Source organism: Lactuca saligna, chromosome 3 (genome assembly GCF_052625555.1).
Source record: "Lactuca saligna cultivar CGN05327 chromosome 3, ASM5262555v1, whole genome shotgun sequence".
Classification (NCBI taxonomy): Eukaryota; Viridiplantae; Streptophyta; class Magnoliopsida; order Asterales; family Asteraceae; genus Lactuca; species Lactuca saligna.
The window spans coordinates 176,484,361-176,556,449 of record NC_136419.1 but is presented as its reverse complement, the minus strand read 5'-3'; the positions used below and the strand labels follow the sequence as shown (position 1 = coordinate 176,556,449).

Here is a 72,089-nt window from a genome sequence, read left to right as displayed (position 1 = left end):
CATGTGATTGATTATATAACAAAAGATTTATGTTTTTCACACGATGATAATCGTGTGTTTACTTGTATTCCCCCCCCCCCCCACCCTAAAGTGTATAAAATGCATTTATAAAACATTTGAAAGTAAAGTTATAGGGGTATGAACTCACATGATTGATGAGAATTGAGCAGAACTTCGACTTGGAAGAGTTGATTTTCTCGGGAATCTCGGGAGTGTAGAACCTTCCTTCGGAACTTGAGTGTGAAAACCGAGGCTTCGGGATGGCTTTTCGGGGTAATTACGCAGAGTAACAACACTTAGATGGAAAGAGATGAGCCCCAAACCCGACACCCTTAAGCTTCTATTTATAGGGGTATTTCTGGTGTGTCACGTCGTGGTGAGCAAAATTTTATCCTCTTCCATTGATGGGACGCCCTCAGTCACTTGTCGGGTCGCGGCCAACTGTGCCACGTCGTGGCAGACCTGACAGCCTCGGATTTTGAGCCTTAAACTTGTAAAATCCGTAACTTTCGCTTACGAGCTCCGTTTTCGACGTTCTTTATATGCATGCGTAGGTGAGAATATACTCTACACCTATCGTTTAGACTTCGTCGACTAACTTTGAATTTATTTTTAATTAATTGTTTTTAACATGCCAGTACTGGAAAAACCCGTTAAAAATCCATAACTTCTTCATCTGATGTCCGTTTTTGTCAGACTTTTCACCGTTGCACTACTATTTTTGATGTCTTTGATTCTTATTTAGGTTGTATCGGCCAAAAATCTCTCGATCTCTATTTCGATTTTTTAGCTATCTACTGCTATATCCAGATCTTGGAAAAATCATAACTTCCTAATATGAAGTCAGATTTGGACGTTCTTTTTACGTACATTTACGGATTAATGATATCTACAACTTTCATTTAGATACTTAAAGCTAAAAACGATTACATCGAAACTTCGCGTTTTTACGTCTATCCGTATTGCTGGTTTTGTTGGGAATCTTAAAATGGTTATAACTTCTTCGTTATAACTCGGATTTTAGTGTTCTTTATATGTATGAAAACCTTGATACGATTCCTACCACTTTATTTAACCCAAATAAGATTTTAGGAATGTTAAATTTTGACCTAAATTTGACTGGTGTTATATTATATTGTCTCGAAATATCTGGTTGTCACATCATCCCCCCGTTAGAGAGAATTTCGTCCCGAACTTAGAGTTTAAGCATAATTGATAATCATGCTATAGATAGAAGTTTCATTTGCTCCTCATGTTCTTAAGTGAACTCAGGTCCTCGCTTGGAATTCCAGCGAATCTTTCACTATCGGGATACGGCTTTGCTTCTTTCGTTTGACTTTACTGGTATGATAACTCTTCTTGGCTGAATGTATGTTGAATGTTTTTTTTGTAGTCTATGAAAATAGTACACCTTGTACCCTAGAAGTAGTGTCTCCAGATCTTCAGAGCAATTACTGTTGCTCCTGACTTAAGATCATGTGTTGTATAGTTAACTTCCTGTGTCTTAAGATGTCTTGAGGTATAGGCAATCACCTTTCCTCTTGCATAAGAACACAACCAAGCCCTTGGTTGGATGCATCGCATTTCACCACGAAATCTTCTATCCCTTTTGGGAGGGATAATATCGGTGCGGTGCACCAGGCTTACTTTAGCGTTTGGAACACTCTTTCTTGTTTACATACAAGTCCGATGCTCCCCAAGGTGAGAAACTTGGCCTAAAGAATCCTCTTCTGAAGAGTTCGTTAAGCTATCTGGGAAGTTCCATTATCTTAGTTGGAGCTAGACGAGAAGGTGAATTAGCTATTGGGGTAGCCCCTGGACCTAAGTCGATTTTGAACTTGACTTGATGTTGTGGTGGTAATCCTGGTAGTCCTTCTGGAAAGGTGTCGGGAAAGTCGCATACTTCTAGGATGTTCTGAATTTCCTTCACTTCTCGGCTCGTCTCGACGATATGTGCAAGGAGTGCAATGATATTCCTTTCGTAATCACTTATGAGTTTGAATACACGAACTAGTGTGAAGGTTCGTACTTGATTTTTCGTTGTAAATAACTAGAGATTCTTTGATAGGGAGGTTAAGACGAACTGCTTTCTCAAAGCGCTTGACGTCGGCTTGATGTAGACTTAACCGATTCATACTGATTATGACGTCAAAACCTTGTGGTTGATTAGATGTCGTGAAGATCTAAAAGAAAGTATGATTACTCATGAATTAAGGAAAAAGGATAGGTACTTTTGTTCCATCTATCTCTCTTGTCCCGCTCGGCGGGAAGGGCATGTATTTGGCTTCTAAGTTTATTCGCATGGCAGCACAATCACTCGTAGTCTTAAGCAGTCTCCGTCATGAAGTTCATATTAGAACTCATACTTAGTTCATCAATCATAGTTTCGCGTATACGAGTCGTATATAATTTAAGATTGAAAAAGGCAGTCAAATAAATGATTCTTCTTTAAGCTCACATCCAAAAAAGGAAAAGAAGTTAAAGTGGAATCATCAATCCTAAGTCTGTAGAACCTTGATTACGTACCACCCTTGCATATACATTCCTCAATGATCAATTAACCGTATGGGTCTTTGGATTGCACTTGACGTATTGTACGAGTAGTATTCCAGGGAGGTTTGCTGAGGTTATTTTGGGAAGGATACGAAACATATGGCACTCTACGCGTGAGTACTTCGGCGCTCTAGAATGACGGATCGGCTCGAAAGTTGATTATAGGAAAAAGAATTTTCGCACGAAATGGGCACTGTGAGGTTCGGATCAACTCAAGTCACACGACAATGTCGGGCTTAGTCAGAACGACTAGCGTTAGACTATTTCAGAAAGGTATTACAAAACACAATGGTGCAACTTACTAAAGAGTTTTGGTACATTATTTCATCTATGATACTACAGCTGCGAACAAAGTATACTGCCAACAAGCAGGTACAAGCAGCACAAGCATACCTAATACTGATGGGATCTCGCAAAACATATGACTCTAGTTGCACTAGTATTTTAAAAATTTATAAGTATAATTAATGTGGTTCGGAAGTGTACCCCTATTATAGCAGGATCCTTTGAAGCCTTTTGTTATTTTGGGATCAAACTCCTCCTGTTCCCCCAATATTCTTCTCTGTTGGGCAGTCCCTCTTGAAATGTCCCATTACACCGCATAAATGGAATATCCGAGAAATTTCAACATTGGTGGTTGAAGTAATGTGTTGGGTCCGAGTCCTGCAGCAATTGGCAGTATGTCCGTTAACGGACGACAACTACCCAGAAGATGGAAGCTGCACTTATTGCATTTCGGTAGGTTTCCGACATACTGCCTAGCTGGCGTGGGGACAATTGGGATACCAGAAGGGATGGTAGTAGGAGGTACATATGTCGTGGCTGCGAAGGTTACCGCAGGTTGTTGTCTTTTGCTCGCCCCTTGGGGTGATTTGCCTTTAGCCTTAGCACATAACTTTTTTTTGTTATTCTTGGGCTTGAGATTCGGGGTATTATGGTAGTTTGTTGCTCGTTGAGGTACTTGATTGTTACTTGGATTGGAATTATTGTTAACAATCCCGCTAACATTCACGTTGTTAGCGTTAAGGTGAGTCAGAACAACTGTCACGGTAACCGAGACTGCAGCTTGAATTAAAGGTATCTGCATCAATCTGAAGAGTTGGTGTTTGGTTGATGGGTTGATCGTTATTCTTCGGCGACATGATTCTGTTACACGGAAAGAGAATGAATTCGTGAGCGAGTACGGTTGAACCTAGATGTAGTTCGATTGTTCATGTAAAGAATAGAAGTATGTCATCGAAGGTGTGACTTACATCCCTATGATGCAGTCCTAGTACGGAGTAGAAGTATGTTCATAGAATGGTCTCAAGACATTTGTCGTTCAAGCCGGGGTATTATAGGTTGGTGGATAATATGATCCAACCTTTGAAAGAGGCTTAAAAATGATTCTGGAGTTAAATTACTATAGTTCAATAGATTGACTAGGGTAAGATTTAGATAAAGTTCTAGCGATAGTAGAATGAAAGTATTTGAACAAGGATTGACACAGAAATTGGCTGACTCTCAATATTATCGATTTTTAAGATGTAATAAGTTTGGGGAAAGCTGACTTGGTAGTGGGTCTAACTAAAAGTACCTACAGTACTGGAATAGTTACATTGAAAAAGTGTTACTTAGAGCGTAGATAGGAAGACTATTCCTTAATCTGAAGGGAAGGAAGGTAAAGTATCTCCTACCGGTGACGGGTATCCCTCGGATGAACCCTTAGTTCAGCCCACTGATGCTCCATATCTAGTAGGTATCTTTCGTACACCCTATGGCGTACTCGGAGTTCTATGAATTTGGCTCGAGTTTCAGCTAATCCTTGTAGTAAAGTTTCGTTGTCCCGCAATGCTTGGTCACGAGCATCTTCCAGACGATGGACGTGAAGTGTATTCATCCTAGTATTGGCAAAAAATCCACGATTCGGTTGATGGTTGTCTTGCCCTGTATTTCATTGCGAGCAATCATGCGGACCATGATTGGCAGAACTCTGTCTACTGAGCCCCCTTCGCTCACGTTGTAGAAGCTTCTGTCTCTGTTGTATGGTATAGGTTGATTTTGTTCTTGATCCCATGTCTCTAAGCCTTCCACCCATAAGGGCGTCGGACCATGAAAGTCTTGACGAGGGTTCTAAATTGGGATTGGGGCTTCTAGAGGTAAGTTCTCGACTTCACGATCCTCCGGGAAATCTTCAGCAAGTTCAGCATTAAGGGGAATTGCAGGTTCTGCTTCTTGTTCTGCATTTATTCCTCCTTCATTATCTTGGCCTGGAAAGTAAGGGTTGTCGGGGAGGTGAAAACCAACCATTGCTATCTAAGCGAGAAATAAGGGTAAGGAGAAATTAGTAATTCTAATATAAGCGATAAGCAATTACAAGTTTCTATAAGAGAAACTTACAACTAATCCTAAGTAATATGGCTTTTACTGTGTCCTTCTACGAAAACATAGGCCTGTCAATTCGGACAGTCGTTTCGTGTATTTGTGTAACACGACACGACACAAATTTTTTTTGCACAACCCGAAAACAACCCGACACGACGTCGTGTTTTTTTTACTAACACGAACACGAATTAATTAAAAAACCGACAAACACGATTTACACGACAACACGATAAAAGTAGCATAAAAGTTTCTTTTGTTTAATTAATTCATGTTTAAAAAACGACAAACACGACAACACGATAAAATAATAAAAAAAAATACCAATATCTTCAAATTAATACATGCTTAAAATGAGAAACACGACAAAAAAACATAAAATGGTACTAAACGTCCTCAACTTGTGTATCCTTGTTATCCATTTGCATGACATCATCAGTAAGTTCTTCTAAAGATAACTCTTCATCACCTACAAAATAAAAAACATAAAATAAAATTAATAAAAAAAGTTAATTAATACACGAAATTCAAATTCTTAGAAAGTAACAAAAACAAATACCTTTAGCTGCCAACAAACAATCTTTGGTACAAATTATAGCCTCAACAATGTCATGCTTCAAAGAACTTCGATATTGATTAAGAACACGACCACCGTTACTAAAGGAAGATTCGGAGGCTACAGTGGAGACCGGGATGCTTAAAATATCCCGAGCCATAGAAGCAAGCTTCGGATAACGATATTGATGTGCTTTCCAAAAAGATAGAACATCTAAATCCTCATCTATGTCACTTCTTGGCTCATCTAAGTACATCCCCAACTGTGACTTTTGAGACAAAACAAATTCTATACTATCATAAGTTGTGAACTCCTGTGAAAAAACAATTATTAAGAGGAAAAAAATTATACATTAAGTTAAGATCACAATATATGTAATAAGTAGTTTTTTACCTTTAACATATCTCTTGTGCTTTTACTAAACACCGTGTCACTTTTCTTCTCATGCACAACCTTTCTTGAATCACCCCTTGATATTGTTGAACTTTTACAAGACACGTGTGAATCAAGAACATACTCTTTAAAGAGATCAAATAATCTCTCCCTTACACGATCAATGTGTTCAAAAGATTTACTTATGTACAGTTTTTTATAAATAAACTCAACGTACTGTATTTTATAACGCGGATCCAAAACTGCAGCCATTGCCAAAATCACACTATACTCGGACCAATACTTTGAAAACCTCTCATACATTTTGGAAGCCATTTCCTTCATAAACTTATCTGAACTTACCATTTCTTCTTTTAAAGTTTTTCAACCATAGAAACAGAAGGAAAATATAAGTTTGCTGTGGAGTATTTGTTTCTAGAAAAGATGCACGTAACTTCATAAAAAACCTCCAAGAATCTAAAAATGTTTTCTAATTTATCCCATTCATCATGAGTTGGGCAATCCAAATAATTAGAATCCCCAAGTGCTAAATGAAAGAAAGCATGTCGATAAAATAAAGCACTTTCAATCATAAGATAATATAAGTTTGCTGTGGAGTATTTGTTTCTAGAAAAGATGCACGTAACTTCATAAAAAACCTCCAGGAATCTAAAAATGTTTTCTAATTTACCCCATTCATCATGAGTTGGGCAATCCAAATAATTAGAATCGTCAAGTGCTAAATGAAAGAAAGCACGTCGATAAAATAAAGCACTTTCAATCATAAGATAAGTGGCATTCCATCGGGTAGGAACATCTTGACGCAAACTTGTTTTTGGATTCAAATTGACATATTTCACACAATCAATAAATTTCTTTCTCCTTGCTTGATAACCCTTCACATACTTATAGAATCTCATATTTTAACGATCCCTTCATCAATAGCTTTCAAACCATCTTGCACAACCAAATTTAGCACATGAGCACAACACCGAATATGAAAATAATCTCCATTACTACGAAGAGCACCTTCATTGCACAATTGACCTTTTAGTAGATTGACAAATGTATCATTACTTGATGCATTGTCTAATGTGATAGTAAACAACTTTTTATCAACCCCCCAATCGGTCAATAAAGTGGAAATCGTTTCTGTTAAGCATACGCCGCTATGTGGGGGTGGCATATATTGAAAGCTTAAAATTCTTTTTTGCAATTTCCACTCCTCATCAATGAAATGACAAGTCACACACAAAAAACCATCCGTATTAATGAAAGACCACAAATCAAAAGTTAAAAGAAATTCTACCTAGGTTTAACTCCAGTAATTTCTTAAGTCTGATTTTTTCCCTGTTAAACAGGCTCAAAACATCTGAATTAGCTGTGTTTCTAGTATAAGTTACAACATTTTCATTTAAGTACCGAAATACTTCTCTAATCCCCTCATACTCCACAAATTTAAAAGGTAAATCATGCTTGACAATAGCTTCACTCACAAGCTCATGGAATTTTTCGGGTTTAAAAACTGTGGAATTCATAGACATTGAACCACCAGATTTTGAAATAAGTAGTTGTGCTATGTCACTTGTATCTCTCCTAAGACACTTTCTCAAGCTTCCTGTTCCATTTTTCATTTCACAGATGTATCTTTTTGAGCATCTCTTACATTTTGCCCTTTCCCTCCCATCATTACCAATAGGAAGTCTTTCAAAAAACCTCCATACCTTCGACCATCGTTCTCTTTCTGATTTGATATGAACTTCTTCACCTTCTATTTTAACATCTACATCAACCACAACAATGTCATCTTCTTCAAGGTCAACATCCTACAAAAAAAAAGTATAATATTTAGGCATGTAGTGAATTGAAAGAGTAGTAAACTTGATGAAATTCAATAAGTTGAAATGTTAGTAAAAATACATGTGGAGCCACAACTACAACAGGTTCTATTGTTGAATCAAGCTTTGCCTTCTTCATAACTACAATAGATTCTGCTGATAAAATATGGTTCTATATTATCTAGACAGAAAGAAATAACAGGTTCTATATTATCTGGACAAAAAGAAATAACAGAAAGAAATATGAACAGAAAGACATAGCAGATTCAAAGCTTAGATAACATATTCAAAGCTTAAATAACAGTTAATAAAATAACAGGCTCTATATTATCTGGACAAAAAGAAATAACAGAAAGAAATCTGAACAGAAAGACATAGCATATTCAAAGCTTAAATAACATATTCAAAGCTTAAATAACAGTTAATGAAATAACATGTTCTGCTGCACAATGCACATATACATATAATTTATATACGAAAAACATAAGCATTACTGAAATAACAGAAATAAATAACAGATTCAATGCTTAAATAACAGTTCATGAAATAACAGGTTCAGCTGCACAATGCACATATACATATAATTTCTATACAAAAAGCATAAGCATTACTTCCAGCACATATACATATAATTTCATAACAGGTTCTGTTGCATCAATGTTCTTGAGAAAAAAACACAACCACATAATTTGTAGATACAAGGTAATATGTTAAGCACATCGATTTATTGCAAATCACACAACAAGAATTTTTGACCGATAATTAGTGTTTGATTGATAACAAAGAATCACAGAAGGGTTTGATCAATAATAATGGCAGTAAAAATCAAGCAGATGGATACCTAGGCCTGTGATACCGTGAACTAAAAAATAACACAAAGTAAGGAATTTTGATTGATGAAAAACATTACCGTGATGATTGATGAAGAACAAAAGATGACTTCTGATTTCTGTGATAAAGGAATCGATGTGCTCTACGCCTCTACAGATGACTCGATGAAGAACAAGCAGATGACTCGAAGACTTCTGATTTCTGAAGAGCTAAGTTGGTCGATGACTCGATGTTCTCTACGCCTCTACAGTGTTCGTGCTCGAATCATGGCTTGATCGATAACAAGGAACAACAATATGCGCTCCAATTACTCAAATTTAGAAGCGTGATTCGTAGATGGAGATTGAAGAGCCGATGAAATATGAATCGGAACTCGGAAGAGTGAAGATTGAAGAACCGAGGGAACTTTTCTTGGAATTTTATAATGTTATTAAACCAAAAGACGCTTCGATTCACTTAAACGAATATATATATATATATATATATATATATATATATATATATATATATATATATATATATATATATATATATATATATATATATATATATATATATATATATATATATATATATATATATATATATATATATATATATATATATACTACTTATAAAAGAAATCTAACTATTTCTATAATAGATTGAATATAATAATATTATTTTTTTAAGACGTTCAAACTATTAAGTTTGAAGTACAACCCATTTATAATATAATAATATTAAAACTTTAACCCTATCCTTTATCCCCTAAAAATCTCGTATCAAATTAATAGAAGAATTCATTTGCAAATTGAACCCGTCAATCTCAACACTTCAGCCATTTGAAGCGGTCAATGTCAACAATTTATAGATGATCTCTTCTCTCACATTGGTAACAAGTCATCTCATAATATCTATCTTCGTAATCCTTCAAAGTAAGAAATATACGCACACTCTCTCGAAGAACCCTAACCAGTAACCAAGACAATATAACCACCACAACCGCTCTGCCTCCTTCCGCCTTCAACCAACCACTATCACAACTACCGCCCTTCCTCTCACCCACGACATGAACTTTCTTTTGGAACATAACATTTTTCTTTAAAAAAATATCGTTGAAAGAAGCTATTTGTCCCCGCCGCTGTGCGCGGGTAACGGCTAGTATATATATATATATATATATATATATATATATATATATATATATATATATATATATATATATATATATATATATATATATATATATATATATTAGTTTATGATCCGTGGGAACTACGGTGACAAATTTAATTAAACTTTAATAGTAAAAATATTCAAAATTATTAATGACTTATTTTAAATAAATTATTAATTAAGAGATTTTTTTAGTTATATAAAATTATAATCATTGATTTAAATAAATATGTAAAATTATATCACTTTATAATTTGTATTAATTTTATTTTAATTTTTATCTAATGTTATTAATTTAATGTAATTAAAGTGAAATTTGAAATTTGAAATTTGAAATGGATAATCAATAGGTTGATAAGTGGTATCCATTAATTAAGAGACATAATATGGTGACACATGGCAAAAGAAAAATAAAATATGTATTAATTATGAAGCCTAATATGGTGACACATGTCAAATGGAGAATAAAACTATTGTTTTATTAGAATATATATATATATATATATATATATATATATATATATATATATATATATATATATATATATATATATATATATATATACACACTTTAAAATAATTATAAATGCATTTTCAAACATATTATTTAATAAAAGCGTAAGTCGGTTATATCTCGTGTCAAACTCGTTTTATTGTCGTGTTATATGTGGGCTTTTAATCGTGTTTGAGTCGTGTTACTTTCATGCCAAATTCGTGCTAATTTCGTGCCGCTTTTTTTAACCCGAACACGACACAACATGACATCGTGATTTTTTTTCTAACACGAACACGAATTCGAATTTCGATTTCATCCTAATTTCATTTTGTGTCGTTTTTTCTTGTCGTGTCGTGGCAAGTTTTGACAGGCCTACGAAAACATAGTGCATACCAATTACATACCACATGGGTCGAATAGACCTTCGAATACATAACCCTACTCTATGTCCACATCCAAACAAGGAAAAGGAAATAAAGCATAGGTCATGCATTCTCAGTCTATGAAACATAATTATATATATAACCATGTTGCATGCACTTAGTACTCGTAGAACTATAAGCAAAAGTCTTTTGCTCTTATGAAGTTTGATTCTTAAATGAATAGTGCCTAGAACACTCCTATAGTATTTTCCTTTATGTTTGGTTCTAAAGGATTCCTTGGACCTAGAATTTGGTAAGTTTTAGGTTTGTTGCAACACCACAATCACTCCCAAGCACATGTGTATCATATCACAAATGAATACAATTGATCATAGTATATTAATTCCTCATATGAGTACATAACTGTCCAGGTTTGACTATTGTGTCCAACAATTTAAATACTTTTGTTCTGTTCTAGTATGACATTATTTTGTAGTATGTATGCAGGTAATGTATACTTTTAATTAAGTATTTTAGTACTTAAAGTATAAACTCTTGGTTAGAGTATTTTAATCCCAATGTGTTTATAGTTTGTATATCTTTTATGGGTTGATACACTCAATTCACTATAAACAATGTTCTGATACCAATCTGTCACACCCCCAAACCAGAACGACGGAATCGTTCGAGGGTGGATGACTTCATATACAGTATCATAACAATGCAAAGTAGTAAACAAGCAACAACATCGTCCATTGCATTAATAGTAATAGTTTAATACATGTGTGTTCTTTCATAGTAATAAGACATTACAACAAGTAATCAAAATAAAAGACGAGTCTTGACTGCTCTGTCTTCGCAAAACCTGGTCATCGTACCTGTCTACTGGTGACCTGAGAATACAAGTTACTTTGAAAGTGTAGGTCAGCATTTATGCTGGTGAGTTCATAAGTATTTAATGTCATTGTTTGTATAAGTATGATGAAAACATTTGAAATTGTTCAATGTAATTGTTTGTATATGTTTTGAAAACTTCTAGAAAATCCCATATTTTCTACTTGTATAAAAGTAGCCTTTTATCGAGGCCTGGCTGTTTTTGAATATTTGTTTCTAAAAGACCAACTTTTATCCATAAGTGTGTGGTAGTTTAAAAGTTCGAAAACTATAACACAATGATGTTTTTCATGCCTAAATAATATATTTATGTATGTATAAAATCGCCAAGGCACTTGATGACTCTGTAAACCAATATATTTTTAATACTCCCTGTGAGTCTTTTGTTTAAGTAAAACTGGTTAAAAGGGTGTTTATCCCGAATTGTGAACATGCTAACAATATCCCATGGTATAGTTATTACCCCCTGAGCATGATTGAGTTAAATGTATATTACTATGTACAAGAGTTGTTGTTTCCGCGGTTTGTAAGTTTCTCATAACCATACTAGACGTGGTACTAATGTCGACATTTGTCACCCCAGACCTACCGGTCTAACTGGAGCTTACATTTTAGGTGCGGGTTCGTCAAACCCATATAGATCTATACACAAATTTGCGCTCTCCCTCCAAGAGACTTTGGTTAAAGATGGGGACTTTCGTTTTGGTACTAACAAATCCATATGTCTCACATGATTGCTAACAACAAGTTCACAAGTAATATAATGAAATACCTTTTGTATGAAAAGATTATCCTTGTTATGAAGAATGCATACTTGTAAATAAAACGTTGGTATAGTTAGATCCGTAAGTGTTCTTATACTATAGTATTTTAGTATGTTTTCTTTGTCATAGTATATTAGTATGTTCTCTTTGTCATAGTATATTAGTATGTTCCTTTGGTTATAGTATTCTATGTTATAATATTTGTATACGATAGTATTCTCCTAAACTATACCTATTATAGTTTACTAGTAAGTTCCGTTATAGTAATTGAAGAAATGAATGTACACCTTTGCTACTCCAAGGTATTGAACTGATTGAATGGTACTTTTATATCAACATATGGATACATAATATATAAGTTTAAAAGGAAATTTCGTAACACAATTGAATGAGTTTAATAATAAATATTGATGACTTGATGTCAGTGTATACAACGATTTAAAAAGTAGTTTGTTTGATAAGACAGTGTAAAGTAAAGAAACCCCTTGTTCGAAAACATAGTTTTAAATCACATGTGATTGATTATATAACAAAGTGTATAACAAAAGATTTATGTTTTTCACACGATGATAATCATGTGTTCACTTCTATTTGTCACACCCCCAAACCAAGGATGGCGGAAACGTCTGGGGGTGGAGAACTTCATGTACAGTATCACAACAACGTGTATAATAGTGCTCAAAGTAAAAACAACCACCATAAATATAATTGCAAAAGTTACACCAAAGTATATGTTTACATGTTTCAAAAGCAATTACATTATGATGACAAAATAAATTGTTGACGGTTTAGCGTCCCATCCTCAAAGCGATGAAGTTTTCCTGTTTCACTGATTTCCTGAGAATACAAGTAGTTTTAAAGAGTGTCAACACAAAGGTTGGTGAGTTCATAAGAGTTTTGTTTGAAGTAGAAACCGTTTTTCCTTGTAAAATCGATTTAGTTTGATTTCCAGAAAATCCAATATTTTCTTAGTTAAGTATGAATAGAAATAATCCTACATGATGCTGTAATGAACCCTAGAGTAATCCGTAGAGTTCCTCTATAATCGTCCAACATATAAAGTTATATAAGGCTTAACTTAGATAAAACGTTGAATATAGTGGGTCTGCCCTAGGTCCACAACCCAACGAGGAACAGGAGATGAGGCGGGCACCACCAATTCTAGGCCAATCAAGACTAAATTCTTATATGACTCAACATATACGCTCAGCGACTATAGTTGAAGTCTAACAATTTTAGAGGATGTGTAGTTTTAATATAATAATAGCTTTGTATAGAGACCCGGCACTTTGTATTTGTACCCCTTTTTGTATAGAGACCTGGTACTTTGTATTTGTACCCCTTTTTGTATAGAGACCCGGTACTTTGTATTTGTACCCCTTTTGTATAGAGACCCGGTACTTTGTATTTGTACCCCTTTTTGTATAGAGACCCGGTACTTTGTATTTGTACCCCTTTTTGTATAGAGACCCGGTACTTTGTATTTGTACCCCTTTTTGTATAGAGACCCGGTACTTTGTATTTGTACCCCTTTTGTACGAGTGCGTTGAGTGATGTATCATAAACTATACCTATTATAGTTTATCTAAAATGTATGTAATATGTATGAATTCTTTTATGGAAATGTATTAGTATTGTGAATTTATCAAACTATACATTTTATAGTCTAATAACACGTGTTCCAAAATGAATGAATAATATTTAATATTTAATATGAATGTCTTAATTCCAGTTCATAATGATAAACTAACACGGAAACACATTCAAATATTAGAACTTATGATTATACACTTTGCTCAACATAATACAAAGTGTTACGATATTTACATGCTGTTGGCTAACTTTAGCCATTCTGCCCTGTATTTGGAAAAAATCATAGAAAAATCATACGAAGTCGAAAACTAGATCCGTAAATTCTGAGAGTTCACAAAATGTGTCTAGTTTGCTCATAAATTTTATCTCAATTTATAATGACCTCTAACTTGGCTGAAAAAGTCCAAAATCACAGACTGGCCCGGATTGTTGTTTGAAATGATAGGCAGTTTTGTAAAAATCGCCATAAATTGTAGAAAAATCGTATGGAGATGTGCAAGTAGCCATTTTAAAGCTAAAAACTTGAACTATTTGCACCTTGTACAGTTTTGAAAACAAAAATGTGTAAGATGCCCAAAACAGTCCGTGAATGGAGTTGAACTTTTCTGATGAAGGCTGTTAGAAAACTTTTGATAGGTTCTTAGTGTTTTAACTTGTATTCACCCCCTGAAAACTTGAGAAATCATGAAAATGTAGGGGTATGAACTCACCTTGAGTGATTTCAGTAGATGATTGTTGAAGAATGGAAGTGTTTAATTCAAGAACACTTGGAGATGCCTTGAAGGTTTTCGAGAATCTAACATCATAGTTAGGGAGTTTGTGTAAGCAACCAAAGATTTGAGTAGAATGAAGTGAAATAATAATAGGGAGGATGAATTTTTACTTACTAAGTGTGGAAGAACACTTGAATCCAGCCTTGGATCTCGAAAATTTGTGTAGAAGAGTTTGAGAGAAAAAGTGATGTTTGTTACTTAGTGGAATGAGAGAAATGAGAGAAAATGAGGAGTGTGGTTGATTGTTCCAGCTCAAAAACGTGGGAGTGAGTGAAATTTGAGTGTAAGGGAACATTGAAGTGACATAGGTAAGGTGGGGAGGTATGGCTGGTCATAGAGTGGGTGTGGGGTGGTTGCTTGTGATCATACGTCTTTGGACTCAAAAGTCAAGAACAATGTCTTATAATTGTCTATATCCCATTTTTAGTTTAATTTTCTAAATATATGTGTGGTTGTCTATGTGTGTGTATCTCTTTAAAATTCTGCAATTTCATCACTTTATGACCCCCATTTGCGAAGTTGAGTATTTATTTCCAAAAATGCGAAACTCCAGGGACAATATTTGAAATCTTCTGTTTTCTTCCCCAATTCGCATTCTACTGCGAAATACTTCGCATCTTCATTCTTACACCCTTCGCATCCCTTCGCATTAATCACCTTCGCATTTTCATTCTTACACCCTTCGCATCCCTTCGCATTAATCACCTTCGCATTTTCATTCTTACACCCTTCGCATCCCTTTGCATTAATCACCTTCGCATTTTCATTCTTACACCCTTCGCATCCCTTCGCATTAATCACCTTCGCATTTTCATTCTTACACCCTTCGCATCCCTTCGCATTAATCACCTTCGCATTTTCATTCTTACACCCTTCGCATCCCTTCGCATTAATCACCTTCGCATTTTCATTCTTACACCCTTCGCATCCCTTCGCATTTATCACCTTCGCATTTTAACCTAATTAATCAAATGCGATTCACAAAATTTTTCATTCCAGATGCGAACACAGTTTTAGTTCTTGAACTCTAAACTTGCGAAATCAAAATTTTCATATGTTGAACCCATATGCGAATATTAACCCAATTGACTTCAAATTGATTCATAGATGCGAACACTCGATTGTTTTACTTTCGCAAAATGAGCATCAACAACTCCACAATCGAGTTTTTAAATTCTTGCAACCAACAATTTCATAGTCCTTGACTTCGCGTTTTTCTTCACGAATCATCCCTCAATCATCAATCCAAATGCGAATCAAAAACTCATATGTTCTTGCTTTATCGATTCATCGACTACACTCATACAAATGCGAACATAACACTAACCCTAATACACAAGGTTTAATAGAGTTGACCGGCTTGACTTGATGACTTGACTTGACTCAAGATTGACGATTGTCACAAATTGACCCGAATATGACGGTTGTCACACTATTCCCCCATTAAAGTGTATAAAATGCATTTATAAAACATTTAAAAGTATAGTTATAGGGGTATGAACTCACATGATTGATGGGAGAAAGCGAGATGATAATTGAGCAAAACTTCGACTTGGAAGAGTTGATTTTCTTGGGAATCTCGGTAGTGTAGAACCTTCCTTCGGAACTTGAGTGTGACAACCAGGGCTTCGGGATGGCTTTTCAGGGTAATTACGCAGAGTAAGAACACTTAGATGGAAAGAGATGAGCCCTAAACCCGGCACCCTTAAACTTCTATTTATACGGGAATTTCTTGTTTGTCACGTCGTGGCCATCTGTGCCACGTCGTGGTGAGCAAAATCTTATCCTCTTCCTTTGATGGGACGCCCTCAGTCACTTGCCGGGTCGCGGCCAACTGTGCCACGTCGTGGTAGACCTGACAGCCTCGGATTTTGAGCCTTAAACTTGTAAAATCCGTAACTTTTGCGTACAAGCTCCGTTTTCAACGTTATTTATATGCACGCGTAGGTGAGAATATACTCTACAACTCTCGTTTAGACTTCGTCGGGTAACTTTGGATTTATTTTTAATTATTTATTTTTAACAGGCCAGTACTGGAAAAACCCGTTAAAAATCCATAACTTCTTCATCTGATGTCCGTTTTCGTCAGAGTTTTCACCATTGGACTACTATTCTTGATGTCTTTGTGTAACACTCAATTTTTCAAACAAAATTTTCGATTTTATAAAAACATAGTTCCATCAATATTCATAAAAACAACCCCTTTTAAATTGTTCAACAATACATTGCAAAATCCCAAGATCAAAATGTCAAGCTCCAAACGTGTGTGTACGGATCAAGCCGGCGCCTTCCCACGGTCGTCACTAGTACCTGAAACAATAACATCAACACTGTAAGCACAAGGCTTAGTGAGTTTCCCAAAATACTACATGTAACACATATTAGCCACTCGAGGCTATAACTCTGTGGGTCCGTGCACCCAACTCTGTGAACCCTCAGGTTCTAACTCTGTGAACCTTCCGGTTCTAGCTCTGTAAACATGCACAGCATCAAACACATAAAAGTAATGCAGTACAACACATAACATACATCGCATACAAATATTCTATCACATAACTCTGGTTACCTACTCAAGGTAAAGTATAATGAGAAGACTCACCTCGTGTGTCTCGGTAAACCGTAACCCTGAAATTGCTAAACACTCGATCTGCCGAGCTGAAGTCCCCCCCTATAGCACAATATATCTCTAATTAACACTTTCCCAACTAGGGTTAACCATACCATAACAGGACAATCTAGGTCAACGCTGGTCAACGGTCAACTTGACCGGACTCGGCGAGTGCACTATAGCGACTCGGCGAGTCTGAGCGAAATCACCAATTTCCCTGAAACTCTCTCTTGACACGTCGAGCATCCCTTCCCAACTCGACGAGCTCCACCTGGCACGAGTTGTGGGGCCACCACGACTCAACTCGCCGAGTTTCCAGAACGACTCGGCGAGTTCGGTTTGACTCGGTCCACCTGTCCATCCTGACTCCCCCCTTGACCCACTGGGTTCACTCACCCCAACTCGGCGAGGCCACTCGCTGAGTGGTCGTGTAACATTCAAGCTACTCGCCGAGTCTGTTCTTCGGACTCGGCGAGTCCATGCCATGCACTAACTCAATCTTGCTCTAAAGGCCAGATCCAGTCCACTAATCCATAGATCCAGTCCCCCCATGCTTACTTAGCACGTAAAGTCCCAGTCTTGATGCATGAATAACCTCTACATGATCACAAATGATGATTTTGACTCTATTACTTCAACACAAGGCCAATGACTCCATTTTACCCATAAAGCTTGATGAGTGAGGCCCCCTGGACCTCTATGGATCCAGATCCATGGTCTCAACTCAAAGAGGGAACAAAAAGGGCACCAAATCACCCCATAAATGATCATATTTAACCCTAACTTGCATCAAGTTCACCAAATAGGAAATGGTCCGAAATATTACCTCTAAAGTGATGATCCGAGCTCCAAATCCACGAAATGGCAACCTCCTTTGCCTCCTTTTGCCTAGAGCCTCCTTCTTCTTGCTAAACAACACTCACAAGGTCAAGATTTGCTCTCAGTCCTTCACCAAACGCTCAAGAACTCTAGGGACACACTCTGGGGGTTGGATGAGCGCAAATGACGGCCATAAGGCCCCTTAAATAGGCCACAAACCCGGGGATTTAGGGTTTCTTAACACAGCGCAGACTCGCCGAGTCCATGCCCTGGACTCGCCGAGTCCAAGCGCGCACCTTCGCTCAAACCCGCGTCCCTACTCGGCGAGTCTGAGCCCTGACTCGCCGAGTCCCTCTTACAAAACAACACAATTAAACTTACATTATACCTGGTAAAAATCCGGATGTTACACTTTGATTCTTATTGAGGTTGTATCGGCCAAAAATCTCTTTATCTCTATTTCGAGTTTTTAGCTGTTTACTGTTATATCCAGATCTTGGAAAAATCATAACTTCCTAATACGAAGTCAGGTTTGGACGTTCTTTTTACGTACGTTTACGGTTTAATGATATCTACAACTTTCATTTAGACACTTAAAGCTAAAAACAATTACATCGAAACTTCGCGTTTTTACGTCTATCCGTGTTGCTGGTTTTGTTGAGAATCTTAAAATGGTTATAACTTCTTCGTTATAACTCGGATTTTAGTGTTCTTTATATGTATGAAAACCTTGATACGATTCCTACCACTTTATTTAACCCAAATAAGATTTTAGGTAAGTTAAAATTTGACCTAAATTTGACTGGTGTTACATTACATTATCTCGAAATATCGGGTTGTCACAAAAATCAACTTTATTCTCCAAAGCTAATGATGATCTTGGATTTAGCCAATATTTTTCAACATTCTTGATGGCATCATCCATCATTCCTTCATAATTGCATTCATGCCAGAGTGCCTTCAGTGTAAGTTCAGTTGCTGCCTTCTCCCTTTTCCCCGCTTCGTTCTGATCCATTTAAATTAGTAAATGTTTCAACCTTTCAAACTCCTCACCATTCTTCCTTTTTGCTTCATCATAATTAGGATTAATTTCTGGTTAACTAACAATCTTCATAGTACCATAACCTGAAGCTTTTGTGTGGCCCCTGGAAATGGAGTCTAGGTTGGTCTATATACTCCTTAAAGTTGGGCCCGTTATATAGACTTGGTTGTTCGGTGCTAGGTCCGAGGATTTTGCTTGTATGCATTGTATGTATGGTGGAATATGTGGTATACCGAAGAACTCACTAAACTTTATGTTACACTTGTGGATTAATATATTTTGCAGGTTGTTCATGTAAAGGCCATGACAGGATTATACACATGTATCGAAGATTATGGTTTTCCCCTGTTTTGTGAATTCAACTTTGATAACTCTATGGTTTCAATTCAAATGAAGGTCACTTATTGATTTATGTAAGGGAATTAATTGGTTAAACATATTTTAAATGAAAATTTTATTATGAAATTTAGGAACATTACAAAATTGGTGAAAAATGGAGGTGTGGGTTTTTGCAGGTGGACAACGATGTGATGGGAGATGGTATTAGATGTGGCTAGCAAGGGATGGGAAGGGTGGTTGTTGGTGGTGATTTGAAAAAGGTTATGGTGGTGGATCGTTAATGATGAATGTGTTTCCTGGTAGTGATTCGAAGTTGTGGTGAGCCGTGGATGGTGGTGATCAGATTATCGTTGGAGGTTGTCTTAGTTGTGGTGACGATGGAGGTTTGGTGACAATGATGTCAACGGATGTCCGGTTGTGACCACATTGACAGATGGTGGTGAGAGGTAAGATGGACGATGTTTACCGGTGAAGAAAAGGGAGTGGGGCGATGGTTTAATTTCTTTCTTTTTTAAATTAAATAAATTATAATCAAATAAAAAGAAAAATAGAAAATAGAAAATAAAAAGAGTAAATAAATCATTTCATATGCCTAAGGGACCAACCTCCATAAAAATTAAAACCATATAAGACCTTTCATAACACAAAAAAAATTAGTTAATATTTCTAAATCCACATAAACCATTTTTGAAGATTTATAATGTTCGCATAAAATTTACATTAAATAGGTTGAAATAACCATTCAATTATTTTTTTAATTACTAAAAAAAGAACTCTAAATTTAACCGGAGGACGATTAGGGTTACAGTCTACGATGAGCACACATTCTCTCTAAAATGTGGAACCCCAAGAAATCCCAAGAAAGAGATGCAGATGATTCGTCTTCAATCAATCATTTACCAGATGAAATTATCCTCCAAACATTAAACAAAATAATCGATTTGAAAATCCTATGTTTTTGCTATCTGGTTTCCAAACGTTTCTCCTCGATTGTACTTCAAGTCGATGTCGTTTCCTTCACCGCTCCTTTCAAAGACCCTAACATTCCCAATAAGAACCCCGTTTCCTCCTAAGCTACCCGCCAATGGCTTTTTGAGCAAATTTACAGGAGTGAAGTCTTTATACATCGAACTTCCGTTTTCCGATCACAGAGTTGTCCAGAATCGTTGTCTGTTCAAGTGGAGGGTTAAGTTTGGTAGCAGAGTACAGTCGTTTGTATTTCTATCCCCGAATTATGTTTGTGATAATGATGGAATATATCAAATTGGAAAGGTGGATGAAGAAAACGAGTTAATCAGTATCGCACAGCGTATCAATAAAAAACGTGACATTTCGTATCGGTGTCTGAATGATGTGATTGCGTGGCATGTGATGTTGATGAACATTGTTAAGGATCTACCAATGTTGGAAGAGGTTTCCATTACTGATTCAGGGAGAAGAGGGAGGCTTTCTCTGAGTGGGGAAAAACTCATTGAGGTGAAGGAATGGGTACATTCAGCTTCGGAAGCTGAGATCAATAGTCGAAAGGGTTCTTTTATCGGGACTGAAACTTGCATTCCCGTTTTGAAGTTGCCAGTTTCAGGGTATGTGATGAAGGGTATATTTTGTGCTCTATTTGAGAGGGAAGATATCCATGGTGGAAATGATTTTGTTATGAACAGTGAATATGGTTTTGAAGATAAAGAAGAAGCTGCATATACTGAAGCTGCGAAGGATGTTTTGGAGAAGGAGATTATGCAGACGGAAATGCTTAATGCTATAGGCCTTTAGTATGGATGAGGTCTGTACTCTCATTCTCATAATACTCTTAGGCCGGAGGGAGTGGTGCCACCGAAACCGCACTCCCTCCCCCGCCACATCAGCACGATGTCACTTTTTACCGTTTGTTGTCACACCAAGGATGTGATGCCACACTTTTCATTTCTTTTATTTTTTTGTTTTTTTTAAGTATTTTAATTTAATAAAACTTCTTTTTTTTTTAACTAATTTAATTTAATATACCTTCTATTTTAATAAAAAAAACATAATTCTTCATTACTTGAAAAAAAAAAAAAAAACTGTACATTGCGTTACAAAAAAAAAAGACATTTAAATAACCCTAGAAAACTTAAAAAACATAAATAAAATAACTAAAGGAAACTACATAAAGTCGTTCTTCGAGAACTCATCTTCGGGGTCATCCGGTGGATCCAAATTAAGGTTAATGTTTTGAACCCCGTAAATTTGTTCCACCAAGTCATTGCGAAGATTGTGAAATGTTTCAGTACAACGTATCTCTGCTCTCCTGTTTATATACTCTTCGCCACCAATTTCTATTGGCTGTGTCTCTGGTATGATTTCTTCTTCGTCAAACGCACATATCGCTCTTCCTTCATCTTCAATAATCATGTTATGCAATATAATACATGTATACATGATTTCTTGAAGTTTTTCCTCGCCCAAATAAGCTGTTGGTTTTTTCAATATGAACCACCGTTTCTTCAGAGCTCCAAAAGCACGCTCAACATCCTTCCTAGCTCTTTCTTGAGCTCTCTTGAATTTCTTTCGTCTAGAACCATGTGGAGCTGAAAACGATTTAACAAACACATCATACTCAGGATAGATTCCATCAACCAGATAATAACCATACTTATATGGCGTTCCATGCACTTGAAAAGAAGAATCTGGTGCGGATCCATCGTATATGTTGTTAAATATTGGTGAATGGTTAAGAACGTTGATGTCGTTAACCGAACCAGGAGAACCAAAAAAAGCATGCCAAATCCACATATCTTGTGATGCAACTGCTTCAAGTATTACCGTTGGGTGACCATGATCACCTCGGGTAAATTGCCCATGATATGTTGTAGGACAATTTTCCCATGCCCAATGGAGACAATCTAAGCTTCCTAGCATTCCAGGAAACTCATGCACACTAGCATGATGAGCTTGCAATTGCATGATGTCATTACGTGTAGGCTTACGTAAATATTTTGGACCATAAAACTGAATCACAGTTTTGCAGAAAAAATGGAGACTGTCTCGTGCTATCCTAGCAGACATCCTAAAACTTTCGTCTAACGCATCAGGCGGAATGCCATATGCTAACTGATGAAGTGTGGCCATGCATTTTTTAAGGGAGTGAAACCGAGTGTACCTCTAGCATCGTAGTGTTGTTGGAAAAAACTGCACTCCCTCGTTACATCTTCAACTATACGTTCGAATAAACCTTTGAGCATTCTGAAGCGCCTACAAAAATAATACCCTTTGGTAAGTGGCATTCTCTGCAAAATAGTCTTGTACCAAACGTTGGTTGGCTTCTTCACGATTTCTGTAAATGTATCTTCGTGTTCTCTGTTGAGAACTTGCAGCCGCGTTGTTACATACAACGTTGTATGTTTGTTCCGCCATTTGAACACACGCAATAGCGGTATCAAAAATAGTCTGAAATTCTTCAGAAGATGAAGAAGATGACATTTTTGGGAGAGTAGTGATTTAAAAAAAAAAAAAAAATTTGAGAGATAGAGAAGATTGTGTTGTGAATAAAAAAGTTAAGTTGATATGTGTATATATAGGAAAGAAAAAGCAAAAAAAAATAATAATTAAATAAATAAAGAAAAAAAATAAACGAATCTTCAATTTCAACGGTCAAAAAAGTGACCAGCCAATCAGAAAACGCGGTCTTGAGGGGCCGCACCGCGGTTTAGACCGCAGTAAACCGCACCCTGTGGGCGGTGTTCCATGCTGAGTTGGCAGGCAAACGCGGTCTCAGACCGCACCACACCGAGGAGCCTTATAAGTTTTATCTTTTTATCTATTAAACATTTCCATTAACATCTATAGTTGTTCTTGAAGTAACAAATCAATTACGTTGCATATAAAGACTCTTATCCTTTTCAAATTGCAACTGAATATCTATCAAGTTAGAACTTGTTCTTATGATCAATTTAATATTTACACTCAGGTCTTTTGGATGCAGAGAACCTGCTCATTGGTTCTTTAATCGTATGAAATGAAGTTGATATTCTTTTTTTTTAAGATTACATAGAATTGATACATTGGTCTTTATATAATTTAGACAAAACTTCAAAAATGGTCCCTGTGGTTTCCAGAAATATCAAGTTTAGTCCCTAAGTTCAAAAAACCTCACAGATGGTCCCTGTGGTTTCAAAACTTTTAACAAATGGTCCCTCCGGCTCACTCCGTTAGCATTTCACCGTTAACTCATTTTTTAATAAAATATTGCAGGGGTAATTTCGTCATTTCAGTTGTAACCTCCTCTCTTTAATATGAAATGATTACTTGCTTGCACATCACTACCCGTCCCTCTCCCAAGAAGATAACCAGTTACAGGTTTAGTCATCGGGTTCATTCCCATCGTAGAAGCAAGAACAGAAATTGGGATTTAGGGTTTTAAGCTGCAGAAATTGCAATGGTGCTATCAATATGGTGTTTTCGAGAAAAATTTGTAACCGTGGAGGACTTAGGAAAAACATACGGTACAATACTACAACAAAACTTGTTTTTTCTTGGTCTATTGTGTTGACGTAAGGAAATCATTGATCTTACTCTTTCTTTTTTTTGTGTTTACAGAAGGTTATGAGAACTATTTCACGTTGAAGATACACTACAGTGGTGTCTTCACCAAAGCACCTGGAAGGAAATACGTTGATGGTGTTGTAGCATATGTAGATTATGTTGACACTGATTTATTTTCAGTTCATGAGCTTGACGACATGGTTCGAGAACTAGGGTACAAAACTGAGCAAACCCTTTACTACCATTTCTGTATCCCTGAATACCCTTTGGACTATGGCTTAATGCCTTTAGGTAATGATCAAGATGTACTTAAAATGGTATCATATGTCCCTAAACACAGACTTATTAGGGTGTATATTGAAACTGGTCAGACAAGGGTAAGTAGTTATTACAAGTCTCCTTCTAAAGTTGTTATTGAAGAGTTGGAGCCTGATAGTGTGTCACCTGAAATGAATAGAAAGAAACCTTGTAGGAGAGAAGCAGGCTCATGTAGTAGAAAGCTTGATCTAAACAAGTCTATGAACCCTGATTATGAGCAGTCACAAGTGTTAGATGTTGATGAAGGCCATGATTACTCAAAGAGTATTGTACCATTTATAAGGTCACAAGGTAAACAAAGTCATGTCATTCAAAAGGAAGTGGTGAATCATGAAATTGAAACTCAAGAAGAAGTGATCACTAGTGCAGTTGAAACTGAAGAACAATTGGGAACTTACCATGTACAGGAACCAAGCTGCCAAGCTGATAATGGAGCTAATACTACAACAGTTGATGACTATGAACCATTTGTAGAGGATTACTCACTTTATGCTGATTATGATGCTGAGTTTAATGTTCAAACTTCATTTGAAAAACAACCAGAAGTGGATTATCTAGAGGGTATGGTGAGTGATGATAGTGGAGATGCTTTTTACTCTGAGAGTGGCCATGGTTCTGAGGATAGTGGAGATGATTCTGATGACAGTGAATACAATGTGGATGAGTCTAACATACAATTTGATGTAGATGTAGACATGAGTGAATTCCATAATGCTGTTGATGTAGATGAACATGGAATCTTGAACAATCATTCAAAAGATGATGGGATTGGAGTGGTTGACTTTGATAATGAGTTGGAAGTTATTGCCACTGATGATTATCAATTTGCAGGATTTCATGAAGATGATAGGAAGAGACTGCTAAAAGAGTTGAGTAAGTCAAGTACATGCTCACATGGAGAGGTTCATGTTAAACCATTTCAGATTGGTCAGGTCTTCAAAACCAAGGTTGATGTTAAAAACTACATGAACTCACATGCTGTAGCAACAAGGAGGTCTTTATACCTAGCCAAAAATGACAAAATCCGGATTAGGGTGAAATGTAAAGGTGTTGTAAGTAAGCCTTCTACAGGAGTTGATAGTGGTGGGCCCTCAACCAGAAGTAGGGCAAAGTGCAAGGGTAAAGATGTAATTGCTAATAAAGGTACATGTCCATGGGCAGTCCAAATATCGAGGGCTAATGAAAATCAGGATTGGTTGGTGAAAATAGTACAGGATGAGCATAAATGTTTGCAAACAAGGGCGGTTAAAGCTTGCACTTCCAGATACGTAGCAAACTTAATTGTTCAACAAATACAGAGTAACCCTAAAATTCCAGTGAAAGCTTTACACGAAGAGTTGTGCAAGAAACTGGAGGTAGGAATGTCATTGCAAAAGGTCGCTAGGGCAAAGTCAATGGCTGAGCGTATCATTAGTGGGGACTACCAAGTACAGTATGGATTTTTGAGGGATTATGTGTTGGAGCTACTCAACACTAATCCTGGTACAACAGTTAGGATTGATGTGTATCCAGAAACCTCCCTGTCTGTTACCACAAGAACTTTTAGAAGAATATATGTCTGTTTAGGTGCATTGAAGTTAGGATTCAAATCTGGATTAAGAGATTTTCTAGGTCTGGATGGTACTTTCATGAAGGGCCCTTACCCTGGGCAAGTGTTAACTGCTGTAGGGTTGGACTCAAACAATGGCATATACCCTGTAGCATATGCAGTGGTAGAGACAGAATCAACAAGTAGCTGGACCTGGTTCTTGGAACTGTTAGGAGAAGATCTGGATCTGTGACCAAATTCAAACTTTACCTTCATTTCAGATAGACAAAAGGTGTGTACCACCTAACTTTTTTATTACCTTTACTAAATACATTTGGTTAACTAATGTTGATTACATTGAATTTTGTTTAGGGAATAATACCAGCAATGGAGAAAGTATTCCCTAGTGCAAAACACAGGTTCTGTTTGAGGCATATCCAGGAAAACATGAAGAAGCAATGGAAAGGAAAAGACTTAAGTGACCAGCTTTGGGAGTGTGGTAGAGCAACAACAGTCAATCATTTTAATAGAGCAATGGATGAGTTGAAGAAGATCAATGCAGAGGCTCATGCTTGGGTGTCTAAGATCCCAGCAAACACTTGGGCTAAATCTCACTTTAGTGGTAAGTTTCTAGAAATTTATTGAGAATTGTTAATCTTCCCTTTTGTGTGTTTACTATATGTGTAATTGTCTTCTGTTAATATATATTATTCAGGAAGGGCACATACTGATTGTTTGTTGAATAACCTTTGTGAGGTATTCAATTCAAAGCTAGATGAAGGTAGGGATAAACCTATTATCACTTGCTTAGAGTATATTAGAGAGTATCTCATGAAGAGGTTATGTGTGGTGCAAAAGGAAATAGATAAGTGTGAAGGACTTCTAACCCCTACTGCAACTACACTGTTTGAAAAGATTAAGGCTGATGCATCAAAGTATGTGGCTAAATACAATGGGGCAGGGAAGTACCAAGTGGCAAGCACATGGCAAGACCAATATGTGGTAAATTTGAATGATCACAGTTGCAGTTGTAGGTTTTGGGAGATTACAGGTTTCCCATGTAGACATGCTGTTTGTGCTATATGGGACAAAATTGAAAATGGTGAAAATGCCCCACATGTTGATGAATGGGTCCATCCTTGCTATAGGTTATGAACATGGAAAGCCATGTATTTCAACAAAATTGATCCATTGAATGGACGTACAATGTGGCCTAAAAGTGACTGCCCATTCACTTTACTTCCACCAAAACATAAGACACAGGTTTGTATTTAAAGTACACAAAATATATAGTATACATGTGAACATGGAATGAATTCAATTTTAACTATAGTATATCAACATGTGTAGGTTGGGAGGCCTAAGAAGAAGAGAAGAAGGGGTGTTGATGAGCCAAACAGCCAAGCTGGTACATTGAGCAGGAAATATTTGGCAGTCACTTGTTCAAAGTGTCATAACAAAGGGCACAATTCCAGAACATGTAAAGGGCAGGGAGGCAGTGGTGAAGTTGGAGGAGGCTGAAAATTAACTTTTTAGTGGTTATTAGGATGTTGGTGTTGTAGGTATTTAGAAACTTATGTAATGTGTACTTGTTTGAAGATGTGTTAAGAACTTGAAAACTTTGCATGTAATGGTGTGTATGCACTTTTTGGATCATGGTTGTGTTAAGAACTTTATAACTTTGAATGTAATGGTGTGTATGCACTTTTTGGTGATGAATTAATATGTTTTGTGTACTACCCTTCACTTCACAGATCAATTAATAACAATGTACATTTCAATTGCAAATGAAAACCATCTTCAAGATGCAATTACAATACACTTAACAATTACATTTCAAAAACATTCAAGAAATTGAACAATGAACTATAACAAACTACATTCCATTACCATTACCATTACCACTGCATTACACATTAATCTGATACATAAACCAAATACAACACCACCAATTCCAAAACCACCTACATAAACTGAAAGCAAAAAAAACCCTATCCGATTAAAATAAAAAAAAAACCCTGCAATGGTTACAAACCAAAAACCAAAACTCCATTACCATCCAAACCTTCAGAAGATATTTAGAGATTAAAATAATACCAAAAAAAAAAACACCCATGAACAAAACAACATCAGCTGGTAGTTCCACAATTCTGCAGTTAAAGTGGCGACCCTCTCCTCCAATCGATTCATTGATCTTATCAAACCTGGAATCACCACCAATGCCCTAGCACACATAGGGGGATCAGACCATCGAATGAAACCACATCTTTTACAGTTCCAAAATTGCCTTCCAGGGTTACGATCCGTCCATGAAGTGATCTTCGTTGCTTCATTCCCACATCTGCAAGTCACCATCTTTGAATCAGAAGCGATTGGATGTCGTGAAGGGTGCAACGGTCGAGCAACAGTGGAAAGGAGGAGAGATGATCGACTGATGAAGCTAAAGGATTTGCCCAAAAATCGGACATGCAATTTCTTTTAAAGAGAGGAGGTTACAACTGAAATGACGAAATTACCCCTGCAATATTTTATTAAAAAATGAGTTAACGGTGAAATGCTAACGGAGTGAGCCGGAGGGACCATTTGTTAAAAGTTTTGAAACCACAGGGACCATCTGTGAGGTTTTTTGAACTTAGGGACTAAACTTGATATTTTTGGAAACCACAGGGACCATTTTTGAAGTTTTGTCTATAATTTATAAATGTTACTTGGAAAATTTGTAGATTTTGATTAACTAGTATGCATTTGAAAGTTGTTTTTGTTGAAGGGTAAATGATGATTTTTCTCATTCAACATATCTGTTCAACAACCTTCCCCAACAACACTTAATCATGTAGACCATTTTAATGGTTCAAACACTAAATCATTGAGTTTTCTACAAAACATCTCCTAAAAGTAAGAAATTATTGTTTAAAATGTACCATTAGAGGTGAAGGCTAAATTATTGTTTAAGACTAGTGGATGTGTAGTTAGTTATCATACCCTAAAAGTGTTATCTTACATGTGTCATCTCAAAATAGTGCTATAGCACCAAATAATGGATAACCAGTTAAAACACTTTAACTTTCTGTGTCAACATTTATTTATTTATTTATTTTTCAATTTTTTGTTTATTTTTATTTTTTCAAAAGTTTCATTCACCTTAGATTATTTATAAAAAATGAAACATGCAATTTAATTAAATCATAGATTAACCATAACATTTAAAAACTTAAAATAATGTTACACACCAAAAAAAACCATTGAACGCAAAATAATCCTAGTCCTAAAAACATAAAAATGATATACTAGTCAACCAAATATTTCTTTTTGATCATCTCCTTCATCTTGGGGGGGGGGGGGGGGGGGGGTGAGGGGAGGGGGGAGATCTCTTCGATGTCGCCGGGGATGTCATACATGTCAGCGTAATAGGTTGATGTTCGTTTGTTTGTCAGAAACGTCAAACGAACTAGAATTGTGAGACCTCTTTGATTGTGCATCCGCCTATGTTAACGCCTTATTCCATTTGAATATTGTCTAACAATCTCCCATATTTTTTCAAACTCAAAAGTGTACCCCATTTTGACTTGTTATTGTTCCCACGTAGTTTTTTACATATCAAAATCATTTACACAAATTTGCATTTGCGATTCTAGTCTCATGAAAATCCCATTAAACTTGGTGCACCGACACGACTGATCGGAGTCCACTTGCTACTAAGCATATCGATATTGTGATATGGTTGTTTCTTCATAAGCACGTGGAATTTGCCGAGCACGACTTCCCAAAACCCAACTCTTTGCATATCATTTCCTACGGTCGGACTCTTTGAAGTCTCGCACAATGCCAACACATACTCCAACGCATACTCCACCTCTGGTGTCCACCATAGTGGAGGTTCTTCTTCACTTGTCGTGACTGCCTTCCCTTTCCTTTTTCCTTTCCCTTTCCTTCTCCCTTTTTGACTGTCTTCTGTTTGTGTTTCCGGAACAGTTTCAGTTTCTAGTGTTGGTTCTGTAGGTAGTGGTTGTGTGGTTGTTTGTTGCATGAAAGCGAAAGTACTGAAAATGTTTTATTGAAGATTTGAGTTTTGTTTCATGTAAAGGGATGAATTAAAAAAGTTCCCTTGAAGCGGTTTGTATGGTGAATTTGAGTTGAGTAGGTGCATATAACTCCTGTATTGTGTGGACCCCATCGGGATGGATGTGTTTGTGTTTGGAGGCGAGGTTTTCGAGTTTTGCTCCATATTTGGTTGAAAGGAAAAGTTTTTATTTATTTTTTATTTTTTTGAAAGATGAAAGAAATATGAAGATGAGAGAAGATTTTTGTGTTTAAAAATTATGTATGTGTGTGTATTTATATGTAAAATAAAATAAAAAATACACTTTTTTTTTTACCTCTAGACCGTTTCACAACGGTTTTATTTTTGAACTGGATGTACCTAAATCAAAAGTCAATGTGTAATAAAATCAAGGGTGAAATCAAAAGTCAATGCATAATAAAATCAAGGGGGATGTTATGCGATGACACCGGGTCCTTCCCTTTTGAACTGGAAGTACCTAAAAATGTTAAACCATAAAACCTTAAATATAAAGCTTAGTGATTTTCTCCAAAATACCACATGTCATACATACATTTCCACCGGTTACCCCCATGGTCTTGCATACAAGTGCTATAGACTACCCCATGGTCTTTCATTACCATGGGTTGCCCCCATGGTCTTCCATTGTAATGCCTTGGCTACCATAAGGTCTTACACACAAGTGTTATGGGCTACCCCCATGGTCTTTCATTCAAATTCCACGGGCTACTCTTGAGGTCTTCCATGCAACTATCACAAAGACAATTAGCATCCTACATAATACAATCCAGTGGGCTGACATTGGTTCCTTCGACCTATGAGTACAGTGAGAATACTCACCTAAATCCGAAGATAAATAAATCTCACACTTGAGCTATTAAAACTGGAACTCCCCACACTAATCAATACACTATTGGACCCTAATTAGAAATTAAAGCAATAATTCACACCCAAGGATCTTGGTTCATAATCACTCTCTATTTCTGGGTAAAATAGCACTTTACCCTTCCATGGCCATAATCCACCCAACTTGACCTAAAACCCATTTTGACCAAAAATCCACTTCTGGGTTATGCCATGCTTATCATGCTCAACATCCAAAGTAGAGCCTTTTGATGGAATCGGAACAAAATCAGGCTACGTCCTGTGTAGCCAAGATTACTCCATGTGTAAATGCTCTGATTTTCCAACTTCTATTAAGTTTTTAATCCACAAGGACCAAATGTCCAACTCTCAGATCTGGTCTCAAATAACATCCTAAGTGATAAAGTCTTCAACTTTATGCCTTCGCATGTCTTAATGGAGCATAATACCAACCCCTAAGTCCCAAACACACTTCAATGCCCAAAGACACGAGCATGAAAGGATGGGAGTGACCAAGCTACCAATATTATCACTATACAAGCTCAAACTAATGGAAAATTCCACTCATCAATTTTGGAGTAGCCCATACTCACTTGGACCAAAGTCAAGGAACAAAAAGCTCATAAAACTCATAACTAGCTAGATTTATCAAATGAGTCATCAAGGTTCAAACTTTATACCTCCTGAAACATGTTGAAAAAGAGTAGAGTCTGGATCTACAAGCTATGGACTCCCAAGTACACCTTCAATGGTCTCCTTTTTCACAAAAAACATTCAAATGATAACTCAAATGCTTCAAAGATCACACCAAGAGGCTATGGTTTCGAGGTTAATGAAGGAAATAGTTGAGAATGAATATGGAGAGGGTCTTAAAGAGTTAAGCTCCTTAAATAGGGCTCACAACCCCACAATTAGGGTTTAAACCCTTCGCACTTACGCCCTATGTAAATATGTCTATGCGCTGCACAGGGCATGAAACCCCAACAAGGACTTGTTGACCTCCGCCATGTGTAGGTGTTTACCTATGCCCTACGTAGGACCAATTTTCCGAAAATACAATAAAACTAAGACTTTAATAATACAAGAAATATACATGAGTAAACGGGTGTTACAAATCAAAAACCCTAATGTTAACCTATTGTAATCAAAATATACATAGGATTAGGGTTAAATACCTTTTGATTATTGTAGAAAATAATCTCACCAATATCCTTCTAGAAAACCTTGGAAAACAAACACCAAAAGCTTAGTGTCTCTAATGGTTTGTGCCCAAACCATAGCAACTAGAAGACAAGAGGAGAGAGGAGAAGGGAGAAGAATTTCTACTATTCTCTTAGGAGTCGGAGTGGATGGAATTGAGGCACCCAAAGTGTCCTATTTATAGCTTATAGGAAAACCTGAAAACCCTAATCTTGAATAAAATAATAATATTTCAAAATCAAGATATTATTGTAATGCCCCGAAATTCAACCCAAAATTTTCATTTATAAATTTAAGTGTTTATTCAATTCACAAGTACAAAAATCTTAGATAAAACCATTTAGCTCAAAACATTTATTAGAGTATCGTCAAAAGTTATCATTGCACAAATCTCCCATGGATGCGATGCAATCAAGCCTTGCCCCTCCTTTAATATAAAAAAACCTAAAAACCTTTAAACCACAAATCGTAAGAACAAAGTTTATTGAGTTACCCAAAATACCACATGTAACACATCACAAATAAACAACTATGGGTTATCAGCAACCGTGGAAACTACCCTAATTCTTATTAGGAAAACAGCACGCCCTACGGGGTATCAGCAACCTTGGAGACTACTTAAAGGCTTAGTAGGAAAACAACACACCCTGTGGGTTATTAGCAACCCTCGAGACCACCCGAAGTCTCAGTACACACATTAACATATATCACACTACCAACAAATAAGACCCAGCTGGTCAGCATGTATATACTAGGGATGTGCATAAAACTGCACAAATTGCAAAAACCGATTGCACCGCACCACACCACACCGCAAAATGCCGTTTTGAACATCCGTGATGCGATTTGTGGTTTGTATTTTTTGTAAACCGCACTATGCGGTGCGGTTTACGGTTCTTAGTTTCAAAACCACGGGTCAAACCGCACCGCACCACATAGTTAGTATTAATCAATTTGATATATATATATATATATAGAGAGAGAGAGAGAAAGAGAGAGAGAGAGACCAAATTATTGATCAAAATATCACAAAGCCACCCAAACATCCAACAATTATATAAATTATAAATATGTTTGTGGAGTTCCTAAATCAAAACATATCAGTACTGCTTCTTTTAATATATCTATTGTATAGATATATGTATGACAGAACTTAGACAATAACTTTATATTTCTTCCAAAACCCAAATATCCTAGAGGAAACAAATCAAAAAGGGCAGAACATGTATCCATCGACCCTAATAATAATTGTATTCATCAATTTTAAATAATTTTACTATCATTAAAATTTTAAGATCTTAAAACAAATAATGACACATAATGTAATGTGTCTCATAGTAAACTATGCAATATTAAAAATTTATTATCAAACCGCAATGAAACCGCCTGCACTTCATTAAACCGCACCTCACCGCATAACGCGATTTAAGAACTTTGCGGTGCGGTTAGCAGTTTTGAAAAATCTGAAACTGTACACGTGGTGTGGTTCGCAGTTTTAACTCTAAACTGCACCAAACTGCAACGCACACACCCCTAGTATATATTACCGTACATGCAAGTATAGTGAGAAGACTCGCCTCGCACATAAGACTGACACAGCTCACACCCGAACTGCCGAAACTAGACTCTACCTATTAATCACACCAAATAACCCTAATTAACAATTAAGGTATTTTTTTCAACTCAACTAGTCCCAAGCCAAGTCTAATCTACAATTTGGGCAAAAGACCATTTTCCCCTTCCAAGACCAAAACCCTCACAAATTGACCAAAAGTCACTTTTGGCCAAAAAGTCAAAGGTCAACACAGTTAACCTTATGCACATCATACCAAGGCTCTATGTTGGGCATAGAGCACAAATCCTAAAAACGAGCTCCCAGATGGCTATGTTGGGTGTAAACAGATTTACGCTCAGCATAGTCTGCCTATACTCAATCTTAATTTTTTAGCTCTTAATCATTAAGACATTTCACCAAAACCTCAAATCTGACCCTAAAATGCATTCTAATCTATAAAGTCTCTAACTTTATGCATTTTCATGGCTAAAGAGAGCTTAATCCTGAAACCCCAACTTCTAACATCACCAAAACTCCATAACTCATGCATGGGTGAAAGGAAAGGGCCAAGCTTGCATTTTTATGACACCATGCATTCTAAAACATCTGAAAAGGACAACTTAAATGGTCTGGAGTAGTCCATACTCACAAGGACCAAGGTTTTGGTAAAAAAAAATTCATAAAGCCTAACACTAGCTAGATCTAACAAATGAATCCTCAAGGTTCAAACGTTATACGTTCTGGGGTTGAGAAAAGCAATATAGGTTGTAGATCCACAAGCTTAAGCTTCAATAATCAACAAGCTTGGACTTCTATTTCTTCCAAAACGCACGCAAAACATATAAAAAGGCTCAAGATTTGCTCTAAAGGGCTAGGGTTTTGGAGTTGGAGGCCCAAGAGGGTGGAGGTTGATGTTAGGAAGGACCCTAAGGGGTTAGAGTCCTTAAATAGGGCTCAAAACCACAAAACTAGGGTATTAACACTACGGGGTACGCCCAACATTACCCATTAAAAATGCATCCACTTCAACCAGTATGTCCAACGTACTACTGAGGGTACGCCTAACGTACTGCCAAACTCCCTTTTCCAGCTTAACTTCAAATAGTCATAACGTCTTCATTTCAACTCCGTTTTTGGTGATCTTTATATCCACGAAAAGATATCAACGAGCTTTACAATTCTGTCTTGAGACTTATGACTAAAAAAAATCTTGAAGTAAAATCCTTAATTGGTAGAAGAAGCCTGAAACGTAACCTTCCCCATTTTATCTCTTAGCTTCCATCAAACAATCCAAGGTTTAGATCACTTATCCAACATCATAAACCTACAATAGAGTCTAAACTCCATTCCATTGAAGCCCAAGGGCTTTACATGGTTGCATTACCATCCCCAAATCCGGAATTAAGAAACTGATGGATTTTGGTCATAAGAACATCCTATGTGCTCAAACAAACCCTAATGCTTGGATCTAGGTTTCTTTATTGTACATGCAAGTTATCCAAGACTATAAACCCTAATTCTAGCATACAATTAATCATAATTAACATAAGAATAGGTTTAAGATCATACCTTGATTGTTATGTAGCAATAATAATCCCAAATCTCCTTGTATTGACTTTAGAAAGCTTAGAGTCACAATTGTCACTCCTCTAATGGTTCACAAACACCATAAGCAAGAGGATGAAGAGGAGAGAGGTTGGAGGCTGACCAAAAACGTCTACAAACCCTAGAGAAGTATTAGCCACGTTTTTTAGCCTTAAGGGGTCTTTATATGGTTGGGCTATTAGGGTTATCTAACAAGGAAACCCTAATTTGGATGCTTAAGCCCTAAGAAACCCATGGAGCCCTTTCCTTAAGGCCTTGGACGATTTCATATGGGCTTCCCCCATAGAATTTTTCCACCTTATAATATAAGGCAATCCATGGCCCAAATTGCAATTATCTTATAATTACAATTCCAGTCCCTTAAGTTTAATTAATCTCTTTTAGTCACAAAACTAATTACCAATTAATTATTGACTAATATTAATTAAACAATATGATTTCTCCTTTAATATATTATTCTCATAATACATTAATAAATCATATTTAATCCTTTCTCTCCATAATTCATCCTATCAAGTTGCTTTGGTGAAGGCAACCCAAAAGGACCATGCACCATCGGGTCAAGTACATACCAAAATAGTTATGGACTTAGACACTAATCCAACAGTCTCCCACTTGGATAAGTCTAATAACTATTATGCGTATGACTTCAGATCCTGATCTTCAATCGTAGCTTTCCAAAGCCACTGTCAACTCTGATCCTATCAGATACGCGTGTCCTTAGATAAGGGATCATATATTCCTCCATTCTAGATATCGTATGAGATATGATTTCAAATCATTCTCTTTGTACTATATCTCGATTTCTGATTTATGACGACAAACTAATTGAACAAATCAAATTAGCCCTAGCCCGGCGGAGCATTTATGTTTGTCATCACTAAACCATCGAGGGGACCAAAGATATCGCTTTTATCCTACTTTGGATAAAAGGAACGGATAAACTTTGATACAATGCTCGCTTGCACTTACTTACCGAATCACACACAACAATATGTTTTATAACACCAAGTTACTAGTGCGTTTACATGTTATCAATGTGCAACCGATTAGCAAGATACAACTCACACATCTCGGTTTCAAGAATATACGATGTTATCATCTCACCAATCACTCGTGATACAATTCATGGAGTGATCCAAGTGAGCGTGGGTTTAATCCAATGCTCAAATTCATATTCATAAGCACTCATGAATGTTGCAGCAAATATTTTCTTATGTCTAATACTCTTTTAGACAATCCACACACCAATTCACGACAGTCTTCATTCATACCTACTTCCAACATATGAACGAATGTGACCCGTTCGAATAATTTGACTATTCTAAACCAATTAAATTATTAAGGAAGTCAAAACATGCAAAGTGAAACACAAGAATAATACTAATCCCATATGGCCTCAAACCTTTGAGTATAAATAAAACACCTTTTATGTATCACCATATCGATTACTCATTATTTGTCGTTTCGGGTAATCAACTTCTTACTTGAATTATTACACTTGTCCCATGTTCCTAGCATGCACACAATGTTTACCTATGGTTCTTTCTTTATGAAATAGATCAAATTGAACACATTTCCAATCACTCTCATTTCACAACTCCAAATCCTTTTCCATAAGTGAAAGAATATCAAATTCTTGCTACTTATAGAATACGCTAGATTCTAACATTTTATGCAATGATCCTTTCGTAATATCACTGCACCAAAGTCACAAAGACTATTGCCAATGATATTACAAAGTCCTCTATCGGAGATTGTTACAAGACAATTCCTTAGATATGATGTCTCTCACTCAAGGTACATTCCTTTGAACATCCTTTTGCATAAAAGTTTCTAATCTAGACATAGATTTTCAATATTCAATTCCCAATATGGACACGTTTCCATATTTTCCATATGACAACTTATTCTTAATAGAATCTTATCTATTCATAATAATGTCGATATGGTCCATCCAATATGGAAACATTTCCATATTTTCCATATGACAACTCATTCTTAATAGAACCTTTTCTATTCATAATAATGTCGATATGGTCCATTCAATACCATGCTTCCAACTACTCATAAGCAACCAATCCTCATCGAACTTTGGATTGTCCTTTGATAGTTGTTTAATTATTTTAGTCAAAACCAATTGTAGTCCCTTTTTCCTCTAAATGCGCTAGACATTTGGAAAATTTTTAGAATGGTCAAATATTAAAGCATTTGCAATTGATCCTAGACCCGAAGCGTATGGGACACGACGCATAATGTTTGATTTGCTATGTTCTCAAAATTCAAATTGTGAAGAGGAATGTCGTAATCATAATCGAAATTTTAAGAACACACTATGTACCTTTGACTAAATTTTATTAACATTCCACAACCTAAGCCTTTAGATTTGAAATGAAGCATAATATTCTCTCCCTTAATTATAACAAAACAACTATTCCATCCTTACAACTTTGCAAAGAATGACTCTTGTTTTCTATAATTAATATTGCCAACTTGCAATACTTTCCTTAATAATCATACAATCATAACATTTATGCTCCCACTATCATGATGATTATTATAAAACATAACACTTATGCTCCCACTAGCTTTGACATGTATTCATAAACATCTTAACTTTCAGAAAAACAATACCTATTGAATTTCTTAAGTCCATGTTTCTAATACTTAATGCTTTGATAATCTTTTATCAAGGCTTCTCGAACTTATACACCTTTGTCCTAGATAGTTCATATGTGTGTCTAAACACTTAAGACTAATTGCCAAACCTCACAATTCAAATTATGGAAGGGGATACTGTAACCATAATCGAATTCGAGAATGCAATTTTACAATCACTATCTTCTTAAAATCTTTCTTAGTGAAAGCATTTCCTCACAATCATTTTCATGAAGGAGGAAATCTTATGACACTTAGATTTAAATGGTGTATTTGTTCCTATCCATGTGAATTTGTTAAAACCAAAGTTTACGATAAATTCAAACTCATATGGACCGAACTTTCTTAATCTTGATTTCTTGCCTTATGGTAGCACAACTGCCTACCACGTCTTCCAAGTAGTTAAGCAGCTCACCTTTTCCTATCAATGTACCTTTCATTGATCAAGGTGCTTTGCCTTTTATGCGTTCAAAATGAGAACTCATAGAACTCACATGCATAATTAACTCAATTGGAACAACACAGAAACAAAATAATGTCAACACGATAGGTTGTTAACCTCAACTCATGTGTTAGTGATGATCGATAAGGTTTATTTGATTTGTTCTTGAAACCTTTCAAGGCCATTAAGACTCCCACTGACTCCTTGACATATAAGATTCTCTTGTCAATAACCATTTCTTGACAACACAAATATTCAAGAGTTAGTGTAAGTTTTATCAAAACACTTCATAAATTGGTCCTAGTTGGTCTTTATCTTATCCAAGACATCACCACTTTCCACATTTAATGAATGTCATAAACCTTATTAATACTTGTTACTTATTCCCACAATCTTAACTTTAAGACTTGTTATTGGAACGAAGTATGATTGACCTTTTGATTTAACCATTTCTTGAATTCTTGATTCCTCTTCTTAAACATACAATTGTACTAAGACTCACTTAGAGGATGAATTAAGATATGGTTCTTAATCATTAAGACCTTTCATAAAGCATAAACGATACTCTCCCTTCTTCTTATAATGGAGAAACTTTTATCTTTCTGCCTACTTGATTCTTCTTACTCGTTTTGCTATTGATTTAAACCTTTTTAATCAATTCCGAATTACACTTAATCTTATAAGTATAATCATATTTACTAAACCTTTAGTAAATCATGATGAATATCTTTGTTACTCTTATGGTGGACTTGATCAACACGCAACTTTGTGTACTCGATCTCCTAGTCCTTCACTTGACACTTTGTCAATGAATTAGTCTAATTTCCAAATATGAAAATTCTCATTCATCATGCAACCAAGTTGCGTGATTCCAAATTTCTGTCCAATTGAAATTTGGGCGATGAGAAACTCTCCCTATTTGGTAAATTCTCGACTTTTCCATAAACACCATAAATAAGAATCATATCCATTTGTTGTAGAAATATGCAAACACCAATTTTCATAACGATTTCATTGCAAGGAAATAAACAAACAAATAAATAAGTCAAACAAAATTTATTTTATTTATAAAAGCAGCGGAAAATATTTGTCCTTACAATGCAAAATCCATTGAAAACTATGTATTTCAAAAGAAAAATTTCTAACAACTCTATCATAGCTATCTAAGCTCAAAATCTAATCTTCAAGTCCATGCGATCAAGATCCATTTCTTGTGATTAGATTCATCTTGCTCTTTCACTAAGCTTCCTTTCTTTTCACCGATCCTACAAAAACATTCAAATGCAATCTTATCACATCATGTATTTTGAATCAATGAATAGGAACTTAACGAAGTTAGATAATGCATTTTACCTGAAGCGCAATCATACTCTTTGACTCTCCCATCTTTGGAATTTTCAGGCTCTTGGGGCAGACTTCTATCCAACGCCCTTTCTCTTGGCAGCAAACGCGGATCGCTTCTCTTAGAACGTCCTCGGAAGCATGGTCGGTTGACTCTCCCAACAAATACGCTCCATTGCTTTGCCAAATCATTTCTGATTTAGCAGCAATGAGCATGTAAGTTAGGTCAATGAGGTGGTCGTCATGATCCATCATATAATACTTTCTTTTGAACTCATTATATGATTCAGGAAGTGACTGCAAAACCCAATTTACAGCCAACTCATTCGGGAATGACACACCCAACATTATCAACCTATCAATATGTGATTTCATTCCTAGAACGTGGGCATACACAGGTTTACCATCTTCATGTTTCATTTCCAATAGGGCTTTAGTGATGTTGAACCTTTCAATTCTTCGATCTTGTGGGTTAGGGAGAACAATTGGAGGAGGAGGAGGAAGTGAAACATGATTTCTTGTTCCTCGATCGAATCGTGGAATACCATCTTCATGTGGAATGCATGTTCCACGGGATTTGGGAAGACCCTAGCTGTAGAACTTTGACATCTACAATTCGGGAGAAAATGAATTCAAGTTAGTTGATTGATTGAGTCCTTAGTAAATCACCCAAATGAGATACTAAGGCTAGGACCCAACACAATATGCTACAACCTAGAAAAGGGATGCCGTAATCTAGTTGTAGAATATTTGAAGGTAAGTGAATGACGATTCACCAATTTCCACCATGAAAAACGAAAAAGAAATTTAAGTTTTAAATCTATGAAAACTCCTAGAACCTTTGAGATTCATTGAACATTTCAATGGCATGTTTAAATCTCGATATGCCCCTCTTGTTTGTGACTGGGATGCCGAGGATCACAAAGCGGGTGTGAATAACCATGCAAACTTACATGGTGCCCTCACATGTTACAGTCACCTATTCGATGTGCCGGTAAACCACACACGCTCCACCGAACTATGACAAACATTGAGTCACCCTTTGCTACCTTTTCTTCGAGCCATTTAGTGTGCCGGTAAACCACACATGCTCCACTAACGTCTTCGCAAGGGCACAAAGTGTCATTTCATGGAATTGCATCAATTCACTTTTGCCTAAGTAACTAAGATTGGGAATTTGAAAAACATTTAGTTACTTTGTATTTCATTATACTTATAATGGAAGGTTTCGTCCTATCCTACCCGTTTGGCTAACGACCCTCCACTAGTCAAGAGTGTGGTGGGTAAGAGTGGATACCCATTCAATCGCCATATTATAGGAAATTTCCTTAAACACCCCTTATAGACCAGCTTCGTGAATGAGGCCTACTAACGGTAAGACTGACTTTTACTCATACATATATATAATGTTAGACTTTTAATGTTATATATATAGTATAAGGTGTATTTTATACTTTTAAAGTACTAGGTGGTCAAATTTAACAATTATACTTTTAATTCAATTAAATTGCAAACCTAAACTTTTATGGATTTATTAAACTTCTTTTAATTATACACTTTAATTAATTAATAAAACCATAAGGGTGTAAATTGAACTTTTCAAAACATTACTAGGGTTTTAGAATTTAACATTCCTAATTAAACTTTTAATCAACTTTTAAATTCCAAAACTTGAGGGTAAGTTTTGAAACATTTCAAAACATTAGGGTTTAGAATTTAAATATACATCACAATTAAACTATTAATCAAAATTTAAATTCCAAAACTTGAGGGCAAGTTTTGAAACCTTTTTCAAAACATTAGTGTTTCAACTATTTAAATTTCAAAACTTTTGGGTTCAAATTTAAACTATAAAACCTAAAAGGGAAAATATGAAACTTTTCATAACAACAAGGATCAAATAACAAATAATCTAAATTAACATTTAATCACATAATTATCCATATTTGATTTATTTAATGATTTTTTTTTTGCAAAACAATTTATCAATTTAATCAAAATAATCAATCAATTATCACATAAGGAAACAAATATTTTATTAATTGATAATTATCTTTAATTAGATCAAGAATATAGTCATATATACCATAAAATCATATTTATATTGATCTAATATGATAAAGGCAAGTATCTCAAAGATAAACAACAAAAAATCCCGAAATTACCTCTATCTGACGCACCGACTCGCCGAGTCACCCTCTGGAACTCGCCGAGTAAGGCTGACTCGCCGAGTAAGGTCGAAAAGTGAGGCCAAAACATGTTTTTCAGTTACATCAAGCATCAATACAATAGAAACCAGTCTAGGCTCTGATACCACTGATGGGTTTTGGTCATAAGAACATCCTATGTGCTCATACAAACCCTAATGCTTGGATCTAGGTTTCTCTATTGTACATGCAAGTTATCCAAGACTATAAACCCTAATTCTAGCATACAAGTAATCATAATTAACATAAGAATAGGTTTAAGATCATACCTTGATTGTTATGTAGCAATAACAATCCCAAATCTCCTTGTATTGACTTTAGAAAGCTTAGAGTCACAATTGTCACTCCTCTAATGGTTCACAAACACCATAAGCAAGAGGATGAAGAGGAGAGAGGTTGGGGGCTACCCAAAAACTTCTACAAACCCTAGAGAAGTCTTAGCCACGTTTTTGAGCCTTAAGGGGTCTTTATATAGTTAGGCTATTAGGGTTATCTAACAAGGAAACCCTAATTTTGATGCTTAAGCCCTAAGCAACCCATGGAGCCCTTTCCTTAAGGCCTTGGACGATTTCATATGGGCTTCCCCCATAGAATTCGTCCACCTTATAATATAAGGCAATCCATGGCCCAAATTGCAATTATCTTATAATTACAATTCCAGTCCCTTAAGTTTAATTAATCTCTTTTAGTCACAAAACTAATTACCAATTAATTATTGACTAATGTTAATTAAACAATATGATTTCTACTTTAATATATTATTCTCATAATACATTAATAAATCATATTTAATCCTTTCTCTCCATAATTCATCATATCAAGTTGCTTTGGTGAAGGCAACCCAAAAGGAACATACACCATCGGGTCAAGTACATACCAAAATAATTATGGACTTAGACACTAATCCAACAAAAACGACTTCAAATAGGATGTTACAACTCTTACCCACTTGAATATGGTTTCATCCCCAAAATCATTCTTTACTACTTACCCTGCCATACCAGTCGATCCAACTAAATTCTACCCTCAGTCAATAAAAGAGTAACCAATCGTTCTACCTGGAAAGTAGAAACCATATGCAATGTCTTACTTTCAAACAGATAGAACCATTCCAAATGGCTCCCATAATGACCCAAGTCTGCAACCCGAACGAAACAAACCCATCTGATCTGACTATTCCATTAATATCCAGAAAACATAAACCATGACCATCCACCTATGCTACAAATCCTACTTTAAACACCAAACCGACTCCTAACTTTAAGAGCCGAATCGATAAAGTTTGCCCTGACCCTTCTGCCAATACGACTTATTTGTCATTTAATCCAGATAAAAGACAACTTGATCAACCAATGCACCAACGATCACTAAGTCCTCTTCACTTCAAGTGATTGCTATGAACCGAACTGTATTCTCTCATCACGTTCGGCCCCAATCTAGACTATGATCTACTCAAGTATTACAAATGATGTGGCCCGAATCGATAAGTAACGCATTATTTCCTAAGTTATCTACAATTGTCATAGTTTCATATATACCATTACAAGGCAATGCTTCAAAATAAAATACATCATTAAAATAAGCATTAAAGCCACCAATTTCATTATTAAAAGAAAAGGTAAAACCTTGTTCATACAAACTGTGAAAGGAAATAATATTCCTCGCCATATTAGACGAGTAGCAACAATTATTCAAATCTAATTTTAAACTTTTACTAAGAAATAAAGAATAAACTCCAATCTTGGTGACAGAAGGATTTTTTCTATTCCGCACGATCTAGTTCATCTTCCCGTGCTCCACATCCCTACTTTCTTTTAGACCCTACAAATCAGAACAAATGTGAAAACCACATCCTGTATCAAGGACCCAAGAATTAGCATGTGATGAGTTATTAGACAGAATAGTGTAAATACCTGCAAAGGTGGGATTGATCTTCCCATCCTTTATGTCCTGCGAGTATTTTGGCAGCTTCGCTTCCAGTGCCCCTTTTCATGACAATGGAAGCACTCTGCTTCCTTTGGATTTGGAGAGGGTACAACAGAACCAACTTTAGTCCCATTATAAGAGGATCCATCCAGGGACTTTCCCTTGGGACTCTTAGAAGAAGTCTTCCTCTTCTCTCCCTTCCCATGTCTAGTTGGCAAGACAGGGGCAGTTGCAGTAGGAGTAGACACAACAGATTTACCTTTAAGACTACTTTCAGTAGTCCTCAAGAGGCCTTGAAGTTTGCTTAGAGTGACCTCCTCCTTGTTCATATGATAGGTCATACAAAACTGATCATAACAAGGAGGTAAAGAGTGTAGAATGATATCTATGGCCAACTCTTCATCGAAATTAACATTCAACTTTAGCAAGTGGTCCACAAACCGTTACATATTTTGCAAGTGGGATGTGATGGACTCTCCATCCTTGATTTTGGTAGTGAACATGAAGGCTATGATTTCATACCTTTCCTGCCGTGCACCTTGATGGTACCTTTCCATCAAATCCTGATGCATTTCATAAGGCCAAAAGTCCTCATAGGACTTCTGAAGCTCATCAGTCATGGTAGCAATCATAATACATGACACTTTGGTCGCGTCCCTCTCATAGGCCTTGTATTCAGCAATCTGTTCGGGAGTAGCAATAGATTCATCAATCTCCTTAAGCTCTTTATCGAGAAGATATTCTTTGACCTCGTAGCGATTGGCCATTCGGATGTTTTGAATCCAATCATTGAAATTCTTTCCATCGAAGATGACCCTCCCATATAAGTTATGAGGGAGAAAGAGCCGGAAGGGATTGGGTCTAAAGCATTATTTGAAGTAGACATCTGAAAAGAAAGACAAAGTTTAGATTAGATAAGGATCCTTAATGTAGCACCCAAAATGAAATATTAAGGCTTGGACCTAACACAATATTTTACAATTCAAAGAGGGATGTCGTAATCCAATTGTAAAATATTTGAAGGTATGTAAATGGCGATTTACTAATTTCCATCATGAAAAACGAAAAAGAAGATTTAGGTTTTAAATGAATTGAAATTCCTAGATTCTTTTGAGATTCGTTGAACTTTTCAATGGTATGTTAAAATCTTGATTATGCCCTTCAAGTTTGTGACTGGGATAGCGAGGATCACAAACAAGGTGTGAATAACCATGCAAGTTACCTTGGTACGCTCGATGTTACAAATCACCTAATCAATGTGTCGGTTAACCACACACGCTCCATTGATCCATGATTAACACTAAGCTACCCTTTTCCACACATTGTCAGTCCCAAATTAGTGTGTCAGTTAACCACACACGCTCCACTAACGACTTAACAAGGTGCAAAGTGCAATTTCATGGAATAACGCCATTTTCACATTTTTCCTAAAGTAACTAAGATTTAGGAATTTATAAAAGTTTAGTTACTTTGTATATTTTCATTTTACTTATTAATGAAAATTAATAATCCTATCCTACCCATTTGACTAACGACCCTCCACCAATCAAGGAAGCGGTAGGTGAGAGTGAACACCCATTAAACCACCATTTTATAGGCACTAATCTTATACCCCCTTATAGACCGGCTTCGTGAATGAGGCATACAAACGGTAAGAATGACTTGTCTTATGCATATATATATATATATATATATATATATATATATATATATGTATATATATATGTGTATATATGTATATATATATATATATATATATATATATATATATATATATATATATATATATATATAAGTATTAAACTTTAATATTATATAGTATAGGGTTCAATTTTAAACTTTTAAAATTCTAGGGTTTGGAATTAAAGTTTCATAAATATAACTTTTTAAGTTCCAAAACTTGAGGGAAAGTTTTGTAACTTGTCAAAACTTTTGATTTACATAACTTATGGAATTATTGTTTCATTGATGAGACCTTTCCAATTTCATAACTTGAGGACAAGTTATGAAGTTTATAAGACCTTTGGAATTTCATAACTTGTGAGAATCAATGTTTCATAAATGATAACTTTTCACATTCCATAACTTGAGGAAAAGTTATGGAACTCTTCAAGAAACACTTATAGATCAAATTAACTAATCCAATTATCATAGGATGATTATTTACCAATTTGACCTAATTTGATTCATATAACATGATAACTTCAAATTTTACAAATAACTAGTTTTTCACAAAATCTTGTAACTATCTTAAAATTTGATAATATCATGTTATTGGATGGGGATTAACATTACCATATCATTAAAATCGAATTTTATGAACCAAAATAGTTTGTGGTAATCTTCCTAATCCAAAACAGGCCAAAAACTCGAAGATTCTGCCATCAGATGCACCAACTCGTCGAGTGCATTTATGAACTCGATGAGTTCATCACCATAAGGCACCTACTCGTCGAGTTCATACATGGACTCGTCGAGTTCATACATGGACTCGTCGAGTAGGCCCTGGCAGAATCCAGAATTGCAGTTTTTTCAGCTTTGAAAATTACACAATTGCATCAATATGATAGAAAACACACATGGCTTTGATACCACTGTTAGGTTTTATGTACTCTAACATTCCTATGTTGCACATACAACTCTAATGCTTTGGATCTAAGTTCTCTCTAATTATGCATGCGACATTGGTTTCCAAAGCATTAAGCCTAAACTAGCATACAAAATCTGATACATGAATCACAATAATTGTTAGAAGATTAGCTTTTATGTAGCTAGTAAGACTTTGGCCTTATGAGAACTCAGCACCCCTAGTGTTGTGCCTCAAACAAGTCACAAACACCAATAAACAACTAGATGGATATGAGAGAGATTTACGAGACTAGAAATCAAATTCTACTTCTTGGAATGCAAGGTGGTAACCGATTTTAGCATATATATATATATATATATATATATATATGTGTGTGTGTGTGTGTGTGTATGTGTGTATGTGCGTGTGTGTGTGTATGTGTAGAATTTCAAGGGTCATGTGTAACCCTAATCCATACACATAAGCTTATGATCCATCCATTTGATTTGGATAAATACTTCATGGACTAATTTATAAGCCCATCACAAATCAAATCATTGATCATTAGCCTAACTCATATGTTTCAATTTAATAAGTCTCTTTTGATCACTAAATTAATTCTTGATCAATACTAATTAAATAATATGATTTCTCAATTAATAAGTTATACTTATAATATATTAATAAATCATAAATAACCTCTTACTCGAATATCCATCTATCAAATTGTTCTGGTGAAGGCAACCCGAAATGGACCATGCTACTATCGGGTCAAGTACATATCAATTATAGTTATGAGCTTAGACACCTAATCCAACAAAAACGTCATGATGTGTGCAATGCAGTCATCCCGAGCTCTTCCCCTTGCTACCGGAAGTACCTGAAACCAAAACCGAAAACTATAAGCATGAAGCTTAGTGAGTCTCCCCAAACTACCACATACCATACACATAATCACATAACCACATTATAGCATATAAACATATCATGAGCCCCGATCGACATCATACAGTGTCCGACATCGAGTGTAATGCCCGCAGATCCGGGATAGATAATTTAGAGGAAATAAGTGTCGAAAACGACTTTTTGAAAAATTACTATTTAGAATAAATAATCTGAAACAAGTTTTAGAATATATCTCAAGGGTTCTGTACATATAAAAAACGTCGAAATCCGAGTTATAACGAAAAAGTTATGGCCCGTCGAAGTTTTACGGCAAAACCGGCACGACACTGGGAGACGTAAATAGTGAATTTACGATAGAGGACTTTTTAGCCTTAGTAATCTAAACAAAAGTCATAGAATATGTTAAACTGAGATCGTCCATAAAAAGAACGCCCAAATCTGACTTCGTATGAGGAAGTTATGAACTTTCTAACATTTGGCATAACAGTCCCGAAACTCGAATTTTAGTTCGAGCGGTTTTTGGCCTATGCTACCTAAATGAGAGTTGAATATCTCTTTAGTAGGAACTCAACGGTAAAAATACAGACAAAAACGGAGTCCGTATGTAGAAGTTATGAATTTTACGCGGACATTTAACAATATAATCTCCTCTTACTCTTAAATTTAAGATCGGTCGAGAATTAGTTGGTGGAGTCTAAATGAAAGTGTTAGATCTTGTTTTTACCTACGCATGAATATAAAGAATGCAGAGAGTAGATCTCGTATGTTAAAGATATGGACGAAACTTGGTCCCTACTCTTCGAGCGCGATAAATTCGATACGGTTTAGTAAATCTGAGATAGAATGAGAATTAGTTGACGGTGTCTAAATGAAAGTTGTAGTACTCGTAAATACTAACGTGTGGATATAAAGAACGTCAAAAATGGAGTTCATATGAACGAGTTACAAATTATAATAGCATATTTATGTATTAAAATAAAGTATAAATCATATATACGTACACACACACACACACACACACACACATATATATATATATATATATATATATATATATATATATATATATATATATATATACAAATGTATATATCATTAGAAAGGTATCGACGATGTAGTTATTATAAGACTAGTGTTGAGTACTTTCGATATTAGTTTGGTACGAATATCGTTAAATCTATTTAAAATAGTATTATGAAGGGGTGTTTAGTTGTTTATATAACTATAAGACCATTAAGTAATTATGGAGGGTAGTTTTTGTAAATTCAATTACTATAAATAAGAGGCTTTGGCTCTCATATTTCTTTCACCATTCTCTTAATTCAAGAGTCTCTCTTCTTATCCCCGAGCATTTCGGTCCCTTGTGATCCGACTTCTCTTTCTGTAGTTTTAGTATAGTAAAGTGAGCGCTGAAGCACTGCACGAATCTTTCTTAGAAAGATTCAGTGACGAAGTTCTGCCCCTGCAGATCCCGACTCCTAGTTAAAACCCCCATGTAAGTAAGTTATGCTTACCCTATTTTAATATAGCTTATATTTAAAATTAGTATTGTTATTATGAACTTATAATAAATATTTGAGCTATTATTATATAAGTGTTGTTATAATATCTTTTTTAACTACTCGCGGTATGGAGAATCTGGTTTAAAGGGCCGCATAGGGTTGTTGGATTTCAGAAGTGCTATATGCCAAAATGGTCCTGCCCTCCGGTGTTTTATGTCTACCCGTATCTGTACATAGTGGTTAGAAAGTATTGTTTAAGCGCTTATATAATAATAACAAGACTAATAATTAGTCACGGTAAATATTAGACTAAAATCTAGTAGTAATAATACTAGGTTTCGTCGAAGGAAATTATTTTAAAGTAAACGAAGCGCTACCCAGTCACCACCTTATCAAGTGAGTGTATAGTCCCTTTCATGAACATGATTTTAATACAAGTATTGATTGAAGTATTAATTATATGTTTATGTGCGAGTTAATTGATGTTGCTTGAAATACGTGTTAAAGAGCATACCTGATTATATATGATGATTTAGGATAAAGAGTAAACCTAAATTAATTATGAGGAATATTGGGTAGTATTTTCTTATGGGTACAAGTGAGTTATACTCAGAGAATAGAGCTTTAGTATATGTCATTGATCCAGGAGCATGGATTAGACATAGTCATTGTCCTTAGTCCGAGAGTATGGATTGGACGTAATCAACTGTCATTAATCCGAGAGTATGGATTAATACATAGTCAGTTGTCCTTAGTCTGGGTGTATAGATTAAGACATAGTCAGTCGTCCTCAGTCCGGGAGTATGGATAGGAGATAGTTATTCGTCGTTAATCGGGGAGAATGGAGTTACACATAGACATTTGTCCCTAATCCGAGAGTATGGAATGGGCACAATTATTGATCCGAGAGCATGGATTAAATCCGAGAGTATGGATTAAGTAGGAGGTAAAATTTAAGCTCTGAGAGTATGGATAGTGTCATTGAGAGGATCGACGGGGTGGGGTAAGAGTTGCTTATATATATATATATATATATATATATATATATATATATATATATATATATATATATACACACACACACATATATATATATATATATACATATATATATATATATATATATATATATATATATATGGTGAAATTGTATATTTTGTGAGTTCTAAATTATATATATGATATAACATTGTAGGATTGGAATCCCTATGTGCTCACCAAGTTTCCCAACCTGACCCACCCAGTTTATTTATCTCATTGGTGTTGATATGAAGTCACATTACATTGCGAGGTTAAGGAGATATAAATCACTAGTGATAATGAATGTAAGTTATGTTTATGCTTATGTTTCTGTATTGACAATGACATCCCAAATGGTTTAAAATGAATAAAAATACTTTTCTTCGGAAATGCCTTGATAACGTATTTATCGTGTTTTACTAGGAACAAATTCCGCAACTTTTTTATTAAAAGAGGTACTCTGATTTTTTATAAAGCATGAACAAAATCGGTATTTTCTGGATGTGAAAATGGGGACGTCACATTGAGCCCCGCCCGGCATCGGGCTCTGCTCGACATCGAGCAAAGCTCGGTATACATATAAACATACCAACAAATACACGTAAATAATAACATAACATAAACATATAAACATTCCTCGGGCCCCGCCCGACGTCAGACCGAAATTCGGAAGCATACAAACATAACTCGGGCATTGGCCGACATCATTCCGTAATCCAGAAATGTACAATACTGGCACATGAATCACGAAGACATCAAGCATACAAACATTCCTCGGGCACCGCCCGACATCGGATCGAAATCCAGAAAACATATAAACCTACATCGGGCACTGCCCAACATCAGACCTTAGTCCAGAACATTAGGACTGTTCACTATTTGGATAAAACCGAATTGGACAATTGGACAATTTGGATCGGACTATTTAGTTCGGATATTTGGATTTTTGGATTGGTTTTTAGCAAAACCGAATTATTATTTTGAATTTCGGATTGGTTTTGGTTTATAAAATAAAAACCGAATAGTCCAAAAAACCCGAATTGCAATTTATTATTTTGTTATTCTTAATATATATCTTTAATAATTTATAAATTTACTAAATTATTCTTTTAGTATATTAAAAATTTTCATCTATTATAATACTTTAATATGTACTTCTTATAAAAAAAAATTGTCTATAAAGTAGTAAACTATAATATATTTTCTTGATAGTTATTTATAAGTTTTAGTTCACAACTAAATAAACAATATTTTTTAGTTTATATTATAGAGTTAGTTAATACTAAAGTTATACATTTGTTGAATTGTCTTGATTCTTGAAAACCGAATTGTAAAAAACCAATCCAACCGAATTATAATTTGGTTGGATCGGATCGGATTTGAATTTAGTTTGGACTATTTGGATCTACATTTTGAAAACCGAAGTTAATTTGGATTCACTTGATCGGATCGAATTAAACCGATCCATCTAAACGAACACCCCTACGAAACATAATAACTTACATATACAGGTCGGTATTGGGGCCTTCAACCTGTTCATACAGGAGGAAAACTCACCTCGCAAAGCTGAATGCAAAATCTCACAGTAAGAATTCTCTAGCGGCTGCTCTAAGGACTCCCTGCATTATCAGTACAAAATAACACTTAGTCAAAACTCAAAAATCCTTCTTAGAGTAAAATAACCATTTTAACCCTGATCTAATCAAGTCCATGACCTAGGCCCAAATCCATAACATGAAAGGCCCAATCTAGATAGCCTTTCCAAGACCACTAATAGCCCACCAATGACCCAATTTTCTAAATTGGGCCCAACTCCTCAAATGGGTCTTCCCTTAAACCCAAACATATTCTTAGCCCAAAATAACTGATTTCTGATGGCCATTATGACCCAAAATAACAAAGTCCATGGAATCGCCCAAACCGAGGCCCAGATGTCACAAAATCCAAATTCAGTGAGTACGCGGGGCGTACTCCTCTGTACGCTAAGCGTAAAGACTATATGGCTTGTACGTTGCATGTACGAGCTTGTACGCCTAGCGTACTACCCTGTTAAGTCATAATCTCTAAAAAGGGATTAACCCCTTAAGACCTTAAGCTCCAAACACATATTTGAGTCCAATAAAGTGTCTTAACCTATAAAGTCGATTACTTCGTGGCTTGCAAACCCTCAAATAGACCTAAACTGGAAATATGACAACCTACTTCCATAGAAATGACTAATACTCATGTATGACCCCATTAAGACCTTCAAGATGGTAACTTTTCTGTCTTTGGGACTCAAATAGCACTAAAGGTGGCAACCCTAAGCCTAGAAACAAATTTGGAACCATAAAAATCCATTCTTGGGACCAAAAAGGTCCAAACCCCATTACAAGAGATCTAAGCATACATGAGGCAAGTTTTGAGCTTTTTACCTTAAATGAGTGCTAGATGATGATGATGTCTCAGATCCTTGAGCTCAAGCTACACAAGTTCTTCTTCACCAACTTCCTTTTCTCCTTCCAAGCTCCAAGCCACTAAAATGGCTTCCATAAGATCAAGATCACAAAAAGATGAAGAAGGTTAGGTTTCTAGGTTTCTGGGTTAAGGAGGCTGGGGTTTTGGACATAATGATGTATATATATGACCTAAACCTTAAAAATTAGGGTTTTGAGTCAGCTCGCGTACGCTGCATGTACCCCTTGGTACATTACGCGTACACACAATCACCCCTCGTATCCAAAGTCCTCACTACACCCAGCATACGTCTTCAGTCAACCCAATTCAATAACGATCCAACTCAATAAAGGCCCAAGTCAATAATCCAACATTAATCTCATAGTCCAACAAATAAATTACAAAATTACATAATTTAGCATTACCTCAAGTTATGGATGTTACAGAAATGCAAGTTGTATTCTAAATTTTGCAATCAAGAGTTTATATATATATATATATATATATATATATATATATATATATATATATATATATATATATATATATATATATATATATATATATATATGAGTTTCAAACAGATGACACGATCAATGAGTTGGAAAACTTGTTTTTTGTTCATCAGACATCATTGAATATATGGGGTGCATTTCCACAAGTTTTAATGATGGATGCCACATATAAGACAAACAAGTACAACATGTCTCTTCTTGAAATTGTTGGTGTTACTTCAACAAACAACACATTTTCCATAGCTTTCGTTCTTATGGATGAAGAGAAAGACGCAAATTATACTTGGGCATTAAGTTGTCTTAGGACCACGTTGGGTGGATAGGATGGGCCATATGTGATCGTCACGGACAGAGAGTTAGCCTTATTGAATGCATGAGCAAATGTATTCCCTGCATCCAACTGGTTACTCTATAGATGGCACATATTTGAATATATAAAGAAACACTGAAAACCAACTTTAAAGTCTAAGGGTATTTGGGGATCATATAAGAAAGTATGGGTGAATCCAATTGAGTCATCAACGAGGAGATCATATTTAGAAAACTTCGCTCAACTTCAATCTATTGGAAGACTGTCATTAGACTCTTCATATATATATATATATATATATATATATATATATATATATATATATATATATATACACAGAGAGAGAGAGAGAGAGAAAGCGAGGTAGGTAGGTTCAAATATGGATTAACAAATATTGTGTGGATGTAAGGATTAATATGGGCCAAGTATTATTTAATTTTAATAAATAATTAATTAAATCTTCAACCCTTTAATTTAAGCAAATTACTTTATTTAAAACCCTACTGCCTATTTCATCCACACCCACAAAATCACCTCCCGTTTCCATCAAAGATGTCAAGATTGTCGGAGGGAAGTTCTCAGGTGCGCTGTCCGCCATTCCGGTTATCGTGACTAGTCGAGATCGTCTCCGAGGTTCGAAATATCTGGAAAAAAATTGCGTCCAATAGGATTTGAACCTATAACAAAGGTTTAGAAGACCTCTGTCCTATCCATTAGACAATGGACGCTTTTCATTGCGATTTTTTAGTAGTTTTACTTTCTGATCTTTTATTTGAAAAAATATGAATCTAATATACTAATATAGTAGGATTTCTATAAGAAAATTCTTTGAATTGTATATTCAATGATGAATGATGTATTAATTAGAGTCTATTAGAGTATTTAATATAGGATGGGCCATATGTGATCGTCACGGACAGAGAGTTAGCCTTATTAAATGCATGAGCAAATGTATTCCTTGCATCCAGCTGGTTACTCTATAGATGGCACATATTTGAATATATAAAGAAACACTGAAAACCAACTTTAAAGTCTAAGGGTATTTAGGGATCATATAAGAAAGTATGGATGAATCCAATTGAGTCATCAATGAGGAGATCATATTTAGAAAACTTCTCTCAACTTCAATCTATTGGAAGACTGTCATTAGACTCTTCATATATATATATATATATATATATATATATATATATATATATATATATATATATATATATATATATATATATATATATATATATATATATATATATATATATAGAGAGAGAGAGAGAGAGAGAGAGAAAGAGAGGTAGGTAGGTTCAAATATGGATTAACAAATATTGTGTGGATGTAAGGATTAATATGGGCCAAGTATTATTTAATTTTAATAAATAATTAATTAAATCTTCAACCCTTTAATTTAAGCAAATTACTTTATTTAAAACCCTACTGCCTATTTCATCCACACCCACAAAATCGCCTCCCGTTTCCATCAAAGATGTCAAGATCATCGGAGGGAAGTTCTCGGGTGCGCTGTCCGCCATTCCGGTTATCGTGACTAGTCGAGATCGTCTCCGAGGTTCGAAGAGGTTGAAGAGACAGAGGGAAGACGGGAGGTCGTCGTCTCTGGCGTCGGAGAGGCCAAAAGGGAAAAGCAGCACAGGGTCTGCTCCGACAATCAAATGTGAAGAAAAAGGAGAAGGCTGATCCGAGAGGGTCAAGGCAAGCAACAACAACACACGATCTGGGGAGATGCAAAGGAGGCTGCTGCCCTCCTGACCACTGTGTGCTTCATCGATTCAACCGACCCAATTCTCTTAGCCATCATCAATTTCTCCCAGGTAAGTTCTCGATTCCACAAAATCGGTATGTTGTTCGATCCCTCAATCTAAATCTGCGTTTTTTTAATTTTATTTTTTTGTCAATTCAATTTATCAAAGTTTTCTTCCTGCAATTCTAGATTCGTTTTACCTGTGAGTATTTTGGTTAACAGTATGCTTAATTGATCATTTCATAATTTGCTTTACATGTTATTCTATAATGAGGCAACAAGTTGTATGTATTTATATTCTTGAACTTCATTTTTTTATGTGTTTTTTTTTTCAAGACCACTCGGAATGTAGCAAAGTTATTTGGAACACCAATGGTGGCTGGAAATTAAGAGACAATTTCATGACAATTGATATTCACCACACCAAAATGTCAAAATATAATAGCATGAAACAAGAATGAGAATGAAGATTCTTTGATGAATTGTATTCATGTAGGATGAAAATTGTTTTCAAGAATGACTTACTATAAAGCTTGTATTCTTATAGATTGTGGCAAAAATACAAAAAATGACATTGTATTTTTATAGAATGTGATAGTTATTAGACCAGATCCAAGCTCTGCTTAATGATGCTTCTCAGAAGGAAGAAACTAATGAATCTGTTAGAAGATGGCTGAATGCTCTCCAATATTTGGCTTACGACATAGACGATGTTCTTGATGATCTGGCAACCGAAGATATAGAACTTAAGTTGACTGAGAAATCTGGATCCACCATCAGCAAGGTAAGAAAGCTAATCCCAACTTGTTGCACAAATTTTTCATTAAGTTCTAGGATGCATGGAAAATTAGATGGTATTTCCACCAAGTTACAAGAATTAGTAGAGGCAAAAAATAATCTTAGTTTAAGTATGTTAACAAATGAAATGCCAAAAGTTAAAAGATACGAGGCGAGTTTGGTGATAAGAAGGCATTGGTTCAAAAATTGTTGGGGGCTAAAGATGAATCGTCTAATCAAAACATTAGCATCGTGCCCATAGTTGGTATGGGTGGGGTTGGTAAAACAACTTTAGCTCGACTTTTGTATGATGAAAAGGAAGTGAAGGATCACTTCTAAGTCAGGGCTTGGGTTTGTGTTTATGATGAATTTGATATTTCTAATATAAGCAAAGTGATTTATCAATCTGTGACCGGGGAAACCAAAGAATTCACAGATTTAAATTTTCTTCAAGAAGCTCTTAAAGAGAAACTTAAGAACAAACTATTTCTAATAGTATTAGATGATGTATGGTCTGAAAGTTATGATGTCTGGGATAAGTTAGTGTGCCCATTTCTTGTGAGGGATCCTGGAAGTAGAAGTATCATGACAACTCGGAAGGAACAGTTGCTTAGAAAATTGGGTTACACACATATAGACCCACTGCCGAGTCTTTCACATGATGATGCTATGTGTGTATTTTCTCAACATGCATTAGGTGTAGATAACTTTGATTCACATCCAACACTTAAACCACATGGTGAAGGGTTTGTGAAAAAATGTGATGGCTTGCCCTTAGCTTTAAGATCACTTGGAAGTTGGAAGGTTACTAAGGACAAAAACAGATGAGGAAGAATGGAAGGTTCTGTTAGATAGTGAGATTTGGAGGTTAGGAAATGGAGATGAGATTATTAAGGCTCTTAGACTAAGCTACAATGATCTTTCTGCATCTTTGAAGCAGTTGTTTGGATATTGTTCCTTGTTTCCCAATGACTATTTGTTCGACAAGGAGGAGTTGATTATGTTGTGGATGGCAGAAGGGATTTCGCACCACTCTAGTACAAGCAAATCATTGTTTGTGATGCATGACCTCATGAATGACTTGCCGAGATTTTTTAGCATGACTTCAATATTAACGGATTTTTTATTAAATAGGTCCATTTTCACACCTTTAATTATTTAAATATGATTCCATATATTTTTGAAACTGTGACGAACTTTATCTTTGGGTGCACATTTGTCAAATTACATTTCGATGATATTTTATTTAAATTTATGGCTTAATAATTGAATTCTAATGTATTTTTCTCACTCCTATATACTTACAGCCAAGCAATAAAAGATCAAAGGTCAGTGGATGTAATGAAGTTTGAAATAAAAGCATCAGAGAAGAGAAAATATCAAAGGAAGACATTTATATATGGTGATGCTTCTAATTTACAAGGTTTGCTTCCATCTGACTGATAAACCCTTATGCGATCTGAAGCATGACTGATAAACCCTTATGCGATCTGAAGCAAGCCCTTATGGACAGTGATTTCCAAAATGCAGTTAATTTATTCTTGTTCTAAATTTGTATAAAATGGAATCTTGATATATAGGCGAATTACTTACTTTCCAACAATCGTCCATGGAAATTAAGTGCAAAACTCCTGCTGATGATCATAGCTGTGAAGCTTTAATGCTTTTTATATGCCAGCATCTTTTCAATCATTCAAACTACGCTCAATCTCTTCAAAACCTTGATGTTGTAATCTTGTTTTCCCTTTACATAACTTTGTAAGGGTATAGATTTATCTCATTGTCAAATTGATTAACTAATTTCTTAAGTTAAACTCGGGAAAATGTCACTTTAGCCCTATATTAACTCTTGGGTTTTATTTTAAAAAGTCCCTTATCTTTTTTTTAGTAATCTAAGGGCTTATAGTCCAATTTCAGGTGTATAAAAGCCTAGATTATATTAACACTACATTTTTTTGTGTAGAAAGACTATTTTTGATGCTTAATAATTAGTCATATCATTATGTTTTGAAGTTTGATAAATTCATAAAATAACAAGAAACTTTGTTTCAGCTTTGAATACTAATTAAAATTAGAGAGTCATTGAACATATAACAATGCAAAATGCATATAATTTATTAAAAAAAAAAAAAAAGAGCTACATAAGCATATGTATAGCTTTAGATGCTAAATTACAAGCAATCATGGTGCCTTACTGCCTTTAGGCTCACCTTTAAAGTTTTAACTAAAATCTAGCATACCAAAAGTCTTGAACAAAACGTATTTGCATGTGACATCCATTCTTTATAATCTTTTAACTTCAATAATACTCCAATAGTATTTATCATGAGCAACTTTCAAGGCCACTTCAAAACATGAAAACTATTCGAAAAAAAAAATGACAGCTGTGGGATTTGAACCCACGCCCTTTCGGACCAGAGCCTAAATCTGGCGCCTTAGACCACTCGGCCAAACTGTCCAACTGATAATTACGTTTAGATTAAGCTTTAATTGTGCTATAATAAAATAGAATAAACTTTGAAACCACATAATGCAACTTGAACTAAAAGAGCTGTTGGACACAAATTATGAAGGGAAAATGACTTATTTAGGTAACTAACTATTTCAATTGTCCATATATAGGTAATGTTCTTTTTTTTGTACACATTAAGGTAACTAACTTGTTTTGTTTGTTCACATTTAGGTAATATGACCGGCTATCACCTGTTTTTGCTTATGTGGCATCCACCTGGCATTACGTTGCACCTACGTGGCATGGTGCATATATGGGAAAATGACTTATTAAGGTAACTAACTATTTCAATTGTCCATATATAGGTAATGTTCTTTTTTTTTGTACACATTAAGGTAACTAACTTGTTTTGTTTGTTCACATTTAGGTAATATGACTGGCTATCACATGTTTTTGCTTATGTGGCATCCACCTGACATATGACTTGAATACGTTGCACCTACATGTCATGGTGCATATTTTGTCTTCATTCAATTACACTATAACTGTGTCATACGATTCCACCCCTAATTCTAAACCCTAGATCGATCGATGATGGCTTCTTCTTCCTCATCTTATTCTTCAAAATGACAAGATGAATTTCAAGCTGATCATCGATTGCGGTTTACCATCTCGTGTGAAGATTTCAAGAACTCCTGCAACATATTCAACAATATTGATTTACCATCGAGTTTTGACAAACTCTAAATTTTCTTCCATGGTTGTCAGGAGTTCTTGAAATCTTCACACGAGATGGTAAGCCGCAATCACATGGATGATCAGCTTGAAATTCATCTTGTTGTTTTGAAGAATAAGATGAGGAAGAAGAAACAAAACAAGTCATATGTCAGGTGGATGTCACGTAGGTGTAACGTATTCAAGTCATATGCCAGGTGGATGCCACATAAGCAAAAACATGTGATAGTCGGTCATATTACCTAAATGTGAACAAACAAAACAAGTTAGTTACCTTAATGTGTATAAAAAAAAGAACATTACCTATATATGGACAATTGAAATAGTTAGTTACCTTAATAAGTCATTTTCCCATATATGCACCATGCCACGTAGGTGCAACGTAATGCCAGGTGGATGTCACATAAGCAAAAACAGGTGATAGCCGGTCATATTACCTAAATGTGAACAAACAAAACAAGTTAGTTACCTTAATGTGTACAAAAAAAAGAACATTACCTATATATGAACAATTGAAATAGTTAGTTACCTTAATAAGTCATTTTCCCAATTATGAATCTAAATACAAGCCGACCTAATAGGGGGGAAAGCTGGATGACGGCCCTAGGCCTCATAACAGTTTTGGGGCCCCAAATTTAATTTGGCTTCCCCCCCTTAATTTTTATAACATAAACGTAGAAAAATTATCTTCTTCCCGTTCTTGAATGAAAAATTATCATTTTGTGTTATTTGCCTTTGTGTTTTGATTAGTTTTTTTGATGTCAAACTATTAATAGTGTTTTTTCTAATGTTGAACCAAATTTATCCCAATTAAGCAATAACATAAAGGTAATAAAATATCTCTCGATCTTTTTTCTAATGTTCTTTTAGATTTTTCATTTTGTAATAATCAAATAAATAGCATTCAAAGTGTCACTCATCTTGTGAAATGATTTTGGTGTTGATGTTGAAGGTAGGTTGATAACCATGAATGAAGTTGTGAGATTGCTCCTTCAATCAACTATTGAAAATCCAACAAATCAAAATTTTATTCTTTTATTAGATAGACAAGTAAATGACAATTGTTATAAAAAAAAATCAGAGTAAATTACCAATTTACCCTTTTGGAATAATAAGTTATTAAAGTCAAACCTTTATTTATTATCCGTATTAAGGGCATATAAGTAATTTTATCAAACATATTAGTTGATCTTCGGGGCCTTTGGTTTATGTTCTCATGTTTAATTTGCTTTACACAACATTTTCTCATCGGCATGTTGATCTTCTTCGAGTATCAAGGGGACGGATGATAAATGGAAGTACCTAGATCTGACAGGTAAGTTAAAATGATTTTCTTATTTTCTTCTTTTTTGCACTTCAATTGATGTATTCTCAACATTATGATATTTTGACTTTGATTTTTTAAGGATTCAGTTTCTTGGTCTCTTCACTTTCAATGATTAAATGACACGTGTGAAAAATTATTATGTTGATTCTTCAATGGTGGGATATTTCTTTTGATCTCTTCATATTCTCACTAGATAAACACAAGGAAGAATTTGCATCCCTACAAGATACTTTATAGGTTTTGGAACATAAGGGCATTTTAGTCCATTACTACGATTAAATATGGTGTAAGTGCATCTACACCAATTTTTTCTTTAAAACTCCTTTCGATACAAAAGAATTGGTGTATTTGTTAATTTGTGTATATATGTGGAATTATGGAAAAGGTGATGATTACTTATGTACTTGAAGTGTAAAACCTAATATTTGCCTCCTATTTATTTATTTATCATTTGAAGGTGGTTTGCAGAATATGCTTTGAATCTTATTTCTTTGATTATCAGTTTCATCTCTAAAGTACCTAAGCTAACAAATGGCTTTATTTTTTTATGAAATAAATTTTGGATTTTGTGTTAAGATAGAACAAACATAAAATAGAGAAAAGGATCATGGTTGACATGTTTATTTGTAATGTTACTCCCTAAGTTATCTTTTGGGACAATCCTATAGTATTTTAGGTTATAAAGTGGGTGATTGAAGATAATATATTATTTAAAATCAACTGGAATTTTAGAAGTTATTCATATGATTTCATCCATGCATTTATCTGACATTGCACTTTATCTTGTTTTTTTTTTAATTTATAGCAATGTACATTTGATAATATATCCAATCATATCATTCTACCATTGAGTTTATTTCTTATTATCTTGTTATACTTATGAAAATTTTACATAGTTTAGCTAATACTACTTACATTTTTTCATAATACAATTTTTTTACTGGAATCATTATATTCATTTTTGCATTTTTTTTCATAATACAATTTTTTTACTGGAATCATTATATTCATTTAGGATCATTATATTGTGGATGGTTTACAAATAAATTAGTTAACTTAGTTATTATATCATAACATAATTTGATCTTTAAATGGATGGTCTCTACAGTAAAATGATCAAATCATTAATTAATATCAGTTTGCTTTTGGTCTATTGACAATTTGGTTGTTAAAAAAGTAATGATACTTTCAAATTATACTTATATTTTGTTGAATGTTGATGTTCATAAATTTAAATTTAAATACATAAACAAATAAAATATGATTTTATTTTGTATGCAAAAGAATGTAAATTTTATAGTCTTTATGTAATTTTATTTTAAATAATCAATATAATTACATAAACCTAGTGTGTTTATATATATAAAAGAGTTGGCTAAATAACTCATTATTTTACCATTTAGACACAAGAAGTACTAACTACCTTTATACTATCCGGTTATAACATTTTTCTCTTTCTGATTTTCTCACTATGAAGGGACGTGAGTTTGATTCCTTTCTCAGTAGTCTTTGTCTTTGTATGCACAACAAAAAGTTTTATTCCTATATAATATGCAGTTTTATATATTTGTCATCACTCATAGATATCATTTACGTCCAAAATCTCACTTTCCACTATTATTTTTAATAGGGATAATGACTTGAAAGGGTAACGAACTTTCGATTTTTGTCACATTTAGTCACTAAACTTTTTTTCGTTATCTATTTGCCACTAAACTATTGAAACTGTTCACATTTTACCCTTATGACCGGTAACAGCCGGTCATAAGGGTAAAATGTGAATAGTTTCAATAGTTTAGTGGCAAATAGATAATGAAAAAAAGTTTAGTGACTAAATGTGAACAAAATCGAAAGTTCGTTTCCCTCTAAAAAGTTCAATAACTAAATGTGAACAAACTTCCTATTGTATTATGTTTTAGCAAAATTATTTATTTTTGTTTAATTGTAGCAACATTTGTTGATGAAGAAATCTATGAAATAAAAATACAAAATGTAACATCTGAATTTCCATGTATCATCATTTAAGTATTTTTCTTTTGAGTTAAGAAGAGAGACTCGACGAGTTGACGCCTCAACTCGTCGAGTAAGGTCGCGACTGGTGATTCAGATTAATGAATGGACTCAACGAGTCGGTGAGGCGACTCGACGAGTCCGCACTGTTGGCAGAAACCCTAAATCTTTGGGCTCGAGCTATATTTAAAGGCACTTATAGCCTTCAATTGCGACTAACTTTCCCATAAGTGCGAACCCTAGCGAGCTTGAGTGTGTAGAGTGAGAGGAAGAGCTATCTTGAGCTTTTTGGTGTGATAGATCTGGACCCTTCTAGGTTCAGAGAGCCGAGAATATGAAGCTTTAGTAGAGTAAACCTTGGGGTTCAAAGTTAGGAAGCATTTATGGTATATATAGAGTTACTTTCATCTTACACATAGATATGAAGTATTTTATATAAATTACGTACTATGTGTGCATATTATTTGAATACTTGTTGTCTATGCTGGATGAACGATTTTATACATGTTTTAAAAGATTTAAACAGTATATTTATTTTATATCTACAAATATGTTGCGGATGAAACATGGGTAGATGAAATAGTTGATGTGTGATGAAATAAAATGATGAGAGATAGGTAATGATAGAAAGGTGGTGATAATTAGGTAAATAGATGATGATGAATATGTGATGTAGGATGAAAGGAGATACCATAACCTTAACCAGCAATGTGGCGATGTAGTCATCTACCAGAGTATAGATGGCGACCACGGACTATTCTAGACAACCCAGTGGAAACACCAGCAAGCCCATAACCTATAGGTGATGAATTACGAGTTCAGGCGATGTTGTAACTACGTATTCATGTGATGATACTCTAACTCCTTACTATGAATTACGAGTTCTGACGATGTTGTAACTACATATTCATGGGATGTCACAAATTTCGCATGCCAAACCAATGGTTATAATTCACATCAGTGAGAATGGTTCATTTTTTTGTAAAACCAAAATCAGATTGGAGATTTTGATTTTTTATTTTAGGAAATGTCAAACCATTGGTTTTTTGTTTTTTTTTAAATATATTTTCAGGGATTTGTTTTTTTTTTTTTTTTTTTTCATAGATTTCTTCATCAACAAATGTTGTTACAATTTAACAAAAATAAATAACTTGCTAAAACATAATACAAGAGAAGGTTTGTTCACATTTAGTCATTGAACTTTTTAGAGGGAAACGAACTTTCGATTTTGTTCATATTTAGTCACTAAACTTGTTTTCGTTATCTATTTGCCATTAAACTATTGAAATTGTTCACATTTTACCCTTATGACCGACAACAGCCGGTCATAAGGGTAAAATGTGAACAGTTTCAATAGTTCAATGGCAAATAGATAACGAAAAAAAGTTTAGTGACTAAATGTGACAAAAGTCGAAAGTTCGTTACCCTTTCAAGTCATTATCCCTTTTTAATATTAATGATGTTTTTTTTTGTTAAACCATATTATACTTTAACTGTAACATTATTCTATTATTAATAATATTTGTTAGAAACCGATCTTTCCACCAAATAATAATAATAATAACAACAACAACAACAACAACAACAACGCTTCCAAACCCTTGGTCGCTGTCGCTTGTCGGCTTATTTTCCGATCACCGTTGCTAGAGAGTGGTTGTTTGTTCTTGAATTTAATATAGAAGCGAGATGGAGACCCTCATAATGAGTGGGCTCGGAATTGAGTTTCGAATGACAAAACAGGGAACAATCTTCGAACCAAGGGAGCAACCATATGATATTACTTGGAAGAATTACTTTGTAAGTCTTAATGTTTCTTCCTTTTATGTTAAGAATTTTCACGATTCTATTATTCCGAATGATTTGTGGCATGCATGTGATTGTCTTGGAAAAGATGTGGATTTTTTATTGATAAAAAGAGGTCTCGAATTGGGTAAAGATTTTGATTTATTAGATTTACGGGTGTTTGCAATGTTGATCATATGGTTAAACAATTGTGTGATGTTTGGTTTTGGTATCACAAGCTCTTTGCTTCTATTCCAAGATTTTTGAAATTGGATACTTCTTTTTCAAAACAACACATGGTTTCTTCTAAAGTTGTGAAGATCAAACCGAGATGTCATTGAGCTCTTAAGCATCAAACAACTTTTGGGTTTAAGTTCTTGAGTTCTTCATCGAAACACATCATGTGCGTGTTCACCAAAAAAGTTCATGTTTTGCCATAAAAATTACGTTTGGCCAGTTGAACCTACAATAATCGACTATAATGATATTCTTTTAAACAAGTTCAATGGTAAGCCGTGTACAAAAAAAAAACTATAGTGACTAAGGTGGCGTTTGTTTGTTTGTTTTTTTGACAAAAAGATCTTTTTAACCTTTTAAGTGTGTGGGCGGAAAAACATTTAAAGAAATTAGTGTTGATTAAGAAGACAAAAGATATAAAAAAGTTTTTTGATATCTTTTTCCCGAAGATAAAAAATAATGTCTTATTTTGAAAGAGGTTTTCTAAGTTCTAACACTAATGTAATATTTTTTACTACTACCACTAATGCCACCACTGTTGTTGCAACTACCGTCGCCTCCATGGCCACAATTGTCGTTGTCGTCACCACCACTATTGTCGTCGCCGCTACTGTCAATGTCGTCTTTACTGCCACCACCACCTTCGCCATCACCACTACCTCCGTCTCTGCCACCACTTCACCCCCAATCTTAACTTTGCCACCACACCATCACCACCCCGCCACCTCTTTAAAAACAAACACCGTCTAAATGTTTATACATAACATAATTTGTTATCCTTGCAAAATATTAATTTAATGTTTATAAAATATATTGTATTTGTTTTTTGGTATGTTTCACAACTTTGTTTCCTTAATATTTTATTCATTAATCTATTATGTTTAAATTTCAAAACTTTATTATTTTTTATAAAATAATGTAGAGAAAATGACTTAGGAGGATAACTATCTGTTCACATGTTGGCAACATCTTTTTTTGTATACATAAAGCTAACTAACTTGTTTTACGTGTTCAATTTATATCAATATTACCGACTAACACCTCTTTTTTAAACTGGTTGGCTCAAACTAACTCACTTAAAAGAAATTATGTGGCATCTTACGTGCTCATTACACCCTTTTGTCCAACATCGACTTCATTTAATTAGGTCCCTCACAATTACTCCCAGATCTTTCCGGATTAATTATGGTTTCTCAGAAATCAATCGATCGAAGCAATAGGAGCTCATTGTTTGGAATTGAAGCTGGGACTTGAAATCGTAGACTGTAACATGTCAGAATCATCTAACAGTACGTACCTTACAATAGATTTCACTATAATGGAATGTTTGCACCAAACCTGTTAGTGTACTTAGACCCTATAAGAATTTCGGTTTCTGATGTGGATTTTGGTGCCATGAACTATCGAGAATTTGTGTTGTGGATTACAAAGCTGACTAGAGGAAGGTGTGGAAATTTGTGCTATTATAGTAGAAATGAAACATTGGTGAAGGTATTAGAAGAATCGACAATGATGCTAATTATTTTGAGTTTATTGAAGATGGTTACATGCCTAAGAACGAGCTAAGAATGAATGTCTACATTGACAACCAAAATGAACCTATTCTTGACTGACCCGATAAAGAGGTGTTAACAGGTGATGAGGTGTATGATTTGGTAGAAGATGATGATACGGACTCACACATTTCAGATATAATGGAATGCGAGCATGTACCTAATGAAGAGGTGCATACTTTTGACAAAACAATTGATGATGAATTTTTGAACAAGTTTCCAGGTAAAACCATTCCTAATAGTAATGAAGAAGAAGTAAATGATGATGATGAAGCGAGTAATGAAGATGATGAGGTTGTGTTCCCTGTCTTTGATGAGAATCAAGCATGGGATAAATGGCACAATTTTTGTTATGAATTTTTCCAACCCAATGGAATTTAAGCTATATCTAACCAACTATGTCTTCAAGAATGAGTATGATTTATGGTATGAAAAAAATGATCATCAAATGTTGTTGGAAAATGTTGTAAACGTAAGAAGAATAAGAAGAATAAGACTTGTCCTTTTAGGTTGTGGACATTCTGGATGAAAAATGAGAGGCCTTTTCAGATTACGTCCTTAATTGATAGGCATAATTGCTCAAGAGTATTCAAATTTGGGTCCATTGTAACCTACAAATGGATTGGAACTAATTTCATGAATGAGATATTATAGAAACCAAAGATGAGTATAAGGAATTGAAAGCTAAGGTCAATAAAAGGTTTAACCTGATAGCAAGTGTTGGACAATGCATAAACACTAAGAAATATGCATTTCAGCTAATAAAAGGTACTTTAATAGAGCATTATGCCAAAACATGGAGCTATGGAGAAGAGCTAAAAATAACAAATCCTGGATCAAGTTAATATGGAGGTAGATGTAATGCCTGTTGAAGAAACATACTTCTCAAAGTTTTATGTGCGTTTAAAGGGTTTGAAGGATTTTGGAGGGCTGTAGGAGGGTAATTGGAGTAGATGGTTGTTTCTTACAGGGATGATGCAGAGGTTAGTTGCTTGCAGCTATTGGGAGGGATTCAACAACCACATATATCCTGTTACATGGGTTGTGGTTGCAGTGGAAAATAAAGATGATAGGTTTTAGGCATAACAAAAAAACAAACTTAAAACTCGTAAGTGTGCATGCAACCTAAAACAAGATCTATGTTTTCACTATTGAACCCATAACTATTAACATCAAAATAAGAACCCTAGGTAATTTTTGAAATTACTAAAGAAAAGGTTTAGGGTTACATATCTGTTAGTTGTTATAGTAAATAACTAGAAATCCTCTTGATGATCTTTTAGAAGCAAGCACCACAAACATCATGCCTCTAATGGAATCACACCTAAGCTAGCAAGAGGAATACTATAGAGAGAGGAGAAGAGAGCCAAGATTTCGTCCAAGGCTTGTATAAGAATGGATAGACGAAATCAAGGGCTAGGGAGGCCTTTATATAGCCGAGGAATCTTGTGGCCAAAGCTAGGGTTTAAGGGATAAGCCCTAGATTCCCTTGCTTGATGACCAAGCAGCCCAATCCCTTATCTCAAAGGGCCTTAGACGAAAATCCCTAGAAGTTTTCATCTACCTCTTCTAATGAAGTTCTAGAACCTTCCTTCCTCAACTTTCACTAAATAACCAAACAATCCTTGCACTTTTAATTAACCCAATTAATTCCAATTAATTATTAATTACATTACACGATTTCTAATTAATATATTATTTTCATAATACATTAATAAACCATTTATTTAATTTATTATTCACATAATAAATTAATCTCTCTCTAAAAGTCATCCTGTCCAACTGCTATGTTTGAGGGTAACCCAAAAAGGATTGTGTTACTACCAATTCAAGTATATAACAATTTTAGTTATGGACTTAGACACCTAATCCAACAGTGTACCACTTGGATAAGTCTATAACTATAATTATCAGTATAACTTTTGAATCGATCAGCAAATTGTAGCTTCCAAAATCCATTGTCGAACTCTGACCCAATCCGTTATGTGTCCTAAGATAAGTGATCATATAATCCTCCGTTCTACAAGATATCATTCGGACATGAGACATGGAACATAATCAATCGCATTGTCTAATAATTTGTTTCCTGATTTCTAATTTGTAATAACATAGAACTTCTAATTGAACACATCAATTTAATCTTGGTTGTGTCCGACACTATAAGTCAACATCAAATCATCGAGGGGCCCAAAGATATTGCTTTTTCCTGTTAAGGTAAAAGGAATGAATAAACTTTGATTTATATGCTTACACCATTTACTCATCAAATCAATCACAACAACACGTTTTATAACATCAAGTTACTGATATGTTTACGTACCATCAACGCACAACTAACATGCACACCACAACTCATATATCTTTGTTTAAAGATTATAGGATATTATCGTCTTAGAATTACTCGTTATAAATTCTATGAAGTGGTTCTCTAAGTGTGGGTTAATCCAATACTTAAATCTCCATTTCTAAGTACTCATGAACATTGTAGCAATAGTGTTGCTATTTCAAAAAATCTTTAGACAATCTAAAATTCAGTTCATGATAGTAGCTTAATTTACTACTTACTTTCAAAAGTACGAACGACTGTGGAATTTGAATAATCTAATTATTCGGGAAGTAAAACAAGCAAAATGAAACACAATAATAAACAATTGAAAAAACGTAGAAAACAAACTCATAAAAATTCTCTATTATTTAATCACCAAAAGTCAACTACACTTACTTTGTTACAAGTTTCAAACTAACTATCTAACTAATAAAACTAATATCATCTCTCAAACCAATGCTCCTAGCATGTTGAATATGTTTAATCCTACTCATACCCTTTGTGAGTAGATCTGCGATTCTCTTTAGATGATACCCTCTTCACTACGAGGTGACCTTCTTCTACCTTATGTCTAATGAAATGGTATTTTATGTTGATATGTCTTGATCTCCCATGATCTCTTGGTTTCTTTGTCAAGGAAACCGCTCCTTCATTATCATAGAAACTTTCCATTGGCTCCTTGATGGCTGGCACAACTCCAAGATCTTTGATGATGTTTTTCAACCAAATTGTCTCCTTTGATGCTTCTCTTGCCACTATGTACTCTGATTCACAGGTAGAATCAGTCACCGTCTCTTGCTTAGAACTTATCCAAGTAACTACTCCTCTATTTAAGGTAAACACCCAGCCAGATTAAGAATGAAAGTTATCTCTGTCTATTTGAAAGTTGGTGTCACTATACCCAGTTACTCGCATTGTATCACCACCACCAAGTACTAGGACCCAGTCCTTAGTCCTTCGCAGATACTTGAAATATTTTTAGCTACTATCTAGTGAGCTTTACCTGGACTTCCTTGATAATTATTGACCATGCTCAAAGCAAATGATACATTAGGGTAAGTACATGTCATATCATACATGATAGATCCAATGGAGGAAGCATATGAAATCCGACTCATTTCTGCTATCTCTGCATCAGTACTCAGACTCTAAGTCTTACTCGGTTTGGTATTACTCTAGATAGCCAGTTTTCCTTCCATGGAATTCTCCATACTAAAACGCTTTAGCTCCTTTTCCAAGTATGTACTTTGACTAAGTCCAGTTAGTCTTTTACTTCTGTCTCTAAGAATTCTTATCCCTAGAATATAAGCAGCCTGTCCCAGATCGTTCATAGTGAAACACTTTCCAAGCCAAGACTTAAACTCTTGAAAAGTTGGAATGTTGCTTCCTATAAGAAGTATGTCATCAACATACAATACTAGGAAGGCTAGTATACTCCCACTAGCTTTGACATATACACATGACTCATATTCACTTCTAGATTAACCAAACTCCTTCACTTTCTCATCGAAGCAAAGATTCCATCTGTGAGACGCTTGTTTTAATCCATAAATGGATTTCTCAAGCTTGTACACTATATTGGAAAATTTTGCATCAACAAAACCCTCTAGCTGATTCATGTAAACATCCTCAGCCAACTTCCCATTAAGGAAAGCAGTTTTGACATCCATCTGTCAAATTTCACAGTCATGGAATGTAGCTATGGCGAGAAATATCCTAATAGATTTTATCTTAGTTGCTGGTGAGAAGGTCTCATCATAGTCAACCCATAAGGTTTAAGTAAATCCCTTTGCAACCAGTCGAGCCTTGAAAGTGTGTACTTTTCCATCCATGTCGGTCTTCTTCTTGAATATCCATTTTTCACCCAATTGTCTTACAACCTGGTACATTATCAACCAAATTCCAAACTTGGTTTTCATACATCGACTTGATCTCACTGTCCATTGCCTCTTTCCATTTGGTTGCCTCAGGACCTACATTTCTTTCTTGTATTTAGCAGGTTGATTCAAATTTACCAATGTACTATCACTGATAAACGTATCACCATATATAATAATATGGAAACCAGAGAACTCAGGTGGCATTCTAACTCTACGAGAACACCTAAGAGGTAATGAATCGTCAACTGGTTCAACTGGAATCTCTTCCTCTGGTTGAACCCTAGCATCTTTAGAGGTTCCTTCATCATTTGATTCTTGAATCTCTTCAAGATCAATGGTACTCCCATTGTCCTCTTTACATATGAGCTCTTTCTCGTGAAAGACTACTCTTCGTACTACAAAGACTGCATTCTCACAAGGTCTGTAGAACAAATATCTATAGGACTTTTATGGGTAGCCGATGAAAATACATCTTTCACTTCGAGGTTCAAGCTTGTCGTGAGTCACTCGTCTAATGAAAGCTTCACAACCCCAAACCTTGATATGTGCTAACGAGGAAACCTTCCATGTCCACATCTCATGAGGTGTTTTGGAAACCTTCTTAGTTGGGACAAGATTAAGAATGTGGGAGGCAGTCTCTAAGGCATCACCCCATAACAAAATTGGAAGAGAAGCTTGACTCATCATGGAAAGAACCATGTCTAACAAGGTTCAATTGCGCCTTTCGATTGCGCCTATCAGCCACACCATTAATTTGTAGTGTCCTAGGAGGTATCAATTGTGAAACTATTTCATATTCCTTGAGGTAGTCATGGAACTCGATACTAAGATACTCCCCGCCTCTATTTGGTCGGAGCATCTTTATCTTCCTGCCTAATTGATTCTCGACTTCATGTTTAAACTCTTTGAACCTTTCAAAGGTTTCTAATTTATTCTTGATTTAGTAGATATAACCATATTTTCTTTAATCATCAATAATAGCCACATAGAATCGATTAGCATCCCTTGTGGATGATCTGAAGGGTCCACACACATCTATGTGTATGAGATCCAACAAACCTTCACCTCTTTCACAAGATCCAGTGAAAAGTGATATTTTCATCTTACCCAAAAGACAAGATTGGCATGTATCGTATGACCTTAGGTCAAATGATTCCAACACACCATGCTTTTGGAGTTAGACGATGCATTTCTTGTTAATGTGTCCAAGCCGACAATGCCACAAGCAAGCTTTGTCTATACCATTAGACGAAGCAATTTGAAATACACTATTTTCTAAATTATCACCATTAAAAAAGGTTGTTTTCACATCCATTTGATGAATAACCAGATTATGAATACTTGCCAAGGCAAACAACAATCTAATAGTAGAAATACATGCAACCGAAGCATACATATCAAAATAGTCAACACCAGGGTTTTTTTTAAACCTTAAATGACTAACCAGGCTTTGAATTTTGAATTTATCAGTAGTCCTATTAACATTCATTTTCTTTTTGAAAATTTGTTTTCAACCAAGTGGTTTAGAACCTGGAGGAAAATCAGACAATATATGTGTTGTTCTCAAGGATTGATGACATTTGATAATTAATTGTTTCCTTCGAAATGGAACTATCACGAGACTCCATGGCCTATCAATATGTATTAGGATCATCTTCAATACATTATCAATAAGAGTATTCAAGATTAATTTCATCCCTTGAACCTTCCACCAAATACAATCGGAAGTCGGATCTGAAATTTTTAATAATTTGGCCTTTTTTGCTTCTACGAAGCTTTTGTGGTTCCTGCACATTACCACCATCTTGACTTTCTGAATTTTTCACTTTATTAGTACCAAAAGTCAGATCCTTATGCCTTTAAATAGATGAAAAACACATCTCATCAAAAATTGCATTCATGATTCAGTAACAATGTTAATCGAAACTGAATCATTAGGTTCTATTACATAAAACCTATATGCCTTGGAATGTTTAGCATATCCAATGAATATACAATCAATTCCACGTTCTCCCAAAATTTTCTTTTTGGGCTCGGTGAGTTTTAAAACTATCTGACATCCCCAAACCTGAAAATAACTTAAATTCGACATTTTCTTGAACCAAAGTTCATATGAGGCTATTTTGTTCCTTTATTTTGGAACTTTGTTTAATAAATAACATTCCGTTAATGTGGCATCTTGCTAGAATTTATCACTAAATCCTGACTATGACAGCATCAAGTTTACCATTTCCTTTAAAATTCGATTTTTACGTTCAACAATACCATTCGGTTGCGCTTTGTAAGGTGTTATGGTTTGATGTATGATACTCACTGATAAGAAGTATATAGGATCCATATATTCACCACCCCTATCAGTCCTAAGAAATTTAACCAATTGCCTAATTTCAATTCCACCTCGGTTTGGTATATTTTGAA

At 35.1% G+C, this 72,089-nt stretch overlaps 2 protein-coding genes, 2 non-coding genes and 1 pseudogene across 5 annotated transcripts; 3 read left to right on the top strand and 2 right to left on the bottom strand.

Moving 5' to 3' along the window:
• Positions 1-21,052: 21,052 nt before the first annotated feature.
• On the top strand, positions 21,053-27,442 carry LOC145037522 (uncharacterized). 2 transcript variants are annotated; one of them, XM_078986207.1, is made up of 6 exons: positions 21,053-21,139; positions 23,587-23,837; positions 23,932-26,015; positions 26,096-26,345; positions 26,439-26,986; positions 27,074-27,442. In XM_078986207.1, exons 2-3 carry the CDS (start codon positions 23,771-23,773, stop codon positions 25,974-25,976), a joined length of 2,112 nt encoding a protein of 703 aa, XP_078842333.1. In that variant the 5' UTR covers positions 21,053-21,139; positions 23,587-23,770; the 3' UTR covers positions 25,977-26,015; positions 26,096-26,345; positions 26,439-26,986; positions 27,074-27,442. The 2 variants fall into 2 exon arrangements, with proteins under 2 accessions (XP_078842333.1, XP_078842334.1); XM_078986208.1 differs by lacking the exon at positions 21,053-21,139 and having other exon boundaries at positions 23,422-23,837.
• On the top strand, positions 26,111-26,878 carry LOC145036195 (uncharacterized). Its single transcript, XM_078984660.1, has 2 exons — positions 26,111-26,345; positions 26,439-26,878. Exons 1-2 carry the CDS (start codon positions 26,111-26,113, stop codon positions 26,876-26,878), a joined length of 675 nt encoding a protein of 224 aa, XP_078840786.1.
• On the top strand, positions 26,891-55,708 carry LOC145036194 (putative disease resistance RPP13-like protein 1; annotated as a pseudogene).
• On the bottom strand, positions 53,496-53,567 carry TRNAR-UCU (transfer RNA arginine (anticodon UCU)). Its single transcript has one exon. It is a non-coding gene; the product is annotated as a tRNA-Arg (tRNA).
• A 2,039-nt stretch (positions 55,709-57,747) lies between the features above and the next one.
• On the bottom strand, positions 57,748-57,827 carry TRNAL-UAG (transfer RNA leucine (anticodon UAG)). Its single transcript has one exon. It is a non-coding gene; the product is annotated as a tRNA-Leu (tRNA).
• Positions 57,828-72,089: the final 14,262 nt, after the last annotated feature.

What these genes read in the sequence shown, in the direction of transcription:
- LOC145037522 (XM_078986207.1), top strand. Translation starts at nt 23,771, where the DNA reads ATGGTGCTATCAATATGGTGTTTTCGAGAAAAATTTGTAACCGTGGAG. An exon ending in GGACTTAGGAAAAACATACG is followed by an intron (nt 23,838 to 23,931) that starts GTACAATACTAC and finishes TTGTGTTTACAG; the next exon opens with AAGGTTATGAGAACTATTTC.
- LOC145036195 (XM_078984660.1), top strand. Translation starts at nt 26,111, where the DNA reads ATGGAGAAAGTATTCCCTAGTGCAAAACACAGGTTCTGTTTGAGGCAT. An exon ending in GGCTAAATCTCACTTTAGTG is followed by an intron (nt 26,346 to 26,438) that starts GTAAGTTTCTAG and finishes TATATTATTCAG; the next exon opens with GAAGGGCACATACTGATTGT.